The 72,089-nt window shown below is 39.5% G+C and overlaps 1 protein-coding gene across 3 annotated transcripts; it reads left to right on the top strand.

Moving 5' to 3' along the window:
• Positions 1-13,326: 13,326 nt before the first annotated feature.
• MAN2A2 (mannosidase alpha class 2A member 2) lies at positions 13,327-70,798 on the top strand. Of its 3 annotated transcripts, none has more exons than XM_075207829.1 (24): positions 13,327-14,081; positions 23,664-23,804; positions 27,344-27,601; positions 30,398-30,542; positions 38,608-38,779; positions 39,159-39,286; positions 39,718-39,891; positions 40,830-41,016; positions 42,259-42,436; positions 44,524-44,726; positions 48,155-48,337; positions 49,595-49,709; positions 51,009-51,076; positions 51,368-51,533; positions 52,869-53,105; positions 54,076-54,198; positions 54,945-55,059; positions 62,545-62,678; positions 63,847-63,988; positions 64,256-64,389; positions 65,707-65,784; positions 66,981-67,175; positions 67,356-67,466; positions 69,951-70,798. In XM_075207829.1, the coding sequence occupies exons 2-24, from the start codon at positions 23,673-23,675 to the stop codon at positions 70,107-70,109; spliced, it is 3,537 nt and encodes a 1,178-aa protein (XP_075063930.1). In that variant the 5' UTR covers positions 13,327-14,081; positions 23,664-23,672; the 3' UTR covers positions 70,110-70,798. The 3 variants fall into 3 exon arrangements, with proteins under 3 accessions (XP_075063930.1, XP_075063929.1, XP_075063931.1); XM_075207828.1 differs by having other exon boundaries at positions 23,650-23,804; XM_075207830.1 differs by lacking the exon at positions 65,707-65,784 and having other exon boundaries at positions 13,328-14,081; positions 23,650-23,804.
• Positions 70,799-72,089: the final 1,291 nt, after the last annotated feature.

Here is a 72,089-nt window from a genome sequence, read left to right as displayed (position 1 = left end):
TATGCCCAGGCATGACAATGGCCTTTTTCTTATCACTGGCAAGAACTGCAGCAATTTTTCATTGAAAGTATATGAAAATCATATTGTGACCTAGGAGGTGGTCAAAATTGAATGGAAATGACTGGAAATTAGTGTTAGTGAGGTTAATAATAATGTAGGTACAAAATAATACCTAAATTATGTTATTTTAGGCCAAAAAAAAATATTTTTTTTAACAAATTGCAAAACAAAACCAAACAAAACCAAAGCCAAAACACGCAATTGCGGTTTGGCAAAACCAAAACCAAAACACGACGGTAATCCAGATCCAAAACCGAAACCAAAACACGGGGGTCAGTGAGCATCTCTAATTTTAAGACACATAGAAAGAATTTAACGCTTGCACAGAATACATAGGAATACAGACAGTTGAACTATTCTATCTAAACACATATAATACATTAATAATATTTTATCCAACTTATATTTGTACCATAATTTGTTCTATTACATATGCTAATTGCTGAATTCAGATTGCTCTATGCTCTCTCTTGACCAGCCCTTGACGTTTCAGACTGGTGTATGAAGAGCTAACCAGAAAATGCAGGGACTTACAAAATCTCACGTGGCTGATAGGCATTGCCAGTACACAGAGGTATTTGATCAATCAGTGGGAAGTGTGCCCATTCCTCAGATAGGACATGAACAGCCCATGGAGAAAGTAACTAGCACTTAACCAGTCTTCTTGCCAAACACCTCACTTCACCTCCATGTAGGGTAAAGAGCAGGACCCACAGGTAGTTCGACTCACAGGATTTCTGAGCACTCCAGTAGACCAATCCAACACTGCACAAGGCTCTACATAATAATCAAATCATCACGACTGATCTCTTACCTCCACTTATTTCCCACTTTTCTGGTCATATGGTATTTATTTTTACATAACATTTTTGCTTTGGGGAAAAAATAAATATATATATTGTAATAAGATCTTATTGAAGTTACCGTCTTCTGGGGTAGATGGCTGAACAGACAGATCAGCCAAGGATATCACACCAGTCAATTGTTTTAGTTCAACTAGTTTAACTAGCCCTGACTATTTTTTTTTTCCCACCATAAACAAAACTTAAACAAAAGTTTCTGTCTTACTTCTTTCTAATGCGCAGGAACACCTTCTCTCAAGTGAAGGTCCTCAGCACTTACTGGTCACCATTTGTAGTGTCTCTCATGAGGCATCCAACCTCCTTCCCAGGTCTGTGAGAGAGCAAGGAAGCTGTCTAACAGCTTTTTATCAGCACCTTGCAGGTGCAACTCCTGATTATCAGCACTTGCTAGCTGGTTGGAAAATCCAAAATGGACCTTATACATGGAGCCCATCCTTTTCTCTCCATTTAGATCCCAGGGACCCTGACCAGCTTTTCCTACAGCTGGAGACACGCTTAGGGAAACTTTTCCCAAACACACACAATCTCCCTGGGGTTTAAAAGCATATAAGACAGACACTCTGGGACACATACCTGTCATTCGCCACTTTCCCAGTGCGAATGACAGGTATACACTGTATATTTTTTATTTTATTTTTAATTTAGAAGCCCCTGTCCAGAGGGGCTTCTATATCATATTATAAGACTTTTAAAGAGAGGTTGGCCTCTGATGCTTCAGGCTTTTAATGTTATTTATGAACAATCCCATTTTTCTAAGCAGTCACTTGAAGCCCACATTACAGTCATACACAAGGGGGGAAAGGTGTCCTAGCTAAAGGACCATTTCCTTGCTTAATGTAAGGAAATGTAAAGTTATATGCCAAGCTCATTGCAAATAGACTAAAGCTCATTCTACCTAAATTAATACACCCTGACCAAGTTGGATTTGTTCCAAGCCGAGAGACTTGAGACAACACAACCAAAATAATTCACCTGATGGGGTATTGGTTATTAGCCTCTTGGACCAATACTCCATCAATATTGCTGCTAACTGATGCCGAAAAGGCCTTTCACAGAGTTGATTGGAACTTCATGTTGGGCATGCTGGGACACTTGGGATTGTGTCATGTGGGTCTTCACAGGATCCGTGCATTGTATATATATCCTACTGCCAGGATCAAGATTAATGTGTATTTTTCTGTCCCAGTAGAGATCACAAATGGCACCAGACAAGGTTGTTCACTCTCACCAATGATATTGTACTATGTATGGAGGCACTTGCAAGATCTATAAGGGAAACTCAGATATCTCCGGAATACTGGTGGGTGTGAGAGAATTGAAGTTAGTTCTTTTTGCTCACGATCTCCTGGCTGTCATTACTAACCCCATTGTTTCGATCCCCAACCTGCTGAGTTCCAGAAATGTGGAAATCTTTCTATTTTAAGATTTACTATATGAAATCAGTCGTGCTTAACATATCTACCCCTACTGCTGTCAACAAAGGTATGAGACATGCGTTCGCCTTTGCGTGGCACCCTACACTGATAAAATATTTGGGTGGTATTATTAACAGAGATGTGTCCTGGATCTTTGAAGATAACTTTCTACTTATTAATTATAAAATTTGCAAAGATCTTAGAGCTTGACGCAATAATTTTTTTTTACTGGATTTGGAGAATCAACATTATTAAAATGAATATACTCCTGAGAATTCTATATCTCCTACACACTCTCCCCTTACACATTCCCAGTAAATGGTTCAATGACCTACACTGAGCAACACGAGATTTTGCTTGTGATGGTAGAAAGTTTTAAGCATGATATTCTCTACAGATGCCAGCACTTAGGCGAGCTACAATTACTTCACTTTGCTACATAATATGATGCTGTTCTGCTGAACCAAATAATGAACTGGACGAGAAATTGTGAGTTTAGGCCACTGTTTCCCAACTCCAGTCCTCAGGGACCCCTAACAGTGCAGGTTTTCCAGGTCACAAGTGAAATAATTAGTGCCACCTGTGGATCTTTCAAAATGTGTCAGTTAGTAATGAATACACCTGTGCTCCAGCAAAGAGATATGGAAAACATGCACTGTTAGGGGTCCACAAGGCCAGATGTGGGAAACACTGCTTTAGGCAGTGGGTGGCGAAAGAGTAATCCAAGATTAAAGTCCCTGCCAATATCCTCCCGTGGCTATCCAAACTTCCTTCCACACAATATCCAACAATAACCCCCATGCGGACACGGTGGTCCAGGCTATGGGAACTAAAGCACGTATCCTCCTTGACTTTACCTCTTACTCCATTGTTCATTAACCCAGCATTCTCTTCAGGAGCCCCAATGAGCGTACTCAGACGTTGGACACAGACAGGGATTTTCTGTGCCAGTCAGCTGGTGGGCGTGGCGGGGTCTTCCCGTTCAATGACACTCATGTCACATGAGACCTACCCAATTCAGAAATCTGGAGATACCTGCAGCTGAAACATTTCCTAACTACACCAGCTATAAGTTGGCAGGAAGGGAGCTCACACTATTCGAAACACTGTGCACAACCTCCCAATACCCCAAGCATGCCCTCTCAACTATTTAGAAACTATAGTTGAAAATACCTTCAGCTTCATGCTGAACGGGATTTAGGAAACTTAGTTGCAGAACAAAACTGACATAACATCTTCCAAAATTGGCTAGTTCCGTTAGCATCATTGTGGTTGAGATTCAATTTAAAGTTCTATCAAGGTGGTATCAGTGTCCCAGTTGTCTGCCCAATATGTACCCTGGAACATCCAACACCTGTTGGATGTCAATATGACACCTGTGACACCCCTCTACCTTTAGTGGAATTGTCCCAAAATACTCCCTTTCTGGGAGGAAGCAATTACCACCTCCAGAGAAATCACAGGATCTGAGCTACCAGACTGCCAAAGTTTCTACCTACTCAACTTAATCAACAAGCCCATCGCCCAATATAAAAAAATCCTTATGAAGCACCTTAATAATGCTGCAAAGGCTGTGATACCAGTGCACTGGAGATCCTCCTCTCCACCATCCATAAAAGAGTGGGTTTCAGGCGCCCACTCTGCACACACATTAGCCAGGGACGGCTGCCTTCTTTTCCCTCCGTGCGTCCCTGTTGCTTGGCAACAGGACGCTACTTCCGGTTCTCGGGCAGAAGTTCGGGCACATGCGCCCGATCATTGTGCCTCCATTGCTAGGCAACGGAGACGCCAGCAGTGCTTCCCATCGGCAGTCAGCTGTTCTGACCGCCGATCCCATGTCCACCAATGACAGGCCACTATCATTTATTTAAACCTGGCTTTGACACCATTAGGGTGCCAGAGTATCTAGGTCTCTAGTCTCCAGCACCTTGTTTGTCTCCTGCATACCTGTCTCCTTGGACTCTGACCCGGTTCTGCCTGACTACTCTTTTGGATCTACCTCTAGCTTTATACTGATTTCCTGGTATTGACCTTTGGCATTCTGACTCCGCTCCTGCCTGCACCTTCGGTACCTGTATTGTCCACACGGTTTGACCTTAGACTTCATGGCTACTCTTGTTCACCTTACACTTCGCTGGTAGCTATCTGGGAGGGCTGCGACCTGCATGCCTCTTCAGCGAACCCAAACTCCCTTGCGGGGGTCCCTGGCGAAGACCAGAGGCTTGTTTAAACTCTGCGCCTCCTAGCTTAGCAGTGCCAATACCGGCAGGTAAGACCTTCAGAGCAAGTCTGTCCGTGACAAGTGGTTTACAATGCTGGACTATTGTATGAACATGGATGACTTGATTTTATCCTACGAAGATAAATTCCAGGAATACTGTGCAATATGGTGTGATTGGATAAAGTTCAATGGTAATACTAAGTATGCTCTTCTCTACAACAGAAACTAAAGTGGTAATACCTATGTTAACCCACCAACACATCACAGTCACAATACCAACAGTCTTTGGTCTACGGTTGTTTTTCGGCAATAACCCTTCACTCCCCGCTCATACCTTTCATATTCCCTCTCTCCCTCCCCTCCCCCTCCCTACCCATTTTACAGTTTTTATTATGATCTCTTTGTACTGGTATAAATGTATTTTCTATGTCTTCAATCTACAGTGCAGAATTTTCACTATTCTGCTTCTTTATTACTGTGATTTGCTGTGGACAGTATACTTTTCCATTATTTGCAACAATGGTCTTGTGTTGTAAAGTTGTCTTACTGGATTCAATAAAAATTGAGATTGCAAAAAAGAAAAAAAAATCAGAATAAAGTAAAGAAACAAATCACACAATTAGTATATTTCTTCTAGTTATCATTATCAATAGTCTTTTGTCTTCTCCAAATAATACTCCCACAGTGCAATTATATGCTTAAAAAGACTATTGTTCTGTAATTTGTTTACTTGTGTTAAAAAATGACCTTAGGGCACTGTATGTCATACGTAGATATGTTTCTTGCCTCTGTATTACATCACTTTTATTGAACTGGCACCTCACCCAACCTCCTTATAATCCTGAGAGGTCTCAGGTATATGCAGGAGTAGTGCTTGGCAGGGAGAAGGCAGAATGCTCATATAACTCAGGGGGCTGTCTTAACATCCTGCTGCGTGTGGTGATCTGATTGTGCCAGTTGTTTTCTCATGGGTTTTTTTCAATTCTGTATTAAATGGTTCATGTAGATTGGGAAAAAGTAATCTTAAATTCCAGATTACCTTTTTCAAAATCAATTCTGGGGACGTCATCCATTTACCAAATCGATGGATTACCTCCCACAGCATCACTATTACCTGAAGCCAGGATCTCCGCAAGCCATTTGCACTGTGTGCTTGTACTGCAAGTCCATCCATTCCTCTTCTACAGGGGAGCTCTTCTATTCACCGCTGTTCAGGGGCGCATGCAGTATTCCCCCCACCCCCAAAAAAAATACAATACAGCACAGCCGCGGACGATTCTTTGACAACGCCGCGGCTGCTGTATAGTACAGTGCCGCTATGTAGGAGCACTTCTTTAGTGGAGGGGAGGGGTTTCTGGAGAAAGGGATGGATGGACTACCGCACTTTAAGCCCCAGAAATGGATTTAGTATTATCCCCTTCTTCCTGAACACTTCTTATTTTAGCTAATTTCCTGCAAATTATTTTCTACATACAGAGCATTTCCTCTTCATTGCCGTCTACTTGCATAATGCATCTATCTACAGCATGATTTTTAATTCATAAAATTAAACTAGTTTCCTACGCGGCTTCTTTCATCTGTATCAGTATGTATTACAGCTTGCAAAAAAGATCATATATTTGTTTTATTGTTTTATTTCTTCTAGTCCAGTCTGTCACTGTGACAAACACATATTATTATTAGACCTATTGCCACAAGGGAGTCCTCTAATCCCAACAATAATACCAACATTTTTTTTTAGCTTGTTCTGTTACATTTGCTTCCTTCTATTGTTGCTGCCTGAAGGGGTCACCTATTTCGATTCATTATGGGGCCATTCCTGCTCTTTGGTTCCCTATGGAGGTTTCATGTTTGCAAACAACTCTCTGTGATCTTTTTTTAGAGACCAATTTTCACACTGAAATCAGTTTGTCTATTGTCACACTTTTGCTATATTTAGTTCTTAAACTCCCTCAGCACCAAGAACAGCTCATCCTAGCTCTAAGGAGCATGGCACTGGCAGAAAGCTAAAATATACAGCCCAGTAAGTATTAACCCAGTGTGGTGGTACTGCCCATGATTTTTTGGAATTGTGTATATATATATATATATATATATATATATATATATAAATAACATTAAAGGATAAGATATACAATATAATACATGTGTATAATAGTCAGCATGCAAGTCTACGGGATGAAAAATTTCAATCGTTGGCATATAAAGCTATTTTATGCTCTTGGTGACCAACCTTATTTCCTAAAACATCTGTTGTCAAATCCTGGCAGCTAGAGGTTTAGGGCAAAAAATAAGGGGGGACAGGGGGCAACTGTATCAGATACCATTTGTAATATTAAACAGTTTGGTCAGAGAGCCTTTAATCAGGATCTTGGATAAAGGTTGCGATAGAGGGATGAAATCCTGACCAGGAATTTCTCATCCAAACCCAATGACTTGAGGACTTGCTTCATGCAGGGCCAGTCAATGCGGCTTTTTCAACATCCATAGACATTAATAAGGCGGGAGATTTAGAAGTATTAACCTGCTTAACTAGGTTGATCACTCTCCTGATAATGTCTAAAGCTTGGCAACCATAAATAAAACCAGTCAGGATAAATACGTTTTGGTATCCAAAGATTTCATCTATTGGGTAATGTCTCATGTCTGTACCTTATGTTTTATGTCTGCCCATTCTCCATCCTACACCTTCCTGTCTTGTCCTATGCTGAATTGTTATTGTATGTCAAAGCAATTGGTTCTGTTAATTGCATCCATGAATTTATCATTCTTCTTTATGTGTACCATTGTTTTTATCTGTATGTACTTATGTCATTTTATAATTTTGTTGTATATTCTAACTCCCTATGTACAGTGATGCAGAAGCCTTGTGGAACCTTATAAATAAAAGATAATATTATCTTAGCAAAGATCTTCAATGCAATATTCAGGAAAGAGATCAGTCTATAAATCCTGCAGAGTTTTTAACTATGAATTACAGAGAACGTAGTTGAAGTAGCTGAACCAAATTAAACTCCATCACAGATAGAATGAAATAAACTGGTGAGTAAAGAGACCACTAAATCTCTTCTAGTTATAAGAAGAGAAGCCATCAAGGCCAAGAGCTGAGGTAGATTTCATAGACTTAGGGGTCTCTAGTGTTTCTTTGTCTGTTATTGAAAAGTTTAAAAATTCCACCTCCTCCAGGGTTAATTTAGGGAGGTTGCAGCCGACAAGATAGTCGTCAATTTTGTTCTGCAACTCTTGGACATGACTACGGATTTTAGTAAGTTATAAAGATTGTTGTACAAGGACCTAAATGTGTCCACAATTTTTTTTCATAGTCAAATTTTCATTATCTTTTATTTACTTCTACTGTACTCTCATATTTTTAGTTATTGTGCACAAGTTGAATTACCCCTTGAATCTGTCTAGAGTGCCCCTTGGGGCAGGGGTGTAACTACAACTTTGAAGACCCCATAGCAAAATTTTGATGGGCCCCCAAAGCTTCTACAGAGGAACATCCCTGCCCGTCCCTCCCCTCACTTATCTTAACAGCTGGCGACTTCTCTTGCGTGCCACTCAGCAGTTCACTTACTGCTCAGGAAGAAATGGAACACCAGAGTTCTCTTCCCCTCAGAGCAGAATTTAATTTAGGAGCAGTATAACACTGGCTCTCGTACACTGCATTCTGTGGCTTCAAATCCTTTGTGGTGTCGCTTACACACAAAGGTGCAGCAAGTTGCCGAGGCGACCAGAGGCAGCACCTGCTCAGGGGCACCCCCTATCCCTGTTGGTACAAAAGCGTGCATGCCGCCACGGAGCATCAGAGCATGATGGTGTGGTTAGTGTGCAAGGAGTGTGCCTAGAGATTTAGAAGCACTGCTCCAGCCACCTCCCCCTCCAAACTCCCTGGACGTTGCACCAGCAATGCAAAACAGTTAAAAAATAAATACATTTATTTCATAACATGATCAAATAATCTGCACCACAGGCAGTGCTGGTTTGGTATACACTGATCAGCCACAACATTAAAACCACTGACAAGTGAAGTGAATAACATTGATTATCTCATTATAATGACACCTGTCAAGCGGTGGGATATATTAGGCAGCAAGTTAACAGTCAGTTCTTGAAGTTGATGGGTTGGAAGCAGGAAAAATAGGATAGGCAAAGTGTAAGGATCTGAGCAACTTTGACAAGGACTAAATTGTGATGGCTAGACGACTAGGTCAGAGAATCTCCGAAAGGGTAGGTCTTGTGGGATGTGCCCAGGATGCAGTGGTTAGTACCTGCCAAAAGTAGTCCGGCATCAGGGTCATGGGTAGTCAAGGCTCGTTGATGCTCGTTGGGAGTGAAGGCTGGCCCGTCTGGTCAAATACCACGAAAGAGCTACTGTAGCACAAATTGCGGAAAAAGTTACTGCTCTCCCGGCTCCCAGTACTTTAGATTATTTATTGCACTTTTTAAAATAACAGAAATTTAGGATTTGATTCCTCTACAATGATTTGCTTCCCTCCGCTCTTTGGAAAACCACCAGTAATGCTTGGGCAAGTGACTCCTTATCGCTTCCTTCACCAGCTGGTTATATTAAATATCATGATAATATAATGAACACTCGACTAGATTACAAGAAGTTCACCTTAAAATGTTAAACAGAGCCTATATATCCCAGACAGAGGAGATGTTATGTGATGGAGGAGACAGGGATATTTCCCAAGTGTAAGCAGACATCGGCCTCCTTCTTCCATAATATGTGGTGATTCAGAAATTTTCGAACAAGGTCCAGCACATCCTCAGCTCCTCTTTAAAACTTTCATTACCCATTTAGCTGTCCTCCTTCGCTGTAATTATGACAAATGGGTATCGATCATCCCCCCCCCAAGAGAGGTCCAGGATGTCAAACCGTTTCTTACAGTGGTTCTCACTGTTGCTAAACTAGTAATTCTTCGACATTGAATTACCCCGTTTCCCTATTTCCTCTCGGAGGTTAAATCTGAACACCTGACCACCCTTTATTCTGACAGAACGGCGAGCCTTCCGGATATTGAGAAAGGGGTAATAAAATTTTACACTAAATGGGGTTCATACACAGAATCCTTACCTATAGACCTACGAGATAATATCCTGAAAATGTTTGATAACACCACTTGGTTCCTGTATCGGTCTCTGGGGAATGATTAATAGTTCTCCCGGCCTTCTCTTCTCATTTCTATCTCATTTCTGCTGGAACACCGGGTATGGGGCTGCCGCATGGAACCCCCACCTCCCTTTGAATGTACCCCCCATCTCCCCCACACGGTTTATGTGGTCAATGAACTCTTGGTTAATCCAGGTTCTCGCTCTAGAGCACAAACTGCTTGCCTAGCGTGCTTCAGGGCCTCTTACAACTGTGTATTTGAGTGAATTACGCAAAACTGCTTGGTGTCAAAATTGTTATTTTGGTTTAGTTTATGATTTGTAAGTTTTGATTTTCTCTCTACTCCTGTTCATCGGAGCAACGATATGTATATAACACCTACTCACATTGTCTGTTAACTTGATGTATTGTTTTTCTATTGTATACATTCATTATGTATTTATGCAATGTCTGCCTATGTGACATTCTTTTCTTTGACTGAAAAGAAAAACAAATTAACGCTGGCTATGATAGAAATGTATCAGAATCCACAGTGCATCACAGTTTTCTGTGTAGCCGCAGACCGGTCAGAGTACCCATGCTGACCCCTGTCCACCGCCAAAAGCGCTTACAATGTGCGCGTGAGTGCTAGAATTGGACCATGGAGCAATGTAAGCAAGTGGCCTAGTCTGATCACATTCTTTTAACATCATGTCGACGGCCAGGTGCATGTGCATCATTTACCTGGAGAATAAATGGTACCAGGATGAATTATTGAAAGAAGACAAGCCGGCGGAGGCAGTGCAATGCTCTGGGCAATATTCAGGTGGGAAATCTTGAGTCCTGGCATTCATGTGGATGTTACTTTGACAACTACCTAAACATTGTTGCAGACCAAGTACACCCCTTCATGGCAACTCTATTCCCTGATGGCAGTGGCCTCTATCTGCAGGATATTGTACCCTACCACACTGCAAAAATTTATCAGGAATGGTTTGAGGAACATGACAAAGACTTAAAGGTGTTGCCTTGGCCTCCAAATTCCCCAGATCTCAATCCGATCGATCATCTGTGGGATATGCTGGAAAAACAAGTCAGAGCCATGGAGCTCCCACCTCACAACTTACAGGGCTTAAAGGATCTGCTGCTAACGTCTTGGTACCAGATACCACAGGACACCTTCAGAGATCTTGTGGAGTCCATGCCTCCACGGGTCAGAGCTGCTTTGGCGGCATAAGATGGACCTACACAATATTACGCAGGTGGTTTTAATGTTGTGGCTGATCGGTGTATTTATCACTGTAACTCATTTTCCACCACAGCACCAACACCTTCCCCTGTAATTCCACCCCTCACCTTCTCTCCAAATCATTGAATCCCCCACCATTCCTTTTCATCATCCCCCAGCCCTGGTATTCATCACCCCCCTTCATTGTTTACCTTCATCATCCTCAACCCTGTTGCTCATCACCTATCTTCATTATCTCACTTCTCAACCCCCACCCGTTATTCATCAACCCTGCTCTATCCCCACCACCCATGTTATTCTACACCCCTCTTCATTATCTCCCTTCATAAACCCAAACAACTCATGTTATTACTTCACTTCTCAACCCCCCTTCACCATCCCCTGCCAGTTCGGTTACTGTACACAGTAGAAGCAATGCGTAGAGGATCATATGCTGATGCAGCTCCCAGCCACTGAAAGGCTGGGAGCGAGATGACGAGGTCATCGCAGCACCATAATCTCGCGATCCACGATCAGATGCTGGCAGGAATCAGTAATGGGAAATAATGTGAGTTCTGAACCTCCATGGAAAGGACAAGTCAAAGCTACCTCCATGTAGACCAAGAGCAAATAAATTTACATGTCTCTGAAAAAATTTTGTTTTATCTGTTGGAAAAGGGTTTGTCATAGTGTTACCACACTCAGTGTTAGTTTCTGTCAAGATAGTGTATCTGCTAACTTGTTGAGGCTTCCTGAGACATAGATTGCCCTCAACAAGATCTCTCTGTGGAGAGCCCAAGCCATAGATCTAAGGCTTCTCGGTATAGTATGCAAGAATGCGTATCCCCTACCTAATCATGTATAGAACCGTGTGTGATAGGATGGACCTCTTATGCCACCCTTTCATGGTGCTGAGGACCAACTGGGCTTGTCTTGGCACCGTCCACTTTCTTTATTCCAATTGCACCCCTATAAATGCAGAAGGAGGGGCCGTGCTGCCACTACTAGGCTCCTTCACTGGCACCTAGAAATGCTTCCTTCTGGGTAACTCTTGCTGCTAGGGTACCCCCTTGCTGGGCACCTGGACTGGTACTCCTGACCTCTTCCTTCAGATCAGGGTTGCCCGCTACCCTGCAGCTCTGGCCTATCACACTGGCCAGAGCTGCAGGGTAGCGGGAAGAATGTTGTTATAAGACGCTTGGATCTAACCTCAGAACAGCTGGATACCAGATTACATTGGTCTAATCTGTAGGTCACAGGAATTACAGCAGGTAAGTAGACTTCAAAGCAGCATATTGAAGCAGTGATATTTATTAGCACAAGAAGTTTGAGGTACTAGTGATCTCCAGAAGTTACAGATGGAAATATAATAATACATGGTCAAACAGAGCTCCTTATACACTGATTCTGACACACTTGGCTGTGTATTCAGGCTAAAGGATGTGTTGGTCACGCACAAATGAAAAGGCCTAATTAGCATGGGGGATTTCCTTTAGAAAAGTTTTTTCTTCCAACATGGCATATCACAATACAAAAATGCATCACAATATCAAAACTCCAGTGAAATCTCAGTAGTCGCTTGTATGGATATTGGTATTGAATAAAATGCATCCTTTAAATGTATTTTGACTGGGTGTCAAAAGGCTGATATCGGCAGGAAAAAGCTCTGTGGTTCAGTTCTCCATATCCCACCACCCGTTTTCTAGGTGTTAGAACATACTCCAAAAACATACGGAAAAACTGTTTCAACTTGAAAATCTATGCAGAAAAGTATCCCAACATGATCATCAGCCAACCACATTTATTAATCACTGACATCAAAATCTGCTTGATCCTTATTGGGCTTTCAAAAAGCAGAATGATTGTTTCTAGACCAAACATAACATAACTTCAGAAAATTTAGTTTGAAAACAACCAAATTGGGTGACCTGATTGCAGCAATGCATAGAGGACAGATTTATAAACTGGAAGTCTGATGTACAAGGAAAATAAGTTAAAATGACCAACTAACACTGTAAAAGAGGGTTATTTAGGACATCAATATTATATATATATATATATATATATATATATATATATATATATATATATATATAACAGTATATTATTATTATTATTATTATTTATTTATTTACATAGTGCCAATCATATTACCCTGCACTGTACAGAGAGAGTGTACAGTTTATCCAGAGTGGCAGCCTGGCAGAATCCATTCTTGTGACTGCCACTACATATATGAAGAATTTAAGGATGCAGGGTGTTTTATCAAATAAAGGCGCAGCTGCCCCATTCAAAACTGGATATATGCCCTGGTTATGTTACTTGTACACATGTCCTCTCATATGAAATCCTTCGCAGGTAGTGCAATAGATGCAAGCATTCCTCCAGTCCACTAGATGCTCCTCAATCCCTGGTACTTGTCACTGGCGCTGGAGGCAGTGATGCTGCTCTTATGTCCCTATCACTTTAAACAAAGGGATCAAGGACCTTGGAGATCTAGAAAGCTACTAGGACTGTGGGGCTGCTGATATGTCGGTACCGGGAACACATCTTTAGCCGCATCCTACAGCCGTATCACAGACACAGGCGCATCCTCCTGCTTGCTGGGGACCATGGATGGACTGTAGCAAATTATTTCGGGACTGCAAGGCTCCACCTGTGATCCTCCCTCCCTCCAGCCAGGGATGTACAGATTCCAGGGACCCGGGAGGCTGCATTCATGCATATTTTATATGGTCATGTTTTCCAGCCTGGTATAGCAGGGCATTGACTCCTGAATAGTGGGGGTGCGGTGTGTGTTATATCAGAGGTGTGTGCATCGCTGTATGGCAGCATCACGACGCTCCTGCTAGTTATTATTACTGAGTGTGGTTTCAGACTTGGCTTGGTGATCCCTGACAGAAATAAATCAGCTGTGGGTGTAATAGGACGCTGGGGGAGAGAGCAGAGATTGACACAGCAGGGAAGTGGACTGGTTTGTGATCTTCTCCTTGTGATCTGGCTGGATGTGAAGGCGGCCAGGTATTACAACCTCTCCATTGCACTGACTGGAACCGAGCTGTCAGTGAGGACAACACTAGGGCGGACATGTGGTCGGTGACTGATGCAGGATTCCCATTTGATTAAAGCCTAAACTACAACGTGGAGAATCTCAGGAGATCCAACCACTCCAGGTCCAGGAGGGTAAATTACAGGGGTAACCAATCAATTTCATAATTACTTTGTTATGCATGCAAATACCTAGCAGGCTTAAGTGCCTTTCTATGTTTTACACTAGGCTATTTAAAGTAACATATCACTAGACTGTTTCCGCCAATCAAAAGAAATTAGGTTGTTTAACCTTTTAACTGCTGCTGAGCAATTATATCTGTGTCCGGATTACAATTTTGAAAGGGCTCTGCAAAGGATCTCCACTAAAGAACCATTTAACTTGTACTGTCTTAATTCACATGCTGGTGGGTGATATGGTCCTTGCAGTGCACCATGCAGGAGACTTGTTTGTATACATAGCCAGCCAGTATAGCTGGATGAAATGCCATCTGGTAGATTAGTAGGCTCCTAAGGATTTACTGAACAGAGGTATGGGACTGCAGTAAATCTCCACACGGTTGGCTGGGAATACTAACATCTGTGCCGGGTTCTCTAGAACATCATTACATCTTTTTGTTGTTCATATCCTGAACAAATCCTTATTTAAAAGAATGAAAAATCCCACTGTGTATTCATCCACTTGATGGTAGTGACGTTTGTGACATCAATCTCTTTGATTTTGTCACAATAACAATTAAGGAATCCTTTTAATATATTTCAAACAAAGCAAAAAAAAAGTCATTATGCTGCATGATAGTAATTTGATCAAGAGCATGATTGCAGGGGTAGAGTCTCTATGTCCATTGTGTCATAAAACAATGGCAGTGCTTTTTAAAAGATACATATAAAGTAATTTAGAGTTGGGACACTTGGCATTATTGCATCTCTCTGAATGCTGGCAAAGTTCAAGACAGAACCTGGGCACAAAAAATAAAACCTGGTTTGGCTGTGTTAAAGCTACATTCGAAATGCGCTGAACAAAGAACTATGGGTTTTAGTGAGAAGCAATGATGTTTTAGAGTCCTTAGGCTTTATATGCACAGTACATTAGTGGCCACAACATGAGGGGCTGCAGGCATATAGGTAACAGGGCCACAGTTTGGCATACGTAGTGATTGCCAGACTGCACTATGCTCACGTTTTGCTGTCTTTTCTTATAGTGTTTACTATGAATCGCGTGTACTGTGGAGGTAATCATCTTAGGGATCAATGGTTTGTATTCCAAATCACATAAACGCTACATTCACCATATGGTTGAATGCATATCTGGCCCAATGTACCACAGGTGCATTGTATATACATTATCTAAGTGATCATGGCCTTATCTGTGTGGAGTTTGTATGTTCTCCCCGTGTTTGCGTGGGTTTCCTCCGGGTGCTCCGGTTTCCTCCCACACTCCAAAAACATACTGGTAGGTTAATTGGCTGCTACCAAAAATTTACCCTACTCTCTCTCTCTCTCTCTCTCTCTCTCTCTCTCTCTCTCTCTCTCTCTCTCTCTCTCTCTCTCTCTCTCTCTCTCTCTCTCTCTCTCTCTCTCTCTCTCTCTCTCTCTCTCTCTCTCTCTCTCTCTCTCTCTCTCTCTCTCTCTCTCTCTGTTAGGGAATTTAGACTGTAAGCTCCAATGGGGCAGGGACTGATGTGAGTGAGTTCTCTGTACAGCGCTGCGGAATCAGTGGCGCTATATAAATAAATGGTGATGATGATGATATAGTATTGAAATAAAATTATCCTCTATTGTTTAGCAGACTGTTTTGATAAGGGAGGAACTCCATTAGAAAAGGAGCTTTTCCCCTAAGGATCCCTTCCTCCAGTAGCAGGATCCCTTCCTCCAGTAGCAGGATCCCTTCCTCCAGTAGCAGGATCCCTTCCTCCAGTAGCAGGATCCCTTCCTCCAGTAGCAGGATCCCTTCCTCCAGTAGCAGGATCCCTTCCTCCAGTAGCAGGATCCCTTCCTCCAGTAGCAGTCCTGTTCTTCAGTTGGGACTCTGTCCTTTACCTTACGATTGCCACTGGAACTGCCACAGATGCCACTATTTTGTGAGCCTCACAGGGTCTAAAGTTTAGTAAAATGAAAACCTGTATGCACTGAAAATCAGAGCTGGACAGGTGACCACAGTAATCCCATCAGGTGCCATCTTCAATGAACAATACCCCTCCAGTATTGCCCACACCAACCAACTTTTGTTTTTCTTTTTTTATTCTTGGCTCTGGAAGATTCATGTTAATAAATGACATACGGTTGCAATCTTGCTGGACTGGCCAGTAAAAACGTTGATGTTATTAATAGGTCTGAAGTTAGCAGACATAGGAAGGTCAAATTATTACTATTATGGGCATCAGCAAGAGAGGAAGATAGTGATTCACTTCCACCATTTAATAGTTGTCTGAGCTCGATGTGAATAAAGAGACCTCTGAGATAACTTCTTTAGAAACACATGTATGATTTACTTTCTTGTTGTTCAAAGTATAACTGTGGAATCTGTTTTGTTGGAAAAGGTGTCAGTTTTCGATGTTTGAAGGGGTTTTGCAGCAACATTGGCAATCACAGCGGAAAACGTAAAGTTGTCAGTAATGATGTCAGAATTATAACCATGACGGCCATGTGGGTGTGCGACTGCAACTTCATACACCAGCTAAAGATAAGAGCCCAAAAAATCCACAGACCCCTGGAATCACTTAGATGAAAAAGTTGATATGTATCTTCTTTAAATTACATGGGCGATAACCTTAGTGGTCATGTGCCCGATCTCTTGAGGTCCAAGCAGCGCCAAGTCCCAAATCTAAATACAGCAAATGGTGGAGGTCTCACAAAAGTACTGTTTTTTGGGAAGGGAGATGATTTAGTAAAATATTTATCATACCCCCCAGTTAATTATCATCCCATAATACAACTATAAGGAATGATGTTATTTGGCCATTTATTAAAATATTATCCTGCACACCGCATCCCATAAGGACAGAATGGATAATGCCATCTTCAGATGGCATTAGCCACCGGGTTCAAGCTTTGAAAAGCTAGGCATTTCAGAGCTTGTTAAATTGGCCCAGACCATAGTCCTCATTGAAAATTATGAGGACTGCAGTTTAAGCCTAATGCAGGATATATCTTTAGGCTTTTGTTATATAACTAAGTTACATAAAAATGCTTAAACTATGTGGGAAAAGCCATTCATGATGGTTTATGGCCTAATAAATAGGGCCCTCAGTCCACACAACATCTTATTTGTGTGCTGTGGCAAACAGCAGACATGTGATTTAACAGATCTATTCCGAGAAACCTTGTGATTATCTGCAATGTACAGTGTGTATAGCATGTGATCTCTTGTGTCTCATTTCTATTATACATGTGTATATTTTTCCAACACCAAGGATATTTCAATCTTTTCATCAGTTAGAACAGATGTGTTTTTTTTTGTGTATGGGTAGTAATTATTGATGGTAAGCATCTGCAGTATTTCCCCTCCATCATAGTAACAAGATAGCTTGCTTTAAGGATTTCTCAAACTTTGCTTTTTTGTCTTATACATCCCATTTGTTGTTAAACTACAGCTCTCATCATAATGAGTTCTCTGTACAGCACTGCGAAATTAGTGGCGTTATATAAATAAATAGATGACGATAAGAATATGGCAGACATATAGCTGTGAACACATTACAAGCATTCTCAATGATCGTCCCAATAAATTCCATGCGATTTGGGATCCTTGGCTCGACTCCTATGGTTCAGAACAACCAAAGCCTGATTAGAATGGAAACTATTGAATATGGCGTTAGAAGACGTTCAATATATGGTATATACATGTAATACATCTAGATGCCAGGTCAGGTGCCCCTTTTCCTACCCCCTCTTACCATACTAACTTTTCTTCCTTTCCTCTCCCTCTTTCCTTCCCCTCCCCCCACCCCCATGTTCCCTGCTCTCTCCCTTTTCTTTCCATTTCTATGTCTTTACTTTGATTGACAAAGTTTACATTGTTCTTCTCATTTGTAAGATACTTGCTGTTTGATCAATGTAACTTACTCTTTATGCTGTTTTGAAAATTGAAAAATCTCCTTAATAAAATATGTTTTAAAAAAATAATAAATAGATGACGATAGTTTGCAAGTACAGTAGTAGTTTTAGTGGAAAACAACTGGAGAAACACTTCTTTGGTAACCATAGAGTAAATGAATCATATAATTTTCCTCCATTTTGTACAGTCTTTTGCAACGTATAGAAAGAGTACGTTACAGACCATCCTAAATCATGTGCTTCCTATGTCTAGTTATCTCTAGTAGTAATTGTTTGTGCATGCTGGGCCCTTTCTGCTTTAAAATCCTGCAAATTAGATGCTGAGAGGCATAATCTGCTCTTTCTGGGCCTGAGTCATTAAGGAAAGTACAGCAAAAAAAGGAGTAAATGCTCTCAGGGACAAACCATGTTACAATGTAAGGGGTGCAAATTAGTTTATTATTTTGCACATAAGATAAATACTGGCTGTTTTTTCATTTAGCACACAAATACTTAAAAGATTTATTTTTACACTGAAATTTAAAGTTGATCTAGGACATGCCCTATCCCAAAAATAAATTTGTCCCCACATTTTAAATTTATTCCCCCCTCCAATGCAACATGATTTTGCCCAGGTGCAAAGTTACTACTTTTTTGTGCTTTACTATCCTTAATGACAGATTATGCCTCTCAGCATCTAATTTGCAGGATTTTAAAGCAGAAAGGGCTGTGTTTATTTAGTCCCTTATCATTACTGCACAAAGAAGGGTTATCTGCGACACTGAGCACAATTTATCTGTGGACCTGAAGATCGTTTACTTGGAAAGTCTGGGAATGCACATCACTAGTGCAAGTCTGAACATTTCTGTGGGAACTATTCCCTTTAATTTAGCCTACAGTCACAAGCGCTGGAAAACATAAAACAAAACAAGAAGCTACAAGAACTATAACCCTTGCATAATAAGATTCTGCAACCCCAGCTTTTCTTTTATTTGTCTTGTAGAGAATGAAATTAAGTATCAGACTGGGCAACACTACTCTTTGCCTATGCACCAGTTTTCATAAATGTACCAGAGTTTATTCACTGCTACACCACATCCAAACTGCAAACTGTGCTTATACTTACGTATAGATAAGCTTACTCCATTACCTGCCCAGATAACACAAGAATTATCCCCCACAATCATGCTTCTAACTGTCCCAATCTTGGTGGTTTTGAATCGCTTACCTCAAAAGGGGGCGGGGCTTTGGATGGAAATGGGAAGGATTTCATCCAAAACTGGGTGTTTTAGGGGTGGTAATGGCCTGGTCTGGATGGATTGGGGGAAAGAATTATTTTGTACCGATTATGCATGTCTCATTGTTGGGATGGATGCCGACAGTGGTCTTAGTCATTCAACCCACTCCTGTTCACTGGCCATAAATATTGGTCACTAGTGGGCAGACTTTTTTCCAAGTCGTGATTTAGAAACATCAGCTCAATATTTTCTTATTTGTGTTTCGATAAAGTGGAATCCTAAATCACAGAAGGTTCTCTATTGATGCGAGTCAGGTCAGGAGCCACAGTTGTAATAGGCCTCAGGCAAGAACCATGAAGTGGCTGAGGTGCAGGCAGGCGTCAGTGGCGGCTGGGTAGTACTGCTTGAACTTATACGTCTTATAATTGAAGTGGTAAGAAATCATGAATAATTTAATAGTGTCTTATAGGTTGTGTTCAACTGAATGCCTTGTATCAAATGTTTTTACAAACTGTCCTATAGTATAATCTGTAAACATGTGAACATGAATTGCTTTGGCTATTTATCATTAGCATGTATCCAACAATCTCAGATGTCCTCGTTTTTGCAGGACAGGACGTTTTTGTCACTGAAAACATTTAACCTGAAAGGGTTATTTTCACAAAATTCAGGCTCTTTATGGATTATCATTAAAGCACCTTAAACCCATTAAAAAAAAAAGCATTACAATATTATTTATCTAATGAAGTTCTAAAGAAACATTTGAATTACCACCATTATTCTTGTGGTCCTTCCAGATCAGACTTTCTCCTATGGGTGTCCAATGTTTTACTGGGTAAGATGTTGTATACAGAACATAATAGTTAGTAAATTAGTACATTTTCAAAAAGTTTAATGATAGTTAAGCAGTATTTATTCATTGCCCCTTTGCTTATTCACTGTTTTGTCCAGAACCGAGTTCTCTTAAAAAGACATTATTCCTCTGACTGATAGATAATCCATATACAATGTTGTGTGCACAAACTATTGCATTCTACATCAATGTTTATTAGGTGTAACTATATAATGTACAAGTCGATTCAGAACGATTTGGGAGATTCATTCTGTAATGTCGATTTCACACGCGGAATGTCACTATCTCTAAGTTTTAACATTTTCTGAATATCACGTACTATTATTAAGGTTGAATCCAAAAGGTTTTTTCTTTCCTTCTGTCAATCCTATAGGTGTTTAGTTTTTTCATTTCCTTGCAATCAAAGATCCAAGTGCAAATCCATACTTACAAATATATATATATATATATATATATATATATATATATATACGTTCCTAATATAAAGTACAGCTTAAAGTAGCTATAATAGTATTAATAATGTATCTCTTGAGTACAGAGGATTGACGTCTATGTGTGTGCGTGTATATATATATATATATATATATATATATATATATATATAATATATATATATATATATATATATATATATATATATATATAAAATGTATATTTATAATATATGTGTTTGTGTGTGTTTAGCATTGCTGCCTCAGAACACTGAGGCCATGGGCTAGATTTATGAACAGTATATTATCTGCGTGGAGACTGTTTGTTCTTCTGTCTGGGTGCAAAATTAAGCCTAATTCTTGCACCGCTCTGTAAAACTAGGCGCGCCGGATCGCCTTCTCCCTGCTTTGCGAGAAATGTCCTCATATATATTTTCCAACCCAATACGCCCGGGTTTGTCTTGAATAAAATTGGTGTTTTAAATCCTACTGGTAAAATCGCTAAAAATCTGAGATTAAAAAACAAAACAAAAAGCATGCTTGATAAATAACGCCTGTCCTGTGTTTACAATGATCCCTAGTTCTAGAGCTGTACAAGCTGCAATGAACACAGTTCCAGTGTAATATACAACACACATATAGTAAGCCCCTGTGTGTACATAAGCTTACACTGTGAATAAATAAGTCAGTATGGGCTGCCATAGGAGGGTTTGGATGCATTCTTCATAGGAATTAATCATTCCGGATGTCAGTTATGTTTTTTTTCCAATGTGCAGGGCCTCTTATCTATTTACATTACTGGAGGACTAATATAGGTAATCTATGTAGAGAACACAGCTCAGACTGAGCATTGGGCGTATGAAACAATCCTGTGTATATGAACACTAATGCAAATATTATTATTTTATTTTTATTTATTTATGTTGCTGTTAAGTGACTTGGCAACACCTTCGTTCCCACTTGGTCCTTGACCTTATTAAGTTGATCTGTAATTTGTACACCCACAGCTGCAGATATTACTCTCACACCACTCTTACCTGCTATAGAGCGCTCTCCTTGTCACGCAGCCAGGACAGCAGCTAAAAATATCCCCCGCTCGCAACCTATCATTAACATGGGATTAAACAAAGTAGGGCAAATGCAATGTTGGAACTGCCTACAAGGCAGAGAGGGATTCCTGTTTAAAGGAAAACGACATTGGAGCTGCTTTTCAAACTGTTGAGAAATGTGTCCAATATTCAGACATTTATTTATTTTCGAGGGTAGCATTTCATCAAAGAAATCTGATTAAGCAAGTAAATTAGATTTTGCTCACTATGAACAATAATTACTCAATTGGTGAGAAAATAGAATCCCTAGATAATCATTAGAACACTGCTGTAAATTGAAACTATAAATCTGTCTGGTAGAGGCTGGGCTTAAATATGTGAACAATACATTTCTTTTTCATCTACAGATTTTTTTGTTTTAACCATAAACTTGTTATTTTTAGCTCTATCGTTATGTATTTCATAGATCAATTTAGGCAATAGAAGACTCTATAAGTTCTGTATCAGCTCCCCAGTACTGTAGGGCAATGCTTCTGAAACTGTTTTCCGTCAGGGGTTCCGCAAGATGCGTAATGGCTGAAAAATGTATTTGTGGCGCTAAATTTGTGTGTACAAAGTAAGATTTGTGTGGCGACATTGAATACTAACAATTCAGCATCAGGAAGTTCTTTTTTAGGGTTCCGTGTGCTAAATTAGATTGAGAACCACTGTTCCAGGGAGAGGATAACCCATCGCACGCCATTAAAAAGGTGTTTCCTTTTTTTAAATTGTCATTTAAACCTGATGATATTAAGACATCTTCGATCGATTAAAAATGTTTAACAAATACAAACCCTTCATAATGACCCTTGCCCTGATTAAATCAGGCCCTAACCCAGAAACTAGAAATTAAACCTTTTTGAAACCTTAACTCTAAACAAAGACCTAACATTTGACAAGTAGAGCAGACCATTTGCATGAACCTAGGGCCTGATTCACCAAGGATCTTAAATTAAGAAGTATCTTCTTTAAGTCTCCTGGACAAAACCATGTTACAATGCAAGGGGTGAAAACTAGTTTTCTGTTTTGCACGTAAGTTAAATACTGACTGTTTTTTCATGTAGCACACAAATACTTGATAGCTTATTTGTACACTGAAATTTGAAGTGGATATTTGCAGAGCCGTAACTTAGAATTCTAGCGCCCTGGGCGAGAAAGACAAATGCCGCCCCCCCAGACCTCAATTTTAACCAAATTAACCTAAAATATTCCTAAATTGCGCCCCCCTTCAGCGTTGCGCCCTGGGCGGTCGCCCCTATCGCACAGCCCTAGTTACGGCCCTGGATATTTGTGTGCTACATGAAAAAACAGTCAGTATTTAACTTATGTTCAAAACAGAAAACTAGTTTTCACCCCTTGCATTGTAACCAGGGCCGGTGCTAGGGTCCACGGCGTGACATCGGAATAATGGCTTGCAGGGATATTTGTAAACCCTATATGTACTTTAAGTAGCTTTACCTGAGTTATAGTAGCTGTGCAGAGAGAAAATGTTATGAGCCTATTCCCAGCTTTGTAAATACAGATTTGTCAGTAATGTGAATTCTGGTAAATTAAGCTCAAGATACTGTGTCTATGTAACATGGGAAACCTATGAGTTCCAACCCATCATCATCATTTATTTATATAGCGTCACTAATTTCGCAGCACTGTACAGAGAACTCACATCAGTCCCTGTCCCAATAGAGCTTACAGTCTAAATTCCCCTAACACACACAGACACACACACACACACACACACACACACACACACACAAACACGCACAGACTAGGGACAATTTGAGAGCAGCCAATTAACCTACTAGTGTGTTTTTGGATTGTGGGAGGGAATCAGAGGAAACCTACGCAAACACGGGGAGAACATACAAACATTCCTCACAGATAAGGCCATGGTCGGGAATCGAGCCCATGACCCCAGTGCTGTGAGGCAGAACTGCTAACCACTAAACCACTGTGCTGCCCAGTGGCATAAACATTATAATTCATAAGTTTTGAGTGAGGGTCAATAAAGCTGATATGAAATGAGTTGTTGAGAATGTTGTTCAGGATGTGGTTTTGGTGTGATCTGTTTCAGGTCTGTTCCCACAGCTCCCAGGGATGAAACTGAAGAAGCAGGTGACTGTGTGTGGAGCGGCCATCTTTTGCGTGGCCGTCTTCTCTTTGTATCTTATGCTGGACAAAGTGCAACACGACCCTCCCAGGAGACAGAACGGAGGCAACTTTCCCAGGGTACGGGGAGATGTTTAACCTTTAAGTGTTAACCCTTAAGTGCATGAAGGACTATTAGCAAAGAAATGAAGGTCACTTGCTTATTGATCCATCATAGGGATATTGTTTCAGCATCCCGTAAAAGGGCACTGAGTGCTGTAGTAATGCACATGCTGTGGTGTCCAGTTCTACTCTATTTACACTGCAGCACAGATAGAAAGCTCTGAGTTCTGTGTTCTATATAACCGTGTCTCTATGAGATACCAGACAGGCTTTACAATGATGCATTTATGACCTTCTGTGCTTTCATTTAAACAATCACCATATTTCATTTTTATAGAGCTGTGACACATTTTCTGCTAACATAATGTCTGTTTTCCCATATACCTCTGCATGACCTCTTTTCTTGGTAGAGAACAGAAGGAACTTGTTATAGTATCAGGCCTGATTCCAGAATCTTTAGAGGGCGACTGATATGCTCTAGTTAATAATAGGATGATTTTCTGTCCATGTTTCTGCTCTCACCTGATTAAAAGAATACAACATATATTAAAGTTGTTTTTTTATAACTTATTTATTTGTTAGCAGGAGAGCTCAGCTGTCCTGTATTAATTGGGTTTGAGACTAGACTACTGTTAGTTTTTTTTACACTATTGCATCAATGTTGTAGCTCTCTGCAAAACCGTTAACACTTAGAGCTGCTGATAATGTTCAAACTTGTCAGCCTAAAGAGAGCAGAACCATGAATCAAATCATAATGCAAGTTGGAGAATATGCATTTGAATAAAACAGAAGCGAATAGCTCAATTAAGATTTAGCATAGGGTAACGCTGTAGGACAGTAATTATATATATATATATATATATATATATATATATATATATATATATATATCATGTATTATGTTTTATCTAAGGGAAAATGCATCCATGAACCAGTAGTAATCTAAAATATCTGAGTTAAATATCACTAGATGTTACCTAGGCCGGTGCAAGCATCAGGGATGTCCTAGGCAGAGACCACACCCCCACTTGACAGTGGCGCTCCCATCCCCCTGCTTCTTACATTGGCAGGCGGGAGGTGGGGCATCATCATTTTTTTATTTCAAATTTCCATTTTATAATAACATTATATGCAAACATTGCTAATACATTTTCCATATTTTTTTTGTTCGCTTGAAAAACAACATTAAAACTAACTTCTCTGCAGCACTAAAGGTTAACATTTTTGCAACAAATATAAATAGAAAATATAAGCACTAGGCGCTTGGTGAATAACCCAAGTGATCAGTGAATTTCACAAACTAACCATATAAAAATTAGAAATTAAACCTACAGGAAGGCAGCTTCTTATCCCTTAAGCGCCTGTTTGTTAGTGACCTAGAGAATAAAACTGAAAACAGAAGCACCAAACATGTGTAATATGTAATCCAATTGTTGTGAATGTTTTATTTTAATGACTCACCGCATACCAAAGGATGATAAAAATTCCACTTATCTGATACACAGCGTGAATTTCAGGAGACGAGAATTTATTTTCAAATTTTCTGATCAATATGTAGCTATATCCATAATGGAAACTGTAAAGCTTCACAGATATCGAAGTATTGAATACTTTATATATAATCTTTATAGCAATCTGCGTACCAAATATACTCTTCAATTCAACATAAATAGAGGAGGAAACTGCTAGTAAAGAACAATTTACTTCAATAAAAAAGATTTCAGGCAATCAATGCCCGTATATGTAAAACAATTAATCACAGCTTATCTGTAATCCTCTACAGCGTGATGTCCCAGGATGGAATCCGGACTTTAGGTAGAAATAGGGTCCCACACAGGCTGTATAGCAGATATCCAAGGCAGGTCAAAGTGTACCAAACGCGTGTACCCAGCGCGTTTCGTCTTCTTGACTTCCTCAGGGGGTATAGATACAGTCTAATATCTGGCAGTTTAAATAGTCCCAAACTACTCTCAAACTACAAACAATACCAATCCCACTGCAATTACAATGTGGACTTCCTTGTGCATCACTTCCGTCACATCAGGACTGCTATGTCACTTCCGCCCAAACTGATTACATCACTTCCGCCCACACTTCATATTGGGAGACAGTAGTTCATAAAGTGCATGTAACCGAGATCTTCTATCATATATTTCAAATGACATTATCACATCAAACACCAACAAGGACAATAATTTATTAACACAAAATATTTTTAAAGTTAATAGGCCTGACTCATTAAGGAAAGTAAAGCAAAAAAAATTAGTAGCTTTGCACCTTGGCAAAACCATGTTACATTGGAAGGGGAGGTAAATTTAAAATGTGATGGTAAATTTATAGTTGGGGGTAGGGCATGTTCTAGATCAACTTTAAATTTCAGTGTACAAATAAAGCTATCAAGTATTTGTGTGCTACATGTAAAATCAGCCAGTATTTATCTTATGTGCAAATTAATAAACTCATTTGCACCCCTTGCATTGTAACATGGTTTTGTCCTGGAAAAAAAATACTCTTTTTTTTTTTTTTTGCTTTACATTAATCAGTGAATCAGGCCCAATAAGTTTACTTCAAACATGGCTTTCCAAATATGTCACCATACAGGGTACCGGACGCAATCTTTTTGGTTGGTAAACCTTCATACTTTTACACAAATAAAGAAATTCGTTTTGAATATAAATGAACAACGTTTCTATCCTTAGCATATCTCGCACCATGTTTCCCAACAGGAAATATGGTATACAAATTTAATATAAAATGTCCTCATATCAGCTACTGGCAGCCATTTTTTTGGTTATCAATATAAAATTATTTTACATATACAGAATATAAATCTTATATTAATTAGGAATCATCATGGTTAAAAAACATCTATTACTACCCTAACTAGCAGGTTTACGGACTCCTTTACTTTACTATAAAACCTAACCATACTTAAAGGATAAGAAGCTGCCTTACTGTATGTGTACTTTGATCAATACTGTAGAGGATTACAGATAAGCTGAGATTAATTGTTTTAAATGTACAGGCATTTGATTATCTTAAATATTTTTTATTAATGTATATTGGTTTTTTTACTGGCAGTTTCCTCATCTATTTATGTTAAATTTGCGTTGAATTGAAGAGTATATTTGGTATGCAGATTAATATAAAGATTATATATAAATTATTTATAAAGGACGTATTACACGATTATCCTTTATTTTTATGGAGCTTTACAGTTTCCATTATGGATACAGCTACATCTTGTTACGAAAAGGTGAAATTCATCTTCTGAAAAGTGTGAACGGTTGCGGTTCAGGAGCAGTGGTGTGTGAACGGTTGCGGTTCAGGAGCAGTGGTGTGTGAACGGTTGCGGTTCAGGAGCAGTGGTGTGTGAACGGTTGCGGTTCAGGAACAGTGGTGTGTGAACGGTTGCGGATCAGGAGCAGTGGTGTGTGAACGGTTGCGGATCAGGAGCAGTGGCGTGTTAATGGTTGGAGTGACCTTTCTTAATTTTCATGGCTGTCTCCATTCAATAGTATGATAAAGAATTATGTGTTTACTTTTTCTCCACATAGAGCCAGATTTCTGTGCTGCAGAATCGGATAGAGCAACTCGAGCAGCTCTTGGAAGAGAACCATGAAATCATCAGTCACATTAAGGACTCCGTTCTTGAGTTGACCGCAAACGCAGACGGACAGCCTATCCTGATCCCGTATCACACTCCTAATGGGACCTGGGTCATTCCACCAGACCCCCGACCTAGCTTCTATTCCATATCCCCCCAGGACTGCCAATTTGCATTGGCAAATAAAGGGCAGAAGACAGATTTGCAGGTAAAATGAATCTTGTGTAGTATTCATTCTTGAGTGGCATCACATTAAATTCTCCTCTTGAAGGGTTCCACAGCTATCATGAAGAGTGAATAAATTTTTCTGCATGGACCTTTAATATCTAATGCTCAAGGCACATGAGACAAAAGTATGTTCCCTGGCCTGCCAGCCTTTATGGTAATCTGCTTTCTTGTCTGGGCCCACTCCCTTACCATAAATATCAGTGACCATGCTCTTCATCTATAGCACCTTGTTCCCTTTATTGTGACTTGTACTAGACCTTAATTTCCTCCCACAAGTCAGTGGTGTTTATCAGCAAGCAAATATAGACTATCAGACCTAGGAAACTGCAAGGATAAAACAGGCTTTAAGTTCAAATACACAACAGGCAGGATTGAAGTCAGGATAGGTTCAGCAACAGACTGGTTGATGCAATATTAAATTAGAATCCAATAGCAGGGTCAGGATCAAGACAAGGTCAGCAGTGTTCCAAAGCACTAGTCTAGATCCTAAGCCAAGTTCTGGGCAGGCCCATAAAAGGCATTGTCACAAGGATAGAACTACAACACACTGCACACCCAGGGTATGTACTGGCAGCACATAGCATGCACCCTGCATTAATATAGGCTCATTGCAACTATCAATTAGAATTGTGCCCACCTTGACATGTCTAGGTACAGCAGGACTCTCCTCTATGAGTGCCCGTCTCAGTCACTAGTAGGTGCACTAGCCTCTGAGCCCGGAACACAGTGAGCCGTCAGCTGCATCTGCAATGGCGCTGACTGCACCTAAACAGGTTCTGCTTGCTTTATCTCGGGTGTTTCCCAGGAAATAGTCCTTACCCTACTCCCTTGCCAACCATCCTAGCCCTTTCCCTCTGTCTTCTAACTTTTCTGTTTTCTTATATTAAAAGAGCAGGTAAAGCCACTATTTGACATTAGTTGAGATATAATCTAATAGGGTGTGTATTACTGAGCTGAATAATATACATGAAATAACTGAAGAGTTATACTTGACTACATAAGTTCACCATGCTCTCGCTCACTGTTCTGCAGCAAGTTAGGTGGCCCCAGGGAGAATGACCGTTTGACAGACTTGCTGTGCAGAAATAAACAGTGTTGACTGTTTGATTCATACATAGGGGCAGTCCCAGTAACAACATAGAAGCTCAAATGACTGCATTCTCAGCTTTTTAAACTGTATCAGATCCTATCAGGACACTGTTGTTAACCACTTGGCTGCCAAGGGGGAGTTGGACAATCCCTCTGCATACAGTCCAAAACTGTGAAGGGCAAGTGAAACTCACCCTGCAGTTAAGGAGTTACAGGAAATCCCACCAAACATTGCGGATAGTGATTAGTGCGCTTTCTTGCAGTGCTGCAATACCAAATGGTCATGTGCGTGCAGACATTGTGATGTCACAACCTGTGTATGCACCACCTAGGTAACAAGCACTGAAAAAACTAAGGTGGCTGTATCTCCCTATCTGTGAACAACTTGAGAAAAATGACAAATATTAATGTTGGAATGTGATGAGACCAAAAGAGCCAACAAAGGCATGAAAAAATACCCTGGCAGCGACAGAGTTAAAGACGTGGGAGGGGCTTCAGCTGTCTGTTACTTTAGAACAGAGCTGCTGTGGAATGTTAGGTTAACACAGAACAAACACCTCATCTCACCTTCACTGTTCATATCTGAATATTTCAGCTTAGTGGTTCTTTCAGATAGTTTTCTAATTGTTTCTCCATAGTCCTCTTCAATTTCATAATGTGAAGTTAAAACTGAAAAAAATATTTTAAATAATAGTATCTTATTGTAATGTAAACAAAAAAACATCCTTATTTATCATACCTCAAATTTTTATAATTCTGACTGTTCATGTATCCAAATTCTGTTCCTATTCTCACTCTCAGCAAAGTACATATCTGTAAGACCATGTTATATATTATTAACCATATTACACATAAGAATACAATCATTCTATTCACCGATAAGGTTATATCTGTGGGAAAAATGATAAAATTCAGCTTCAGGAATGACAATAAATGCTGCAGTTATTTTTTATTTTATTTTTTACGAATTACTAATGGACAAACTATTCGCAAAATACAGGTTTGTACGATGTGGCCAACAATTTAAAAAAAAAAAAACGTTAAAAGTGGATATCGCTATGTTAGCGGAAAATGGAAAGTCAGTATTTGTAATTATGTCTTTAAAGGAAACTGTAAACATGTATGTTGCGTGAAAACATGCAAGAGACACAAGTATGAAACCAACCTCAACCATTTAACATTCATGATGTGTGCCAGAGTTACTAATCTGGCTCCTCATTGGTCCTCTGATCACACACCCTTTCTGCTGTCATTTTATAGTAGTGAATACTTATGGCCTGATTCATTTAGGATCTTAAATGAAGGGGTATCTTATTTCAGTCTCCTGGACAAAACCATGTTACATTGCAAGGGGTGCAAACTAGTTTTCTGTTTTGCACATAAGTTAAATACTGACTGTTTTTTCATGTAGCACACAAATATCAACTTTAAATTTCAGTGTACAAATAAGCTATCAAGTATTTGTGTGCTACATGAAAAAACAGTCAGTATTTAACTTATGTGCATAACAGAATGCTAATTTGCACCCCTTGCATTGTAACATGGTTTTGTCCAGGAGACTTAAATAAGAAGTTTCTCAAGTTAAGATCCTTGATGAATCAGGCCCTATGTTCTCACTATAGGTGGTAATGCAGCTTTAATACATTTGTCTCTGTTATAGTGATGCAGTATTCCCTCTGTTTTGCAGATGCTGGATATTTACACACAGTTGCCTTTCGATAATCTGGATGGAGGAGTCTGGAAACAGGGGTTTGACATCACTTATGAATCTACGGAATGGGAGACAGAACCACTGCAGGTGTTTGTAGTGCCACATTCACACAATGACCCTGGTAAAAGAACAAATAAACTCTCCACTTCAATTTTGAAACCCTTAATGATTAGTAACAGACCAGGGGGTAAATGTATCAAGCTGAGAGTTTTCCGGCGGGTTTGAAAAGTGGACATGTTGCCTATAGCAACCAATCAGATTCTATCTATCATTTTGTAGAATGTACAACCAATCAGCTAGAATCTGATTGGTTGCTATAGGCCGGAAACCCGAGGCTTGATACATTTACCCCCAAATGTCTGTTTAATTATGCATCAGTGAAACTAAGAATACCCTTTTAAAGCAGAACTCCAACCACCAGTAAGATTAAGCAATATTCCCCTTGCACCTTCCCTTAGGAGCGTTCTGTCCTTTATAATGTCCCCACTCCAGCGCTTCAGCAATGGTGTCGGCTTTCCTGCAGCAGGTGGAGGGAGAGATTAGAATTTAAAAGCTTTCGACACCTCAGAGCACTGATTGAATGACTACAGCCCCACCTGCTATATGTACAGGACATGGGAGTTAGCTAGAGAAAGATTGGTCTCTATAAATTACAACACATGTTCTCAATTGTATTAGTTTTTACAATATGTTCACGTTGCATGTTCCTAATTCCTATTTCTGGTCCTGCCACCATTCTTACACCTGTGTCTTTCTGCGATAATTGTCGTGTCCCACATAACACGCTTATAATTTGTCTGTTTCATTCTGTCTATGCACGAAAATGGCTTGAATTTCTTTTCTCTGTTTCATTGAATATCATGTAATTTAAGGAAGGGCTATCTGCAAATAAGAGACAATAGCAAATAGCTGAGAATGGGAATTGCTGATATATAGGTGATTGGATTACATTTAGCTAGTTTTGAACTGGTAAAGGACACCTGTCGCCTATTTATATAGCAGAGACAGATATTTTGTGGTCAAAAACCGTATTTGTGAACGCTACAAATAATAATAAAAAAAAGATTATTCATAATCACCTCTCCTCTGGAGGGGGAAATTGGATAAGGCTGACCTGTGGTATAATGGTTTGAAGATATTTATTTCTGTGTTCTTTGTATTCTTACATCCTGACATTTTCTGAGCTGAGCTCAGGTAGGATCAACTTGGTGTGAAAACGTAAATTTATATGTGAATCAAATGCCATCAAGAATGTTATTCCACAGATATAGTTGTTAAATGAGTGGGCTGGATTTTCACATTCACTTATGGAAATTCCAGAGCTACTTATTATTACCAGAAATGTCTGTTGCTGGTTTCTGAGGTAGACAATCAGCACATTTTACCTCATGTTTTCCTTTCTAGTAAATGCCCTATGTTTACAGTTTGTTCTTAGTAATAAGAGGAGGGAGCTTATTGCCATTGTTCCTATGCCTCACACATGACATGAGATACATAGGGTTCTTAACAGCTAAAAGTGCCAGTCATTGGTGCTTCTATTTTTGGTAAAACAAAAATCATAACATATTCTGTTAACATAAACTTTGTACGGTTCATTTTTAGATATCATAACATCTGTTTACTGAGACACAGATTCAGAAGTTGTTTACTGAATGCTGCCCTATTTTTGTGAAAGTCTATATCACATCCCAAGTCACACAAGGTTCATTTATGAACCACAGAAAATTCAGAACCACACTCTGCTTTTTAGTTTGATGTCATACAAGAGCATATGCACTGTGCTTTGTACGCTCATATAGGCAGTACCTTCCAAAGGTATCTAGACTCCTAACTAATCCTCTCATTTTACTGAAAGACAAATCTGACTCTGAAATGTTGCTTTGTATGATAATTTAATTTCAAAGCACTGAAACTCAAAATGAGTTTACTTCTATTACAAACCTGTAATATGATGTTTGCATACCTGTATTGTGGAAGCTCTAATTTTACACTGGTGAGGAACAATTGGCCACCACCAGTGATTGATTAAAAAGGCGCCACTTTTCTACGTAAAATTCCCACAGATAAGTGATCAATATGCAGGTTGTGAATCTGACGGACAGTTTTGAAAATGAAGACTAAGAGCATCCCAAAGGAGTTAGAGATAAATTAATACAAATGCAGATATTAGGACCAGGTTACAAATCATCATCATCATCATCATTTATTTATATAACTCCAACGTATTCCGTAGCGCTTTACAATTGGGGACAAACACCGTAAACTAATAAACAAACTGGGTAAAACGGACAAAGAGGTGAGAAGGCCCTGCTCGCAAGCTTACAGTCTATGGGACAATGGGAGATTGATACATGAGGTTAAGTCTACATTTTGCATTTCGGTTCAGCCAGACTGCAAAGGTAAAAGTGACTCCTAAGCTAAATGATCCTGTCACACAATGTTGGTCAGGGGGTAGTTGTCTTTTGTGAAATTGCGTAACGGTGGTGGTAATAGGGTAATGTAGTGAGGTTAAGAGGGTGGTTGAGGAATATTATAAGCTTGTCTGAAGAGGTGGGTTTTCAGAGAACGCTTGAAAGTTTGTAGACCAGAGGAGAGTGTTATTGTGCGAGGGAAAGAATTCCATAGAGTGGGTGCAGCCTGAAAAAAGTACTGTAACCGGGAATGGGAGGATCTAATGAGGGTGGATGAGAGACGCAGAACGGAGTTGCCGAGTTGGGAGATATTTTGAGACAAGAGAGGAGATGTATGTTGATGCAGCTTTGTTGATGACCTTGTAGGTTAGTAAAAGTATTTTATATTGGATTCAGTAGAAAACAGGCAACCAGTGTAGAGACATACAGAGTGATTCAGCAGAGAAATAACGATTTGCAAAGAAAATCAATCTTGCCACTGCGTGCAAAATAGATTGTAGGGGTTTGAGTCTGTTTTGGGGAAGACCAGTAAGGAGGGAATTGCAATAGTCAATGCGGGAGATAATAAGTGCATGAATTAAGGTTTTTGCAGTGTCTTGTGTGAGATATGTGCAAATTCTGGAAATGTTTTTAAGATGTATATAACATGATTTAGATATAGAGTCAATGTGGGGAACAAAGGATAGGTGTGAGTCGAGGATTACACCTAGGCAGCGAGCTTGTGGGGTGGGATTTATGGTCATATTATCAACAGAGATAGAAATGTCAGGTATGCTCTTGTTGGTGGGTGGGAATATTATTAACTCTGTTTTAGAAAGATTAAGTTTGAGTTGGTGAGAGGACATCCAAGATGAAATGGCAGAAAGACAGTCAGTTACACGGGACAACACAGATGTCGAGAGATCAGGAGAGGATAGATAGATTTGTGTATCATCCGCATAGAGATGATACTGAAATCCAAAGGAACTTATTAGATTTCCAAGAGAAGTGGTATAGATAGAGAACAGCAGAGGACCTAGCACTGAGCCTTGCTTGGGACTTCCAATATCCAAGTGTTTGGAAGTCCCAGTAGGCACTTTTGGTTCAATTATCAGGACGTGGAAGCTGTATGAAATCACCCAGATGCTGCCTAGGAAAGGTGCACCAGGCAACTGTATCAAGAGCCATGTATAACACTGGCCTGTATAAGAAGAAACCATTCCTCTAGTGTAACCATGTAAAAGTATGTCTAGTGTTAGCCAGAAAGCATGAAGATGGCTCAGTTATGATGTGGGAAAGGGTGTGTGGCCCAATAAGAGCAACACAGAGCTTTCTGGACAAAGTTCAAAGCAATATGTGTAGCCCAAATCGAACATGGCCTACGTGGCAAAAACACCATACCTACAGTGACGTCTGGTGGTGGTAGCATTCTGCTGTGGCACTACTTGTCATTAGCAGGGATCTAGCATCTTGTTATAATAGAAGGAAATATGGATGTTGCAAAATACAGTATACTGCAAGATTACTGGTTTCAGTCTGATAAAAACTGGAGCTCTGGTAATTGTTCATCTTTCAGCAGGACAATAATCCCAAACACAAGACCAAACTAGCACTGTTAGTGGCTGAAAAATAAAATAGCCCAATCATTGCCAGGATCTCAGTCCAATTGAGAATTTGTGGCACTGTATGAAAATTGGGGTTCCACAATCATCATCTGACTAGCTCATACTTGCCAAATTTTTACAGTGAAGTGTGACTGAGGAGAGGTGTCATTTTGGCCCCAGGGTAGTGGGCATGTTGCAGGAGAATGGCCTCCTCCCCCCGGAATTCGGGAGTCTTCCGAAAATTTTGGGAGATTAGACAAGAGTGGACTAATCTGAAGCTAATCTACCTGTAAGAATGGTCCAAAATCACTCCCAAACAGTGCTGCGCAAAGCTGGTGCAGACTTACCCCAAAGACTGAAAGCTGTAATTGCTGCAAAAGCTGGCTCTGTTATTTAGGTGTGGGGAGTCAAATATATAAACATCATATTTCAGTGCTTTATTTTTCTTATTATGTGTCCATAACAAAACTGGGACACATTAAAACATAAAATTTCAGTGTTTTGAGATAAAAATATCACAGAGATCAAAGTTTCAGTGGTAGATTTACTAAAAATCGTTTTAGGTAGTGGTTTTAAACTGCCACACATCGCCGGCGGTTTACTATAATCATCATCAACATTAATATAGCGCCAGCAGATTCTGTAGCACTTCACAATTTGGAACAAACAGTAATAAAACAATACTGGGTAATACATACATACAGAGAGGTAAGAGGGCCCTGCTCGCAAGCTTACAATCTATGGGACAAGGGTTTGATACACAAGGGTAAGTGCTACAGCATATTGAATATTTGTCCAGCTATAATGTAAAGGTACAAAGTATTTAGTGGGCTGTATGCTCAGTCACACAAGTATGTTGGTCAGAGGGTTGTTGTCTTGTATTAGCTGTATAGAGGGTGGTAATAGGGTAACATAGGGAGATTAAGAGGGTGGTAGAGGAATATTATAAGCTTGTCTGAAAAGGTGGGTTTTCAGAGAACGCTTGAAGGTTTGAAGACTAGAGGAAAGTCTTGTGGTTCGAGGGAGTGAATTCCATAAAGTGGGTGCAGTCCTAGGGGTATATTTACTAAACTGCAGGTTTGAAAAGGTGGAGATGTTGCCTATAGCAACCAATCAGATTCTAGCTGTCATTTATTTAGTGCATTCTATAAAATGACAGCTAAAATCTGATTGGATGCTATAGGCAACAACTCCACTTTTTCAAACTCACAGATTAGTAAATATACCCCCTAGTTGTAATGTCCTGTTCCAAACCGCAAGATTTACTATAGGGATAACTGAGGCTGAGATGGTAAATGTCTAGTGATGTGTGGCGAATTGAAAGCAACTAAACCGCTAGCTTAGTCAAAACCATCATCAGAACCGCTAGAAAAAGAGGTCTTTTAATGCCTGCTGCTGATTGAATAAGAGGTGGCATCTTTGACTTATAAATTATGCGGCAATCATTATTTATTGAATAAGGAGCAAAATTAATATGTATTTAACTTATGGAGGGAAATTGTATTTTTCATTATATCAAGGGGGTAATATTATTGTATTATTATGGGGTACTATATAATGCTACATGTGTGCATCATAAATATTTATAGCCCCCATTAACAATCAAATAGTATGTCCCAGTTAATGTAATTATATATTCATATTTCCCCATAGTATAATACAGTAATATTGCTTTTTTTGTTTATTTTTCATATGTTAAAAATCAGCAAATTGCATCATTTTTGCCCCGTACCAGAAAGAAATGACACAATAGCGCCACGGGGCATGCCAAAATCAATACATTTGCAGCCCCCAGCCCCCTCCTTACCTGCAATTCACCTCCCCTCCGGGAGATCGCTGCAGGGAGAATGTAAAGTACGTAAGTATGTCCTTATTGGGTGTAATTGACCAGTGTGTGTTGAGATTCTTGCCTACTGGAAGCAGCTGCAGGTAAAGTAGAGTGATAAGCTTAACATTAGCCTATGACTTTGCTCACAGACAGTCCTTCCAGTAGGCAGGCATTGCAGGTCACATGAGGGAATTATACCAAGTAACAAGAGGTTTCCCTGCAGGGCCAGTCCCACAGCAGCTACTGTCTTTCACCAGCCCAGCCAGCAGTAACATGGTGTAATTAGGAGGCCACCCTGGAGGGCAAGTGCAGCCCTGCCATTCTTGCTGTATCTTCTCTGATGAAGGAGCGAGGCGTGTGCTGTTATAAATATAGTACAGGGAAGCTTAGTGTTGTAAGACAATGGAGGAGTTTGTTGAGAAAGATTTAAGGGACCATAGATTTAAGACAAATCTATTTGCTTTTGTTCTTGTTATAATAACCTTATTTATCCCAAAAAGGTTTGTGTTCCTGTGGTTGTCTGCTTGGCATCTGGTCTTTTTTGGCCATTGTCTGAGCTTGTCAGGCGCTGCACGGTGCCATTATAGAAGGCCCGCACCTCTAAATGATGGGCAGGCACTGTATAATTGTCATACCATTGTGCAAATGCAGAGGATTGGCTTCCTCTTACTATTTGGTAAGGGTGTTAGCCACATACACAAGGGTAGAGAGGTTTCATAATTTATAGCAGGGTGTGATAACATGTATTTATATGGTATGCAATCATTCTTTAATACTAGTGGGGAACTTAATGATCCCTTTCAGCTGTGCTAAAGCTATATTAATTGTGGGTGCAGCAATTGAAGATTTTCCCTTTCTTGGAGAGCGTTAATCTGAATGGTGGACTATATAAAGTTGTTTCCTTTTCATCAAACCTTCCCCCAAATTGGAAAATCAAACCAAATACCATTCTATGACGAACTAGAAATTTTAACTCTTTTGCAACAACGCCAACTTAAATATTTGATTATATTATCAAGCTGCTATCCTGAGAGGTGCAAAAGATTACATTTATATTATTATATATGCCAACACCTCCAAATTATACCATATGGCAATCGTTTCCTAGTATGTTATTTATTTGAAGTGTACCACACAATGAGAGTGTATTAAGAGAATAAATTCATTTCTAGTCTCAGGAGAAATTATTTAGATGTACAGTTATTGGTACAAAGGGTTATAAGGTTTCATACAAAGAAAAAGACATACAATTAACTGATTATCTACTTCTTGGTAACAGCTAACAAAGGAAGGGTTTTTTTTTTACTAGTAATAAAACATATATCATCTATCATCATCTCCCGTATTGACTATTCCAAGTCCCTCCTCACTGGTCTTCCCAAAATCAGACTTGAACCCCTACAATCTATTTTGCACGCAGCGGCTAGATTGATTTTCCTTTCAAACCGATTCTTCCTCTGCTGAGCCACTCTGTCAGTCTCTACATTGGCTGCCTGTATTTCAATGAATCCAATATAAAATTCTTCTACTAACATACAAGGCCATCAACAAAATTGCACCGACATACATTTCCTCACTTGTCTCAAAATATCTCCCTATTCGACAACTCCGTTCTGCACAAGATCTGCGTCTCTCTTCCACTCTCATCACTTCCTCCCATTCCCGGTTACAGGACTTTTTTCGGGCTGCACCCACTTTGTGGAATTCCCTCCCTCGCACAGTAAGACTTTCCTCTAGTCTTCAAACCCTCAAGCGTTCTCTGAAAACCCACCTCTGCAGACAAGCGTATGATATTCCTCAACCACCATCTTAATCTCCCTAGGTTACCCTATTACCACCGTCTACACTGCTAACACAAGAAAACAATCCTCTGCCCAACATTTCCACACACACAGCCCGCTCAATACTTTTACCTTTGCGTTCTAGCTGGTCCCATGTGCAATATGATGTAGCACATGTCCTTGTGTTTCAAACTCCCATTGTCCTATAGATTGTAAGCTTGCGAGCAGGGTTCTCTTACCTCTCTGTCTGTATTACCCAGTATTGTCTTATCAATATTTGTTCCCAATTGTAAAGCGCTACCGAATTTGTTGGCGCTATATAAATAAACGTTGATGATGATGATCTATTTAAACACTCGAATTGAGCTTTGCTGTATTAATTGGAAAAGGACATTTTAATTTATCGAATTGAGGTTGGAGAATTCTTTCAGTTACAAGATAGAACAGCATGTCAACTATGCATCTGCATTTTGTTTAAGTTATAGGGTCCACCATTGTGTTGCCCAGTGGACTTTCCAATATGGTTAAGTGGATGCACAACAAGCTAGAAATTCTTATTGTGGTCTTATGTTTTGGATGTCAGGTTGGATAAAAACCTTTGATAAATATTACTATGACCAGACTCAGCATATCCTGAACAACATGGTAGTGAAGTTACAAGAGGACCCACGTCGGAGGTTCATCTGGTCAGAGATCTCCTTCTTTTCAAAGTGGTGGGACAACATCAATTCTCAGAAGAGAGCAGCAGTCCGCAGGTAGCTGCTGGGGTCCCTGACAAAAGGCATTTTTTTTAGGCTTTTTATATGCATAAGTCCTTTATCTACATGTCACATGCATGTTATGTCTCCTTGCTGATAACACTTCCTGCATATAACTGCTTGTTTAAAAATACGTATTTGCACAGGGCTGCGGATTCTGTGGGGCCTTATAAGTAAACAATGATGCTGATAATAACATATCGGCTTAACATAGAAATAGCATGCATTAACCAATAGGACAGTTTGCCTTTGATTATCGTTCAAGCATTCTCCACTTTTCTAAAATTAGCCTATATCTATTGTACATCTTGTTAGGGACCACTTTATGTATTAGACATTTATCATGTCTTCTGGCCTATGTGTTTACTCTCCATAGGTTAGTTGCTAATGGTCAATTGGAAATGACAACCGGCGGCTGGGTGATGCCCGATGAAGCCAATACTCACTACTTTGCCATGATCGACCAGATGATAGAAGGGCACCAGTGGCTGAAGAAAAATATTGGTAGAAATGTTAATTTGCTATAACAGGGTCGGGTTAAGGCAGTATTGGCTAACCTGTAACACTCCAGGGGGTTTTGTACAACCCGCACTATGATACATTTACCCCCAGGTGTTGTAAAACTACAAGTCCCAGCATACCCTTCCAGCAATAAGCTACTATATATTGGCAAAGCATGCTGGGACTTATAGTTTCACAACACCTGGAGTGTCACAGGTTAGCCAACACTGGTTTAAGGGCATCTAGTTCTTTTTAGTTTTGTATTAAATGGAATATATTGCTTTCTTTTTTTTTTTTTAAAGCTGCTCTTTTTCTTTGTTACGGGCTATTCAAAGCTTGTACTTGGCAAAAGAGGACCTTTCATACAGGTGACAGACTATCTTTTATAATGTCATTTTTCTTACTTGGTTGGTTTCAAACAATATCTTTTGTAGGTGTCAATCCAAGGTCGGGATGGGCGGTGGATCCTTTTGGACACAGTTCTACCATGCCTTACCTTTTAAAACGCTCCAACCTAACCAGCATGCTGATCCAGAGGGTGCATTACTCTATCAAGAAACATTTTGCAGCCACCCAAAGCCTGGAGTTCATGTGGAGACAGACATGGGGTATGGCCAGTTCTCTTTACACTAGTCCTAAGCCTGTGGCTTTGGAGATTTCTACTCTAGCAGCATCTAAGTTTCCAGGCTGCCTGTCAACCAACATACCGGACTTTACAGCACAAGTATATTGTAAACGTTTTCTATTTCTTTATTTGTTTTGTAAAATGCTAATGATGGAATTTGTTGCATAAAGGTCCCTGCTGTCTGGTATTACACTAATGTGCATGTTACTATTTATAGGCCAGATTTAGAAACCATAATGTTAGCAGCTATTTGTAAAACATTGAACTTGAATTATTTGATGACATATATTTATATATTTTGTTGGAGATGTTCACTATTAGGTTTTGTTGACATTTTCCAATTATTTATAAAATGACTCGCAAATATTTTTAGTATTTCTATGCTGCCTTAAAGGCTGAAAAGCAACATCTAAACTCCTCAGCTTTTCTGCAGCACTAAGGATTATCTGTTGTTGCAGTACTGTAAAAAACTAACATTTTCTCTTTTTAGAACTCCAACTAGTATCATTTCAAAAATGTATTTGATACACCGACTAACATATCCAGCTCACAAGTAGATGGGTTATTAACAAATTTAACATATGCTTATGTTTTATTACAAGGAAGGAAAAAGTTAATAACAATTTGCAAATCTTGCGCTGCTCCATGTCAGTCTTACTGTAGGAGTGTGGAGCTTGGCTATGATATCACAGCTAAGTGCCGCACTCCCAGCCTGAGGAGCAGCAGAAGTGGGCATGCCACTTCCGGGGGGTGGGCACCACTTCTGGGTGGGGGGGGGGGGAGCGTCACCTACACCGCTGCACTTAGTATTTTTAGAACAGACATCATGGGTGTGAAATCCAGCAAGACTGTGAGAAGCACGTGTGTTAGCCTGTAAAGATGTTTGCTTCTAACATATTTCTTTTGTGATCCATTTTTCAGACCCAGATTCCAGCACTGATATATTTTGCCACATGATGCCCTTTTACAGCTATGATGTTCCTCACACGTGTGGCCCTGACCCGAAAATCTGCTGCCAGTTTGATTTCAGGCGCTTGCCAGGAGGCAGAATCAATTGCCCTTGGAAAACGCCACCAAGGGCAATCACTGAGTCCAATGTGGCAGAGCGGTAAGTGGTATGAGAAGATTTACCAGCTTCTTGCAAAGAGGATCCTCAGTGATCTTAATGATCAACTTGAGGCTGTATTCCTGAATCATATGGGACAGAACTGATCAACTGGATAAGGGAAAAATTCCCCACACAAGAAAATGCAAATGAAGGGATTATATAGAAGCCTGGCTGCAATATTTAAGCATATTTATTTTTATAATTTTTTATATTTATTTATGCAATAATAAGCATATTTTATTTGTCTAGCCTTGATTAGATTATTTTATAAGGTTTTACTAAGTGTTCTAGAAAGTGGAAAAATCAACAGAAATGCCAATACTTTGTTTTTTTATTCTGTGTCTGTATACAGTACACTTATGATAATGCATTTAAAAACCTATTTAAAATTGTACCTTGCTAATCACTAGAGATTTAGCTCCGGCCAATCAGTACAAACCTTTTGAGATTTACTTATTTTGGAATCCAGTATCCTTGTAGTCCGTCATATGTGTCATCAGAGTTCTGTATATTTAATATTATGGTTAACATTGGTTTAATGGTATAACATTGATTTTATGCCAAAATATGGAATACATTCACTGATGAGTTGTATGTGCAGTATTCAGTTGTTCATTTCCTAAATCAATGAAATAGATTTTCATTCATAAACCAATGCATGTATTAATTAGTAATATATTTTCAAATAAGTAAGCTCAGCAAAACAAACCTAAGCTAAATCCATTGTTTCAGCATTAAACCTGCTACTTGTATAAATCTTTCCATTAAAAACCAAAAACTTCTGAAGGGGGGACATTTAGATTTCTATGTCCCATCCTCCCCTTTGTGTCCAGACCTGCAGTCCTTCTCAATGAACAATCAAGATTGACTCAGGGGACAATGTTACAGAAGCAATATGAAGCTGTTGGGAGGCTGTGTGAGAGGAACTGCAGGAGCAGCTGTGAAGAGGTCTAATGCACAAAGAAACATTTGTAAACCGTTCCTAAGTTTATATGCATTTATTATATACGCGTTTTCATTTTTTTATCACTTTTAATAAAGAGTATCTTCCCTGAAAAAAAGACTATTAAGGAAGCCCATAAGAGACAGTTATATTTCATTATGACTGAGTAATTGCAATGCATAGCTCTTGGAATACATTAAAAACATAAACTTTTGTTAAAGATTTTCTTGAAGCTGCTAATGGTAGGGTCATTACTGTGTAGCATTTATAAAGACATTTTCTCTGCTTAATAATGACAGGGCCAACCTCCTGTTGGATCAATATCGGAAAAAGTCCAAGTTATATCGCAGTAAGGTGGTCCTTGTCCCCTTAGGAGATGACTTCCGTTACGACAAAATCCAAGAGTGGGACGCTCAATTTTTAAACTACCAGAAGCTCTTTGATTACATGAACTCACATCCGGAACTCCATGTTAAAGTAAGAATGTCCCTTTATAATTATATAATCTCTGACATGAATATTTGTACCAAATGAACAAGATCTTATATTCGGTGGCCAGGAGAGAGAGTCACTGATTGTAGAATAAATGGTATATGTCAAAGATGGATGAACAAAAATGTATGTGACGGTATAATGCTGCACTGACACTTAGGGAGGGAGAGGAGCATTGTAGCTCAGCTGAAGCTTGGAGGTAGCCATTTTATTCCAGGCTCTGTGTTTAGTCTTGCAGCCATGGCTGTGAACGGGAGGACCAATGAGAAGCTGCAGTCACAGACATTGCGGCTTCTTATTGGTCCTCCCACTCACACCCCTGTACGGCAGCCATTTTAGAGTGGTGAACAACAATGTTGGTCACTTTAGGTGGTAGTGCCACTTTAAGTCACATATATTTGCATTTGTGTTTCTGAACACTATTGATTGTTAACGCTTACTAAGCTGTCCGTCATATAACCTATATTAGAGGTCCAAAAATGTAACTGGGTGAGAAATACCACCGGAAAACCAACAGATTAAAAAATAAAAATACTATTAAAAATGAAAAATAATGAAAAATATTAAAATTATGAACATTTATGGAACATGAAATAAAGATGACTGGGTCGTAGTTTTTTTTAATACTATTTATTCAGGAAATGATAATTGAAAGAAGAAATCTTTTTAAAGGTTTATGAGTGATTTGTCATTAGTTTTTAATGCAATTCATGACATAGTAGACCTAAGAAACTGTTCAATATTTTTTAATTCTGTCTGCTCTGTTCATATTATATCAAGCAGAGCTTACTCTTAATTAGGATTCTTTATTTTGAAGGGATTGTCAACATTTTTTTAAAAAAATGTTTTAATCTTTGTGTGTCAGTATCAGAGGCTGTTGCATTCTACAAAAAAATGAATGCTCTCGCTGTGCACGCCATAGAAGAAATGCATGCTGTGTACTGATGCACACTCATTTATATAAGCACTTTGATAAAGGCTTTTTTATACACCTTTGATTAATTTCTTAAAACACATCACAGAATATCATTGTAGATAAATACACCATTCAGCCAGAACATTAGAACCACCTGCCTAATATTGTGTAGATCCCTCTCGTGCCACCAAAACAGCTCTGACCCATTGAGACATGGACGCCACCAGACCTCTGAAGGTGTCCTGTGGTATCTGACACCAAAACGTTAGCAGCAAATCCTTTAAGTCTGTAAGTTGTGAGGTGGGGCCTCCATGGCGCGGACTTGTTTTTCCAGCATATCCCACAGATGCTCGATTGGATTGAAGTCTGGGGAGTTTGGAGGTCAAGTCAACACCTTGAACTCTGTCATGTTCCTCAAACCATTCCTGAACAATTTTTGCAGTGTGGCAGGAAGAATTATCCTGCTGAAATAGGCCACTGCCATCAGGGAATATCATTGCTATGAAGGGGTGTACTTGGTCTGCAGCAATGTTTAGGTAGGTGGGACGTGTCAAAGTAACATCCACATGAATGCCATGACCCAAGGTTTCCTATCGGAGCATTGTCCAGAGCATCAAACTGCCTCTGCCGGCTTACCTTCTTCCCATAGTGCATCCTGGTGCCATCTCTTCCCAAGGTAAACAATGCACACGCAACTGGCCGTCCACATGATGTAAAATAAAACGTGATTCATCAGACAAGGTCACCTTCTTCCATTGCTCCATGGCCCACTTCTGGCACTCACGTGCCCATTGTTGCTGGTGGACAGGTGTCTGCATGAGCACTCTGACTGGTCTGCTGCTTTACAGCCTCATACACAGCAAGTTGCAATGCATTGTATGTTCTGACAGCTTTCTATCATAGCCAGCATCGTCTAAACATCACAACTTGTCAAAGTCGCTCAGATTCTTACACTTGCCCATTTTTCCTACCTCCCAACACATCAACTTCAAGAATTAACTATTCACTTGCTGCCTAATATATCCCACCCCTTGTAACTAGATAATCAGTGTTATTCACTTCACTTGTCAGTGGTTTTAATGTTGTTGCTGATCGGTGTATACTGTGTCTATGTATCCATCACCTCATTCACTAATAACTTTGGCTCCCTCTACAGGCTCAGTTTGGAACTTTGTCAGATTACTTTGATGCCATGTACAAGAAGATGGGAGTTACTTCGGGAATGAAACCTCCTGACTTTCCTGTGCTTACTGGAGATTTCTTTTCCTATGCTGACCGAGAGGATCACTATTGGACAGGATACTACACATCAAGGCCATTTTACAAGAGCATGGATAGAGTGCTAGAGTCACACCTCAGGTAGGAGTCTGAACCAAACACATGAACAGAGAAGACATAGGGCTAGATTTACTAAACGCAGGGGGGGTTTCTGAGTCTCCAGAACACCCCCCCCCCCCCCCCCCAGCGCTAACTTGGTGCCCACCATAGCGGCACTGTCCTATACAGCAGCCGCGGCGCTGTGAAAGAAGCGTCCGCGGCGGTGCTGTGTTGTATACAGCACCGCCACGGACGCTTCTTTCACAGCGCCGTGGCTGCTGTATAGGACAGCGCTGCCGAAACGGAGCGGCTCTCTCTCGTGGGTTTTTTTGGGGGGTCAGGGGGGGGGAAATGCGTGCGCCCCTGAAACGGGTTTGAAAAAGTGGAGATGTTGCCTATAGCAACCAATCAGATTCTAGCTGTCATTTTGTAGAATTCACTAAATAAATGAAAGCTAGAATCTGGTTGGTAGCTATAGGCAACATCTCCTCTTTTTCAAACCCACCGTTTAGTAAATATACCCCATAGTGTAACAATCCACAATTAATGTGATCGTATTGCCATAGCATTAGAGTAGTTAAGGTGTGTGACATTTTATGCAAGCTTGTTGTATACCTCTCTTGATGACAAACTATTGTCAGGTGTTGCCAACTATTTTACTGCAGTATCCTGTAACAGGTTTACTGGCTCAAAGTTTAATGTTCACAATATTGTCTGAAGTATATTCAGTTCTAGTAAACTCCTAAAACTGATACATACCGTGATGTTTCGGAAAATAAGACCTAATATAAGACCCAAATTGAGGCTAATGGGGAGCAGGTCACTATAGTTAATATGCGGTGGATACCTATACGTTCAATTGAAACAGCACTTTTTTTAAAGTGATTTTTCAAAAAATCGTGTTCATTTTATTAGTATTGTTTTAGAAAAAATTTAAATATATCCTATAAAATTATAGCTAAATAAAAAGAATACAATGATATGTATCTTCAAAACTAAAATGTATTCTACTGAGATATTAGGTTTACCTTTGTTCTAGTTATGTCTTCTAACATTGTTTGTTTTTCTCTTTTCTCATCTTGTATTGATTATTACTGATGCTATTGTCTCTCTTGCCCCTTATTTGTATTTTGCTCAGTCTATATTTCGTTGTATGGCGCTGCGGATTCAGTGGCACCTTATAAATAAACTATGATGATCATCATTCTATGTTTTAACACGAGAGGATGATAATGAATCATCTTTAATAAAGGAGTTGCCATGTGATCTAAGTTTCTTGTATCATCTTGTAGAATCTCATTTCTACTTTCGATAACAAATTACATTATGGGAGTTAAGATGCTTTGGATTTTGTTAAATAGACATTATTCTACTTTTAGTTGGATCCCTTTTTAGTATGGCCAATACACCTCTTCAAAGCTGTCTGAATACTAAGTGCACTTACTGAGTTGAGACTTACCGTGCTTCAGGGGTGCGCCCTATGGGAAAAGTATTGTCCCTTCAAAATAAATTGTGATTACTGTCGCTGTTGGACTGCCCTTTAATTCATTACAACTTTTACATTTTTATCTTAAAATTCCACTCTTAAATAAATGTCATGAGACTTTCTATCATGGCATTTGTGCACATAAAATGTGCTTCACATAGTTGATTTAAAAATGACACATTAGCCTTTTAGGCCGAACCCCCATGACTATCAGAGCCAAGTATGTGTATCAGGTTCAGGATGTTTAGTGTGGGGAGAGAGGCTTTCAGGTGTTGTTTTCAATTACAGTATATACTTTTATGGAATGTGTGTTTATCATGTACCAGGTTCAGGTATGTTGTGAAGAGTTACATATACTAAAGGAAACATTAACATTGTAAAGCTTTGGTTTAAATCCCTTAATATGTGTCTCATTGCTCATTGTGTGGTGTTTCCCAGTTTCTGATTCTTAATCTGAAACAAAAAATCTATATAATTTATTTTACCCATTTTATTTAATTCCTATGTCAAGCCTGTGCTGCAACACATATCAGTGATTTCTGTGATAGTATTGCAAAACTGTGACAGCCTTAGACATATAAGACCTGAGTCATTAAGGAGAGCACAGCATAAAAAAAGAGTAACTTTGCACCTGGCAAAACCATGTTGCATTGGAGGGGGAGGTAAATTTAAAATGTGGGGACAGATTTATAGTTGGGGTAGGGCATGTCCTAGATCAACTATAAAATTCAGTGCAAAACTAAAGCTAGCAAGTATTTGTGTGATACATGGAAGAACTGCCAGTGTTTAATTTATGTGCAAAATAATAAACTGATTTGCACCCCTTGCGATGTAACATGGTTTGTCCCGAAGAACATTTACTCCTTTTATTGCCTTACTTAATGACTCAGGCCCATAGGCTTTATTTACTATGTCTAAACACATTATATTAACTCTGTGTTCATCTGCTTTTTTAGTCTGGGTTTCAATATGGTACTTTGCCTTAGAGAACAGTGTTGTACATTTTTTTATTTCATTTGCAGATATTAAAGCTAATTTGATCCCCATACTCTCCTGCACAGGCTTAAAAGTATTGTTTATAAATCACATTTACTCATATGAGTCTTGAGTCACATGATTATTGCCTGGAGGTGAAGGAACCAATTGAATCATCTTTGATGCAATCATAGATGCATCAAATGCAGCAGTTAGTAAGCATGAACATTGTATATAAAAGTCTGCTTCTAGAGAGATTTCTCACAATAGTGATTTCCAAATGTATGTTGTTCATTTTACAACTGTAGACAATATGTAGTAGAAAGTAGCAGAAAATGGTATGTTTATTGAAGGAGATGTTAACTTAAGGATTGTACATTTTATAACCTTCTCTTCTTAAGTGACATCTCCATTTATTTACTTTTAAGCAAATATTCCCTGTTGGAAGTAAACCGATTAACATTTAAACCTTATCAGCATCTCTGCAGCACTGATGGCTAATGCTTTGCATAGGCCAGCAGTATTGTAACAGAGTAACAGTAGTTGCTAAGTTCTCCTTTAGTGAATAGAGAAACAAGGTTGGTGTGAAAAGCTCAGACGCCTGTCGTTTCAAAGTCACCTGATATATGTTGGATCAAATATCCTACACTTTTAGATTTATTATAAAAAACTTGAATACAGTGTATATATTTTTTTACCTATGGGCCAGAAAAGTTCATAACAATTTGAAAATCATAATATTAAATGGGGAATATTATTTATTTTCATTTATTTATTTTATTTTCCAACCCCCCAGTACAATGTATGTTTGTCATTACACCTAATACCTGCTATGTAAATGTGTGACCTACCTCTCCAGTAACTGGCATGTTTAGCATAATTGGAAGATAATACTAATATTTTTAGGTTATACATGTTTCACACAAGGATGACTACCAAAAACAAAACAACTCTTTTAAGATTTAAACATGAAATGTTTATTGATATTGTGTTCTGTACCTGTTTTCAGAGGGGCAGAGATCCTGTACAGTCTGGCCATTAATCATGCAAGGAGAGCTGGCTTGGAAAGTAGATACCCACTGTCTGATTATGCTTTGTTAACCGATGCCAGGCGTAACCTCGGCCTGTTCCAACACCATGATGCCATCACTGGCACAGCAAAAGAAGCTGTGGTCATTGACTATGGCGTGCGGTAAGAACTAACCACAATGATTGAAACATGTCACAAAAGATTGTTAATATAATAGTATTGATTTATGTTTGGACATACGTATATTTGCGTAGTGTATCTTGCGTGAAATAGTTCTGCGTATGCTCAGTAATAAAACTTACACCAATAAACGCAATTACATGTCTAAACGCAAATGACACTTCTGACAGCCTAAGACTTGAGGGGCGGAACAGGGGAGGGAAGGGGTGGAAAATCGTCGGACACGTACAATAAAGTGTGCCAAGGGCGTTCCGATGCGGACAATTAAAGTCCTGGGTTTCTCGGAAGTAAGATTGATTTCACTCATGTCATTTGTACCAGCTGCAGGCCAGGTGTCAGTGCCGGCTGATAGTGATGATTGTCACGGCATAGTCTTTGTTTAAAAACTACACATATACGTGCCACTAGATGGCACAAAACATGTGTATGCAAGTAAGAAATATATAAAGGCATTGTGTGTACAGTATGCATTAAAAGCAACTTTATTGTTAATAAATATATATATATATCATTTAAATCCAGATTTTTATTGATAATTACACTGTTAAGAGTTGTTCATTTATTTTATAATATAAATGTTTTTGTATGTGTTCTGATGTGACCTTATATTGCCCATATGCTTGTGCGTATACTGCAGTCTGTGCTGTCTCTCTACGTAAGGCAAATAGAGTTTAGGCCAGAGGTGTCCAAGTCCAGTCCTCCAGGGCTACCAACAGCTCATGTTTTCAGGATTTCTTTAATCATGCACAGGTGAGTTCATCTATTTGACTGGGTCATTAATTATTCCACCAGTTTCTACAGACAGAAATCCAGAAAACATGAACTGTTGGTAGCCCTTGAGGACTGATCTCTGGTTTAGGCAGAGCGTACTTGCAACCAGATTAAGTCAAAACGCATCTCGCGTGCAAGTTCCGAACATGAATCACGCTCAATGTGAGCATCATATTTAGGTGTGTTTGAATTGACTATTTTCCACATGGGAATACTCTCTAACTGAATAATAATAACTGAATAATTTGGGATCTTAGCCAGTAGCAAAACGCACATAACACTCACATAGAGGTAGACATAGAAACACAATTGGTAATCTTGCTATTTTATCTTAAAGTCTATCTTTCTTGGCTAACTTTCATTTTGTAATAGTAATGTATCTGCTCTGTGCTTCTAACCCTGACCTGTATCTGGCTGCATCTCTCTGCATGTCACGTCTGTGCATGTTCATCTCTCTGTCCTACTCAGGTTGCTCCATTCGCTGATGAATTTGAAACGCATCTTAATTAATGCAGCCCACTACCTGGTTGTGGCAGACAAGGAGAAGTATCACTATGATCATTCTGTGCCCTTCTTCAGCACGGTAATTGCATTACTGACATAAGCAGATAGCACTATCAGTCTGTTTTCAATAGATGAACTTTCAGCAAATTCCTGTTGCTCCTTCAAATCAGAAGAATAATAGAATCCTGTTTAAGTCCTTGTGGTGGACAGAGATGAAGGACAATACTTCTAGTGTTGTATCGTTTTGTTATACGTAGGCTGTTGTGTCTTTTATCATTTTCCAACTTCAGGGTTTTGTTTCAAAATGTTTTTTGAGATTTTCATCAGAATGAAGATTTAGCAACTGCATAAGGTATAGAACAAACGTGTTGCATAGTTTAATACAGAAATAATACAATACACAAATAATACACATGGGTCTAAACACACAGTGAATGAGAACAATAATTGTATTCTCCATATTCTTGTCATCTCAGCATGTTATTGATCCTATTTTTTTTCCTTAAGACTTTATTTATATTTTTTGGTATGTAATACACAAATATTCCGCAAGAACACAAGCGGGCAAAGACAAGTGATAACTCGAAAGTTAAATAAGAAAAATACAACATTCTCGGATGGAGCAAATGCATATTGTACAAAGGTGAACATATGATACCAGCCGAGAGCAGAAATACAACCTAGTATATAGGTGTATGCAATAGTTAAGGAAGACAGGGGGAGGGATTGATGAAACCAGACCTGGAACCCCCAGTGTCCGGTGGTCAGTTAGACCGATGAATCATTTATTATCCTACCTAATAATGATAAAAGTAATAATATAGAATTTGGCCTGCCCAGCCCTGTTCATAGGTTATTGATCCTATTTTTATGATTATATACTGTATAAAATGCCTGCTGAATTATTTATCTCTGTTCAGAGGCAGACAACAGACCTATTTGTTAAAGTTAGGTTAGAGGAAATCTGGGGATAAATGTATCAAGTTGAGAGTTTTCCGGCGTGTTTGAAAAACCAATCAGATTCTACCTATGATTTATTTAGTACATTCTACAAAATGACAGCTAGAATCTGACTGGTTGCTATAGGCAACATCTCCACTTTTCAAACCCGCCGGAAAACTCTCAGCTTGATACATTTACCCCCTGGTCTAAGACCAAAGTTAAAGACTTTTCACTTTGATTTTAAATAAGTCAGTTTGAGCCATAAATACTATGAGGTGCATGTGGTTGTGCACACAAGTCTTTTCTTACTAAATAAGTTTAATTAATTATAGAAATATCTGTATCGCTGTGGTTGCATTCAGTGCCCTCAAATGTGTCCCATTGTATTTTGATATAAGCAATATTTCCACATTAATCTATCGCTGTTTACTTTCAGGATAACAGCCGGTTAACCCAGGAAACACTGCCAGAGAAAACGGTTATTAAATTGGGTACATCTCCAAGGTACGGTGGTACATACATCTAGTGTTTTTGAACTATTTAACTGAATACTTATGCAGTTGTAAATACTGATTATTTTGGCTGCCTGATGGTCATTTACCTTAAGTAAATGACCATCAGGCATACCTTAAATGTTCGAGACAGATATTTTAGGACCTTTAAATATTATATTGGACAATAATGTTGTGTTTGATGACAGGCAGTTGAAATACTTCCTGGCAGGAGTTTGGTGTCATATTAATGTCTCCATTCACAGATGTGCTTAGAGATGTTTTTCCTTTTGCTGTGTTATAGGTATGTGGTAGTCTTCAACCCAGTGGAACAGAATCGCTTGTGTGTGGTCTCTCTTCTGGTGAACACACCTCATGTTCGAGTACTCACAGAAGAAGGACAGCCGATGGCCATCCAGCTTAGTCCAGTATGGCAGTCTGCAACTGACATGAACCCTGATGTTTACCAGGTCAGCAAAACCTATCGTAATAAAGATTTAAATGTCTGCATGTTTTCCTCCACACTGTCGTGGTCAACTAGCTACACAACCACACACAAGCTTTGGTCCTGTAGAAAATTGATTAAGTTTTGGAACAAAGTTATCGATTTCCTTAGTGCTACCTTTAATGTACTGGTTAGGAAGAATCCTACAGCTGTTGTCTTTGCCGACTTCAGTCACTAGGTCGGATTTGCCATCCTCAGAGATATTACCTATTTTAAGTGTAATTGTGACAATTGTGAAACAATTGCTCTTACGTCAGTAGACCTCTCCGATTTCCCCCACCCCCCTCCCCTGAGCTCCCTTAAAATTGAATTGTTGGATATACTTTATCTAGATAGATGGGCGTCTCTTCCAGACATAGAAACAGGGGTCAAAGGGTCACAAAAAATGGGGTTTATATATAGAATCACTGGATGAGACTGGCCACTCTAATATCTTAAACCTCTTTGAGTTTACTGAATGGTTTCTGCTTCGACAACTTCATGATTAGCATTTATCCCTGCACCATGTTCCCCATATATATATATATATATATATATATATATATATATATATATATAGAGTTAACTCTTAACTGTAGGGAAACCATTTATTTCCATTTGACACCTCCATCTCCTCTTCTCTTTTTTCTTACACCCTTTCACCCTCCTGCTTATTTAAGATTATGTTGTCTATAACGCATACTGTATACTACAGAATGTTTATAATTTGTGGATACTTTAATCACCTACTATAGTTAGTTGAAGTTTGTTTCATTTTATTTTATTATTTATTTTTATTTTTATTTTCATTTAGTTTTTTGTTTTTTCTATGTCAAATTGGTCTATATGTTGTGCAGCCTTGGGTAGCTTTTTTTCTGACAGTATGTTACACTTGCCGTATGTTTTATTGTTATTTATGTTTTCTTTGTATTACATACAATAAAAAAAAGAGCGTTAAAAAAAAAAAAACTGCTGCAACATTTTCTGCACACACTGATAATGTGATGTAAAACAGATGACACTTGTGTTTGTTGTATGTTTTCTTGACTATGAGAGCCCATACAAATCCTGCCGTCTCTATTTCTGTTTGTTCACCCTCCCCTGTATAAAATAAAATCCACTCCTCTGATCTCAAGCTTCTTTTTTCAGTCTATTGAAAAAGTAGAATTCTACAATCGACTGTATTATACCTCGCTTTGTATTCTTTTTTTGTTACACTGCTTAGAACTGTTCTTTATACTGTATCATATATCTGCTTTTTCAGATGTTCCTAATAAAATATTTTTGTAAGAAAAAGAAAATGTTTGTTCCATTGTTACAGGTGTCTTTCACAGCCCGGTTACCATCTCTCGGACTTAGCATCTTTCAGCTTTACATGTCATTTGATGCACACACTACCCTTAAATCCAGTGTCCGTGTATATCTCCACGGGAGGGACCTGACCATAAAGAAACAAGATGTGTTTCCAGTAAAGATCTTGGAGACGAGCACGGATGATTTTTACCTGGAGAATCAGTACATGCAGGTGTGGTTTTCTGGCACCACTGGTCTGTTGAAGGTGAGAGAAGGGAGATGTTTAAGCACATATCATTTATATAGCAATGGGAGAGAATTTACTGATGTGTACTACTAGTTGCCACTGTCTCCCGCTCCCATTATGCTTCTCTCCCATGAATGTACTCCTTGCTGTGTAAAGTGGTACTCCCAGATTAGATGAAAAACATCACCCAGCCCAGCACATCCCTCACCAAATTTCCATGGCTGGCAGCCATATTTCCTTTGCGCCACTGTTTCTCTCACAACCCTGGCTGAAAACCGGGGCCAGTATGATACTGCAGAGATGGGTGCAACCACGTGGACCAATAAGAAGCCTCAAGCATGGCGATTACATCTTGCGATTGGTCCTATCCCACCCATCTCAGCCGCCGTTTAAAGTGGTGAATGATAAACCTTATACATAAATGGAGAAACCCCAGGAAAACCTGCTTCACTCTGCTGTCCCCAGTGCTCCAGTGAGGGCGTAGGGTGATATTGGATTCTACTCAGGAATGCTGCTTTAATATTACACCCAGATTGTTATTCTGAATGCATTATACATTTATAGCCACCTGTTATGTAAACTATAAAGTATAAGTGTCTGTTATTTTATTTATTTACTTATTTAATGACCACTCTAGAAATTATCCTACATTGTGAAACATACTACCCAACTAACGAGAGACTTTAGTTCCCCTTTTAGAATAGAAATCAGCTAATCATTGCTATTGGGTTGTGTCTCTGCATACATGGCTTTGGTTTTATAATGTAACAATATATAAGGCATATTGGGCAGCAAGGTACAATGCATTGGATAAATGAATAGTAATCTTGGTAGAGGCGATGACGATGTAGGTTACTCTTCTGTGCTCATCTCTGATGAATAAATGGTTTAATGGCAGTCCATTTTGAGTTGCACATATGACCTCTGCTTGCTGGTTAGAGAGTGTGTTTGTGTTAGGATTTATGTAATTACTTATTGATTGCTGCAGGGTATTAAACGAGACAAAGAGGAGCAGGAACAGAAGATTAACATGGAATTTCTCATCTATGGGACTCGTACATCAAAGGACAAGAGTGGAGCTTATCTCTTCTTACCTGATGGAGATGCCAAGGTACAGAGTTCACCGTAGACAAATCCACATCCTTTATGTTTACTTGTTCAATATCTGATCTACTAGTGTTTGAGTTAATGTACACAGGCTGCATATCATGCGGATGCTAGACTGTATGTGGCTGGATTGCAAACACATTTAGTGAATCATTTGTCTATATGGTTCCTGTTTTCTCAATTTCAGTTCCAGCAAGTACTTGTGCGCTGTAGGATGCCCCCATGAGTTACACACGAAAATATGACTCCTACCTTCTGCTCCCATTAGTAGGGACAGATCAATAGATCATCTCTCCATGAAATGGAGAGATGACTATAAGTTTACATGAAATGGTCTCAATAAATGTTCAGTGTCAACAGCAAGTGGCTCTGAAGTGATTGCTAAATGATTGGCCATGATTGTGTTCTCTCTTTCCCTCTAATCTGTGTGAGCAGATGGGCACTGCAGAATAAACATCTTACTATCTACTACTGGTGTTTCACAGCCCAAACATTTTGTAACATCATGGTCTATACAATAAATGTCTATGCTTTTTTTTACCACGTATACCTATTTCAATTGAGTTTTAGCAATAAACTTTAACTTCCTGCTTTAATAAACCATCAGCTTTATATGCCTTCTTGTGTAACTTTTAGTAACAGATAATCTAGGAAACTTGCAGTCTCTTGTATTGTAGAGAAGACAAAGCAGATAACTGGTTGGAACAGATGAACATTGCCCGGTATAAGATGATGTTTTCATTGTTACAGTTGTACACTCCCAAAGACCCACCAGTGGTAAGAATTATCGAGGGTCCATTCTTTTCGGAGGTTACTTGCCACTTTCAACATGTTCAGCAGGTTATAAGGCTCTATAACTTACCAGGTCAGTGCTTCTTTAGGTAATGGAGAATGTGCAGTAGCTTTGTATTTGTATTTCCCAAAATTTAGATTTAGGAGTTACTAATAACATTCACAAATATATATGTGTGTGTGTGTGTGTGTGTGTGTGTCTATATATACATATAATATTAGGGATATGAAGATATTTCAGGTGATATTTTGATTGTGAGGAGATATTTTCCTACACATATTTGAGTTCTACAGGAGATATCCTCCCAGCAATCCCACTGAATTACAGTGCAGTTGGTGAACGTCACTTGTGAAGCTCACTATATGGCTTTGCACCGATTCACCTAGATGGTGCGCACAGCATGGTGCACGCCTGCTGTCTGCTCTGAGATGGCTCTGCAAACTAGGAGTGCATCCAGGTTGGCAGGAAGATATAAAAATTTAATGATGTGCTATGTGCAAGTGTGTAAAAGTTACATCAAAGTCCAGACTTCTACCACTTTAAAACCACTCCTCATTAAACTTTTCTGGGGGGTTTCTGCTCTGCCTCATTTTTTGCTTTATTCATAAGCATGAGAGGACATCAGATTTGTCTTTATTGCGCTTGCCACATTTGTTTACTTTATAAGTTTGCTTTTTTATTATTTATTTACATTGGGCTAAAATGTGTCTAGAAGTGTGCTGCTCTGCTGCATCTCATTAAAAGACTAGGGGGTATATTTACTAAACTGCGGGTTTGAAAAAGTGGAGATGTTGCCTATAGCAACCAATCAAATTCTAGTTATCATTTATTTAGTACATTCTATAAAATGACAGCTAGAATTTGATTGGTTGCTATAGGCAACATCTCCACTTTTGCAACCTGCAGTTTAGTAAATATACACCTAGGACAAGACACGTTGTGGAATGACTGATCACCTCACACCTGTCTCATTTCAATAATGGTGCTCTGCAGAAATGAAATCTTATTTTTAGACTACTTCACAAAACTAGTCCCATGGTGAATCTACTCTGTACTTGGTAACGAATGCCCTCGCCCTGCCCAACTCCTTGTATCAGCTAGTACAACCTTCTGGTTCGGCGCAAATGCACCATCTTGCTCAGTAACCCCATGTGCTCTGGCAGAAATCTTGGTGTGCCTTCAAAAATCATAGGCACGCAGCCCCACCAAAGAGGATGCCATGACCGATTTGTGCCTAAATAAGACCCAGCATCTTTTAGCCACCTTCAGCCACAGATCTCCAATTACAGAGAACGCTGGATTGAATTCAACTGCACAGTAAATGTAAATACAATGTGAAATATATAAAGTTCTGTCAGAAAATAGCAATCTTTTTACATATATGTTAGTGAATGTTATTAGAAGCTCTTATACAAGGTGACCCTTACTTTAGTGTCCCTTTAAGCGTTTACAATGCTCATTGTCCCATATTGCTAAGTATAGAATCCCTAAGTGACTCTGTACTGCATTTACCAATATCAGGGCATCAGTTTACTCCACTGATGCTCATTAACTCTCATCCCTAGTTGCAAAGATTATCCTTTAGTTTACTAGATATCTATTTGCCGAGCTTATTTCTGCTACTGCTGAAAATGAAAGGTGTTATTTTCACAACAAATCTGATAGAGAGCAATCCTCTCAGTTTACATAATAGAGCAAGGAGGTATTGGTAGAGGCAGAAACAATGGTGAATCAATATGGCAATGATGTATTATCTCCCACTGTTCATTGTGCTCATCCTGTGACTGTCAGGCACATCGGAAACGTTACTGGGCTGTTTCATTCACTAAAATCTGCAGTTTATTGCTATCACTTACAAGTTGAATGGTGTTGCTGACTAACAAGACTGAAACCTGGCTGGTTTCAGAAACCTCAAGAGCTCACACATTATTTCAAAGTATACATACGTCCCTGGCAGCAGCGATGTTAATCTCCCAGGTATATTAACAGAGTGAGTACAAGAACCATAACTAATACAAGTTACCCAATAACACTGTTTCTCCATTTGTTTCTGCCTTATTTGCTTACCTCTCTGTTTATTGGGAGACCCATAATGTCCATACAGATGACTGGTGGTATGTCTGTTCTCTCAACACTATGAGACACTTGGTTATATACACTGCTGCTAAAGGAAGTAGTATGGTATGTCTTACCATATAATGTACTATTTATAGTATACACCATTTTGCTATCTAAGCCCAGGCAGCCAGAAGACTTCCATCAGCAGTGGCTTCTTCATAGATTCTAAATAAGGAGCGGTCTTTCCTCTTTTATGCTTCGGATGGTTCCAGTGTTTGGCGTTTTCTGCCAACCCATCTTCTCTTTCGTGCTGCTGTACCCTGACCCCTTGTCTACTTACTACTCTGGAGGATACTGCTGAGCTATTTTAATTGTCTGTGGTGTATTGCTACCTGGCTTTAGTGCTAACCTTTGCCCAGTATGGATCATTTTATGTCATCATGCCTAACTCTACAGAGAAGAGCATTACTCTGAAAGTAATGCAATATGTCTCTCATTAAACCCACAAAGTCTAAATGAATTGTCAGATCCCCGCACGCCTCCACTTCTCCCACATTGACCACTGAGTCACCAAGTGACATGACTTCATCTGCCCGAGGCTGGAGCTGTCAAACTATAGAATATTTGTTTGCATTCAATTTTGTGGACCCTTCCCACCTGCCGGACCTACTCAAATTCTGTCGGCTTCTTTTATTCTGCCTGAGGCAGCAAACCGTTTTATCAAAGAATGTAAATATAAAAACTTGTACAGATGAAATGGAAGTGCAGCAATAGTCTAAAAGACTCCAAGGCCATAAAAAATGAACTAAGTAACCTTTTAGTGGTCAAATCTCCATAACTGTAGTCTGAAGACTCAATGTAAAAACATTGATGTCACCTGCAACTTAATAAACCTGTCCAGCAGGTCATGTCTTACAGTCCCAAAAGGTCAAACTTCGGGTCTCAGACCAAGTTTCAGAAGAGGGTTTACAAAGTAACAATTCTGAAAAATTAACTTTTAAACTGAACATTGTAAAGGAGACTATTGGGGGCACTTTTTGACTATTTCCACAGGAACAACTTAGAACTTAGGAATCCCTGGTTCCTTACCCATTGCCACATCTTTCACAGATGTTTTCCCTAGCCCAGTATGGGCTTCAATTTTCTTTTACTGCCTTCAGATACTTTTAAATAAGTAATGTATTATTACAATGTCTTTGGTCAGAATATCAGAGGATACTAGTCAATATCTTCCTTGTTATGAACATAATGTCCAGTACTCCGTCTTAACTCTTTTATTTCCTTTGCACAGTATCAACTCTTCAAGTTGGAGTTCATACTTGGACGAGATCCTGCACCCCCATGTTTCATGGGCAAATTCTTCAACCATTTAGCTATCTAATTAACCACCAGAAAAGATTAATCTTCCTTTTCAGAAGATCACATTTTTGTAAATAGTTATTAATCTCTGGATTTGAAAACCTTTCTAACGCCTGTAAAATTGCTCAAACTGATATCTACCACAAATTAATTCCTAACTGAGTCACATTATCATCCTTTATCTATTGTGTCTGCTTGGTGCAGGAGATCTGAGGTGCCACCTGTCTTCACGCCCGGTTTCAGAATCTTTGGACTCTGAAAGAATCCAAACTTCCAAACAATGTATTGGAACTGTGAGCAGTGTTCAGTACACTGATCAGCGCGGAACATTTGCTGCATGGAAGGGTGGTGAAAATACAGTCGAACAGTTCCACGGCGGTGGCATACCTCAATTACCAGGGTGGCACCAAGAGTCCTTTAGCCATGCGAGAGATGCACAGGATCTTTCGGTGGGCCGAAACTCATTTTCAGACTGTCATCGTAGTTTTCATCCAAGGGGTAGAAAATTGGGAAGCCGATTTTCTCATCAGGCAGACTCTGCATCCTGGTAAATGGTTCCTCCATCCACAGATGTTTTGCCATTTGGTAGACAGGTGGGGTCAATTGGACGTCAACATGATGGCATCTCAGTTGAACCACAAAGTCCAGCTCTTCTGCTCCCAGGCCAGAGATCCTCTGGCAGTCCCTGTCTGTTTCTTGGCGGTTCCGATAAGGTTACCTAACTCTACCTGTAGCCATGCTTTGAGGGTCTTAAGGTAAAGACAGAGGGCATTCTGGTGGCCCCAGATTGGTCTTACAGGGTTTGGTTATACCAAAGTCAGTCGGGGGGTCCATCGACCAGACCTGTTAAGTCAAGGACCATTTTGGGATCTCTGTTTAGAACGTCTGGTTTTAACAGCGTGACTGATGAAGCCATCATCCTTTGAGCTAAGGGTTTGTCTTAGTTCATGGTGAAAACTATGCTTCAGGGTTGCAATCCGGGTTTGGCTAAAGTATAGCATAGTGTTTGCAGGACATATGTTATGTTATTGCAGGATGGGCTCGATGCTGGTTTGTGCCTTAGTTCACTTAAGTGTCAGGTGACGGCTCTGTCAGTCTTCTTTCAAAGAAGACTTGCTCTCATGCCTGATGTTCAAACTTTCATTCAGGGGGTATTTTATGTGCAGCCTCCGTATGTTTCACCGGTAGCGCCTTGGGATTTAAACTTGCTGCTGTATGTTTTGTAGCATTGACCGTTTGAATCCTTGGATGCAGTGGATTTAAAGTTTTTTGACTTAGAGAACTGATTTCTTCTTGGCCATCTCGTCTTCTAGAAGAGTTGCCGAGTTTGCAGCATTATCATGCAAGTCTCCTCTTATTATTTTTCAAGAGGGTAGAGCAGTTATTCAAGCTAAGCCTTCTTTCCTTCCTAAGGTGGTGTCAAAATTCCACATAAATCAAGACATCCTCATCCCTGCCCTGACCAAATGTTGGTCTTCAGAGGACGAAGATTCTGTTAATTTTCTAGATGTAGTCTGTGCTTTGCATTGGTATGTGCGTAGGACTCAAGATGTGCGCAAGATGGAGGATCTTTTGGTGCTCTATGAGGCACAAGAGAGGCTGGCCAGCCTCTAAGGCGTCTGTTGCTCGGTTGATTACGGCTGTTATCCGTCAGGCTTATAATGGGGCTGTACAGCCTGTTCCTTATAATCTTCGGGCTCATTCCACGAGGTCGGTGAGTGCTTCCTGGACAGGACGGCATGGTGCCTCGACTGAGCAGCTGTGTCGGGTGGCCACCTAGTCCTCCATTCACAGGTATACTCGCATTTACAGGTTTAATGTGTTCACATCTGGGGATGCACGTTTCTCTCTCTATTGTCTCCTTTACTGTTGGGCTTGGTTAAACATAAACTGAAGACTAACCAAGAAGGGGGGTATAGAGGGGGAGGAGGTAGGGCTACCTTACAACTTTCTTAAAGTGTCACATGCCAATCTCGTCTACACTATACCCTAATGTCCCCGGTGTCCTCCAATGGACTAGGAGAAACGGATTTTCCGCAAGCATAAAAATCCTATTTGATCCATCTTCCACGTGCAAACACTTTCTTATTTCTTTGTTTCTGCAACAATATCTGTGAAGACTAATTGCATAGCATTCCTCCTCCCATGGTCCATACACTTTGCTGTTTTTGTGGACCTGACCATTACATTTGAAGGCTGGATAAACTTTTGTTTTTTACTTGAAAACTAGACTATTAACTCCTCAGATAAAAAGCTTGGGGATCTGTTTTTTAAACACTATTTAGTTTGGCATAGCTAAACTTAATAGTGTTTATATAACAGAACCCCAAGCTTTTTATTTTAGCTTTTAGGTGTGTGCAGAATGACAGTGCCGAGATTCAGTGGTGTCACAAATCTTTCCTGTCAGTTTTTGGGTATGTCTAAATTTATTACATGTTACCATCATAGGCATCGGATTTCTCCTGTCTGTCTCCATCCTGTCGGAATGGTAGTCCTCAGAAAGATGACTACCACCGTTCTGATCATGATGCATTTGAAGACTTGTCAGAGTTGCTTTCCACAGGAGCAATTTACCCGGCCCTTGCTTACTGGAGGGATTTAGTGCATGGTTCTCCTATCCGAATTTAGTTGTACAGCACAACAGCCACTTAGCCACATTAGATTTTTTGAGTCTCTATCAGTGGGTAGAGCTCCATTGCCTGCATTTAAGTAGCCTTCAGCCCATAGTATCAGCAAATAGAATGTTTCCTAGTAGTTTCATCAGGTGCAGCTTTATTTAGTGATTGCTCAGGAGCAATCAAACTCTTCTGTAGGTCATTTGGAAGTAAAATACAAAGTGTATTGAAACCATTATTGTTACACTGGCAATGCCTTAGGACACATGACTTTTGCATCTTATCAGCATATTGGTGAGTCCAGCTGAAATTTCCACTTTGACTAGTGCTGCTAACTCCAAGTCCAGCATATCACTCCCATCTCTGTTTCTCCATCTGAATCCCAAATCTGGAGAGCCAAATGATTCTCGCAGCTTGTCAACGTTATTGTGATATTCATCAGTTTCTTTCACTTTCTGCATCAAGGGATAGACAAAAGCCTGTTACCCTGAACACAAGTTTAAGCACATAGATTATTTTTTAACATAGACTGACACTGCACTACGATGTACCTCCATTCAAAGATCCTACCTTTTACTTGAAGACTTAGCCCTCTCTGTGCTTCAATGACCTCCTTTTGAACATGTTGCCAAGTGTGATCTCTTAGATCACACTTGGAAGGTAACGTTCCTTGTACCCATGTGTGTGACTTCGGGTCTCTGAACTTGGTTACTTGTCATGCACATAGAACCTTCACATTTGTGCTTCTTACTCTGAGTTCAGTTGTGGCCACAAGATCACTGGGTCACCATGCTTTGCCTGAGTGCTAGTCAATTACAAAAACCTCTCTCTGCCTTCTATTCCTTTCATATCATCAAGAAGATCTTACAACTGTCCTTTAATTCAGTGTTTGTTTTCATAGGGAATGGGTTCTAAAATATTATTTATTTTATATCTTTATCTTTTGGAATTATGTTGCTTAATATGGCCTTTGCAGACCATATAGCCCTCCCTGTGCTTGTTCATACACACTTTTCTAATGTCCCAATTATAGCCTTCCAAGGAACCGTTTTCAGTCACAGGGTTTTTTCTGCCTAGATTTGTTTTATGGCAAATATTGCACATTCCCTTATTCTGGCTTTAAGTCCATAGTAAGGGTAGTTTCTCTATATAGCTAAGGGAAAGTGTCAGGTTCAAGTTTTAGTTGTTCTGCCCCTTAGTGACGAAGGAACAGACACCCAGTCAGGTCTCCAGGAAAATTAATGTGGGTGGAAAAAATCCCTTTTGAGTAGGACTCGCCCACTAAAACACTGTGTATAGGATGGTGTTGATTTTCTAGTGCTTTACCTAAAATCTGGTTACATACATAATCTATGCTTAGATTTATTTTTTTTCCCCATTTGCCTAAGGAAGAAATAGTTACATGTGGTGTATGTGATCCATTTGCTACAAGCTTTGTGTATAACAGGATTTAGCATCACCTGAGTTCTTGTCTCTGTGTTTTTTGTATGTTTACTCTACTTTCAGTACTGTGCTCACTTGACAGGAACTGAAGGTCTCTCTCTAGACATCAGCTCAATGGTTGATATCCGTGATCACGTCAATAAAGAGATTGCCATGCGACTTAGCACCGACATACAGAGTGGGGACACCTTCTTCACTGACCTCAACGGCTTTCAGGTCCATTGCCTCTCTCATTAATGTTCTGATAAACACCTAGAACATGAAATGCCAATGATGATTATAATGTATTAGTGTAATGTATCTAGTACAATCAAACTGTAATCTAAATATCTAATGAGAAATATTTCAGTCCTGTTATTGCATGAGAGAATTCTACTTCCCTTGAAAAAAGGGAGGAGAGCTTAAGCCATGACTTGTACAGTGTCATACTTTACTGCTCCAAAATATTCTCCTCCCTGCAGCTCTATCTTTGCTAGTAGCACTAGTTTACATACTGGACAGGTCACCCAGTGCTGTAAGACTTGTATATCAGTTCCCGCACCAGGTCGGCATGCTCTGTATCCTCTCTGCTCTCTTCCTTTTCCCTTTCCCTTCCCTTCCCTTCCCGTTCCATAGACTCGCACAGTAGGGTTATCACACCACTCAGGGGCACACGCAGGATTTTTAAGGGGGGGTTTCCCCCCCACCCCAGCAGCCCCGTTTCTGCAGCACTGTACTATACAGCAGCCTCAGCTCTGTCAAAGAAGCAATACAATACAGCACCGCCGCGGACACTTCTTTGACAGCGCCGCGGCTGCTGTATAGTACAGTGCCGCTATGTAGGGGCACTTCTTTAGCGGAGGGGAGGGGTTTCTGGAGACCCAGAAACCCCCCTGCATGCGCCCCTGCCACTTATAAACAATTAATGAGACTAATTTGCACTCAAGTTCGCTCTTCGCCCGTTAGTTAGTAGGACAGACTCGCACAACTGTGCTTAGGTCCATCTCAGGAGACACTTCACCTTCTGTCGGCTCTGTCTGTCCACAGTCTTAATGAAACCAAACTGTGAACCTGACAGTTGGACTTAATTTACAAAGAGGTTTATTCATTGCATGAACTGTTTCCTATTTACAAGCACAAGCAAAATGTCTGTGCATACTTCCTTCCATATTTTTGGTTATAACCGTTAGCATATTTCTACTGCATTTATCCTACAAATAAATGGGTGACCTTACTTTATGCAAAGCATTGTGGGTGGTGTTTCTCATATCCATTTATCTTAATGAACCATTTACTGGACACCAGTGACATCACAGAAGTACCTTCATGCATTTGTTCCTAGTGAAATGATAGCTCCTATGTATTTACTGCAACACCATTCATGCCCTTTTTTATTCTAATACAGATCCAACCTAGGACGTTTTTCAAAAAACTTCCACTCCAGGCCAACTTCTACCCAATGCCAGCGATGGCATACATCCAGGATGAGCAGAGTAGATTAACATTACACACAGCCCAGGCCCTGGGGGTATCCAGCCTTAAGAGTGGTGAGTAATAGGACTGTATAATCTGCTAATCAATTACCCAATGTATGCTCCTGTCATGAAAGTCTAAATCCTTAATATTCAATAACAGCTATCAGATATGTCAAGACAGCTTATCGGTAATATGAAAATAGAATAATGATTTATTTCACAAATACATTTCATTTCACTTTAAAAATCTGTAAAATATGATACCATACTGGAACCCAAAATGTATAAATGCTGATATGCTATAAAGCAGCACCTTATTGTTCTCCTTCTGACACGTAGGTCAACTGGAGATCATCCTGGACCGTCGCTTGATGCAGGATGACAATCGTGGCCTTGGTCAAGGTTTGAAAGATAACAAACGTACTTGTAACAGGTTTCGCATCCTACTGGAAAAGAGATCATCTGGCAATAAGGTAAAATATTTCTACCGACTTGCTGCGCACTCTTATTGCAGGCTTAGTCTTGCTGGCAGAGCACGCTTGCAGCTGTAGTTCACCAATAGCTGAAAACTCAGAGATCATTTATCCTTATTGTACTCACCCAGAAAAGGTACAGCGGTAGTCTTGGGACAATCAGCCTTGTGTAAATGGTTTTCTTTGTATGTAATGCTGTTTGCTTCATAGACATTGAAGAACATAATTCAGACCACCAGTCTAGTGTTGTACAGATTACTTATCGGGAAAGACTGTAGCAAAGTTTCACTCCTAGTTAGCTGGGTTAATGGTATTTCATCATCATCATCATTTATTTATATAGCGCCAGCCAATTCCGTAGCGCTTTACAATTGGGGACAAACATAGTAATAGACAATACTGGGTAATACAGACAGACAGAGAGGTAAGAGGGCCCTGCTCGCAAGCTTACAATCTATGGGACAAGGAGAGTCGGAGACACATTAGGTTAAGTCTACATACTGCATTTCACTCCAACCAGATTACAAAGGTAAAGTGATTAAGAGGGTGGTATATTATAAGCTTGCCTGTAGAGGTGGGTTTTCAGAAAACGCTTGAAGGTTTGTAGACCAGAGGAAAGTCTTACTGTGCGATGGAGAGAATTCCATAGAGTGGGTGCAGCTCGAAAAAAGTCCTGTAAATGGGAATGGGAGGATGTAATGAATTGCTGGTAGAATAAGTGACTCCAATGTGATATATCATTGTGTGACTCACACAAATATATCCATCAAGCATTTTATATTTCATGTATTTCTGGGTGGCTTCCTTTTATGTCCTTAAATAGTCAAAATGTTGAATGGAAATGTTCAGTGATTGTGATTTGTGGTAGCTTTTATATAAATGTGATGAAGGTGCAGAGTAGATGAGGCACCACTGGGTTTAAAGGGACACAGTCACAGAGCTGTATGTTACGTGGTAGGAAGCGGAACCTTAGTACCTCTGATCTCGGTGGTCAGAGTATGTTTCTGTTAGAAGCAGTACATATGACTAAACTATTCCACATGTAACCCCCAGTTTTCTGCAGTGACCTTATTTGCAAGATATGTGTTTCCATTTACATCTTCCTGTGCTGTCTATAGTAATCCTATTCCGCCATATAGTTATCCAGAATCTCCATGTTACTGCTGCACCTCCTCCCAGCCCATACAAATATTTCATCTTCCTATTGATCTGTGACTCATCACTGACTTTGTATATGACCTTTTCTCATCCACATCCATCCATTTATTGCCTCTTCCGTTTCACTATTCCCCTGTTTGCCATAACCCCTCTGCCCAGCTTTCCAGCTTCCTTTCTAAACTGCTTTCCGAGTTTAGAAAACTGGCATTATTCATCCTGAGGACCAGCAGCTATGAGGTAAATTCCTACAGGGAGTAACCTAGACTTACTATGTGACTAGGTGCATTAGCAGCTTTGTAGATGCTTTGTAGAATAGTACACGTAGATTTGGCTACAACTGAAGTGATGCCGTCACCTGCACACAGAGGAGACAGCCGGTCTGGGCTGTGTGTTAATGAGAATGCATCTTATCAATTCACTAAGAAACCACTAAGGCTCAAAGTGCACTTTCATCTTCCAGTTCTACAACGCACAACATATTGGGCCTGAGTCATTAAGCAGAGCAAAGCACAAAAAAGAGTAACTTTGCACTTTGGCAAAACCATGTTGCATTGAAGGGGGAGGTAAATTTAAATTGTGGGGGCAGATTTATAGTTGGGGTACAGCATGTCCTAGATCAACTTTAAATTTCAGTGTTAAAAAAAAAATATTTTAGTATTTGTGTGCTACATGACAAAAAAGTCAGTATATTCTTTATGTGCAAAATAATAAACTAATTTGCACCCTTTGCATTGTAACATGGTTTGTCGAGGATCTAAATTACTCTTTTTTTTGCCTTGCTCTCCTGACTCAGGCCCATTATGTTTACCTCAATATGCACTGAGTAATGTTCTCTCCCAATCACATTGTCTGAGTTTGTGAAAATGTGACCCAATTGAGTTTCTGTTGAGGTGCGAAGTCTTTTCTTGCAAACCCATCCACATGAAATCTCTGGGTACTTAGCATGTTATACCTTTGTCTTTCTTCTAAGACTGTCTGCTTATTTTACTTTATTTTGTTCCTTCACATTCTTAAATTTTGCACAGTTCTGCTTTTGCAGATAGAGTGTAGCCTACTACCCTGCTGTCGCTTCTTTCTATCTCATCTCACGATGTAAAGTGGATTTAAGTACTCTAACCACAGTGATCTTATGGCTGACCACCATATATTTGTATATACATTTCGCCAAAACTCTGTGGAGGTTCTAGAGCCATGCTGTCAGTATCAGAGGAATGCTACCTAGAGGCATATTTCTAATAGAAATTATGCTGGGTAATTACCTTCTGAAGTTTAATTGCCATTAGTATATTTGAAGTAAGACTTGGGTTGTCAATAAATACTTAATAATCTTGATAAATACCACATACCCCAGTAAAATGGAGAATGGTAGGACATACACGACACCATAGAGAATAGTAGACTTCATACTGTTAATCTTTGGGATTTTTTTCTAGAGTCCAGGAAACCAACTGGTCAGTTTCCCATCTCTTCTCAGTCACATGACTTCCATGCACTTGAACCATGACGTGTTAGTGATGCCTGTGACCAATGACAAGGGTGGAGGTCCTGCACTTAGATCATTCCTACCTCTTTCTGCCACCGTACCATGTGACATTCACATCCTCAATCTGAGGACTCTGCAGGCGGAGGTAAATATGTATTCTGCAGCATGTGCACAGCTCATTTCTTACAGTACCTAGTCTATTAGTGCATGCAATGCCATGTTGTATTCCCACTGCTGCATGTGATTACACAGTTCTTAAGTTCTTGCATGGAAAGTCGTATTAGGACTTATCTCTAGTGCTCACTGTACTCATACTATTTTTTAGGATGATGGAATACCTTCTCTAGACACTGCACTGATTTTACACAGAAAAGGATTTGACTGTGGACTGGAGGCAAAGAATCTTGGGTTTAACTGTACTACAAGTCAAGGAAAGGTATTCAGACTGTTTGTGAAACCTATAATGCTGTTCCTTAGCTGGGGAACTTCAAGGCATCTCAAAAGACTCAAGCAATGCAATCACAATGTAATTTACTGGTGCCAGCGCGGAACTGACTCCTCTTCTGGGTTCATATATAGTATAATTGGAAAGGTTTCATGGACTGTACATAGATCATGTACAGAAGTACGACCTAGTGAGTATAATGTACTCAGGAAAATGAGGATGCACTATATTGTCAGGAAGGGTCCTAAGGGAATGCATCCTAATTTTGCTGAACAAATGATATTTCTTATTAATATTTCTTAGTTCTTCTGAATACGATCTGTGTGCAATCTATAAAATCTTTCCATTAGTGCATGTATGATATTGAATAAGCATCACAATATTTGGGTATCATGGCATATTATGCACTATAAAAGATAGACAAGCACATTTAGTGTAAATACACCCAAATGAAGAATGGAAAATGAAGATACCTCATGAAGCAATGGGGCTTATTTACTAGCAAAATGCAAATGTACAGAACGTTACAGCACCCACCACTCATTGTCTAACTGGCACTAGATCCACCACAGCGGATTGGCTGCTATGACTTGTACTTTGTTACTGAATTATTCCAGTGTCATTGGTGAAGCTGCAAAAATGCAGACACACAGTTCCTTTGTTTTTTCTTATTTGCGTGGGTTGCCCAGCATGCATATAACACCATGTAACTCCAGTTCCTATAGCGGAAAGTGCCGTATGTAAATGCTCTGCACAACCTTTTGCAGGACTGCGGTTCAAGACATGGATGTGCGTTTTGAACCAAGTAAACAATTACTTCAGAGTTGGGCTTACTATCATTTTTGTACCAATGCCTTAACCCATTCGTTGCTGAGCCTATTTTGCCACTTGTTGGGTTGGTCACATTCCAACATGAATATCCGTATTTTATTTGTGTGGAACCCACAAAAATTATACCTTGGGGGTTTCTTTTTGTAGAAGACTTTGAATTTTTAGAAAATACCATTAATTTACTTACACCTCCTGTCACTGCAAAAACAAACTCTACCTAAAATAGCCAAAAAAAAAGTGTTGTTTTTTTTCTAAACACCAAAAAATAAATATTTTGTGGTTCTTGCTTAGGTATCAATCCACCTTTCCAAAATAGCAAAAAGTAGGATTCAGCACATAGTTTTTTTTTCTTTGCATTTGAAACTGATAATGAATTATCAATTGTTTTGCTAGTTTGCATAGTATTAAATAAAATGTGTAGAAACAATATGTGCAGCCCAACAGGACATACCATTTTGATAGCCTACTGCATCGACTGAGGATATCAAGAGTTTATTAAAGCCAGGAGGGGAGAGATGCGGACATTATAACTCCATCCCCCTCTCTGGACTTCTTAGCACTTTGTGTAGGGAAGGGTATTATTGACTGATAATCACCGGACAATAACTACAAAAGGATACCTTATTTCAAAAAAGGGGACTCCTCTCTTTCAAACAATGGTGCCTCTGAGTTTCTAGGTGCCAGGATGGGGAGATCTTTGTATTACAATACACTTTCCCTGTTTTCTCTAGTGTATGGTGTTATTATCTGATCACATGTGACCATCAAACAATAACTACTAAGAGGCCTCTGATTTTTTTTTGGAAGCCAGGATGGGGGACATCTGTGTCTTCCTCCTCAATCCCTGGTCTTGTTAATTATTTCTGTAGTGTAAGGTATTATTGTCTGGTAATCACCAAATAATAACTATTAAGGGGCACCTCTTTTAAACAAGGGTGCCCCTGAGGCTCTAGGTGCCAGGGTGAGGGAGATAGAACACTTTTAGTACCCTCTCCCCATTCTCTGGCTCACCATATTTTTCTGTAGGCAGTGTATCCGAATTTTGTACCTCTGCATTCTTTTCCATTATCATAAGCTAATCAATACACTTACCATGTACATTGCTTAATAGCTCAAAATAGGCACATCGGACCTAATTAATGTTCTGGCTATTTGCGTACCATATCTTGCGAAAAATAGCTCTATGCATGTTCAGAAACGTACCTTACTCCATTGAACGCAATTGCATATAATTCGTGTTTGATTGCAAACGACACGACTACCTACGACCTGAAGGGCAGAACAGGGGCGGGCGGACTTAGGCAAAGTAGGGGCATGCCGAATTATTTCAGGCCAATGAAGTCATAAAATGCATTGTGAGTTTCTTCAATGGCCTTTACTGTCTCTTCCCATGCATTTAATCTATTACCATACATGTTAAATTGATATATATTTTCAAAGAAATTAGGATTAAAGAAAGGGAAAAGTTCCTTGCTTATGATGAAATCTGATTGTACCCTTGCTCAGAAGTTCAAAATAAAGCTAATTTTAATAAATGTTAATGTTAAGATTAACTCACGTGTTTCCTCCGTGTGTAGTCATAGGGTTCACACTGTGTAACTTTAAATGGCTCAGTCATTTACCCTATTTATTTCTCTCTTTCAGTTGTCCCTTGGAGGTCTGTTCTTGGGGTTAGAAGTAGGACTCATGCAACCTACCTCTTTGACATTGATGTATTCTCTAGCCAACCCTTCAAACAGCAGCAGTCCAACACTCAGCATGGACCCAATGGAAATTTCCACTTATCGTCTGCGCTTCAGCTAACATAAGTCAAGTGGGACAAATGATCCCATTGCACAAGAGCTAAGGATTGGAGCTGGATGGTTCTTCAACCAGTGTATGCTCTTTTCAAGAGACACACGCTTTGGTCTATAACTTGGAAGACAGACAGCACTGGGAAAGCCCACAAAGGCACTTGGGACAAACCAATAAAACCCTCTATGTAAACCTAGTCATTGCTAAATGAGCAATGCTTTTCAAGCTATTTAACACTCAAGGAGTTAAAAACCTGGATGGTACATCACAGAACAAACAGAAGCTATCTATGGCTTAAATTGCTTTATAAATATTTATTTGTTGACTTCTTAAGCATATCTCTGCCACCTGATTCCTGCCACAGTCTGACTGGTTCTCCACAGAGTAGAATGATCAAAGCTATTTTCCCAGTGCCATTAAATGCTGCAGAGTGGTCTACAAGAAAATGTGTCCGTGAAGCCGGAGGGAAATTGCCTACATTATGGTAGATTAAGCCTAGAATAGTCATTTCTGTTTTCTTGGGATAAAAAGTCTCCCTCGACCATTGTCAGTATTCTTCCATACTTTATCAGTCTTTTTATACTGTAGCACAGCAGCAAAGGACTATGGGAAGAGACTGTTGAGTGAAATATATAAATAATGAACTGTATATCTTGTTTCAGCTACTGTGGCCATAAATACAGATCTGATACCATAAAGTGTTCGAAATCTGATTTCATTTATTTCACTTAGTTAGTCCATCCATCACTGAGCTGACTAGAGAAGTACTGACCAGTTTTACATATGTTATCGATTCATGTGTGTGCCAAAAATATTTAATGTGCAACTGTGTCCTACAGACAAGAGAGGCAACCATGCTTTGTCTGGGCTTTACCTGTGCATGAGAATGCAGTCTATCAATTCACTGGCAAACCGTTATACCACAAAAGTCAAAATAGTGCCTTAGTGAGGTCACTGGTTGTGTGCACATTGATAGACTGCATTCTCAAAAAACTGCTTCATTCCACAACATACATGCCCCAGTGTCTAGGAGATAGGCACACTTTAAATAATGTTGTCATACAAATGGACTTTAGAGGTATATTTGGGGCAACTAAAATGCCTCGGTAGAACAAGTCTAACCTTTAGAGTCCCAGAATCTTTTTATGTATTTTTTTTTTTTGGGGGGGGGGGCGGTTCTGTGATTGTTAGATTTGCAATATATTCTATAAAGAACCATCTCTTTTAGAATCCTAGAACAATTGCACACTTACACTTGGGGTCCTAGGAAAATGACGCACTGACAATTTTGAGGTTCTAACTTAAAAATAGTGATCTCCACTGACCTAGAGAATAAGTATTGGCTATATTGTAACTTATAGTTGCATGTTATTTTATCATTTGTTAAAAATGTACCTTGAATTCATATTCAAAACCTGCAGCCAAACATATTCAATAATATAATTTAGATATTCTTGGCTAACAAAAACCAACATTGTTTGCTGTTCTGTGTATTTTGTGATTTTTTTCAACAGTGGAAACTTTGAAATGGGGTGTTTGACAAGCCATGATGGACAGCTCATCAAGGTGTATGGTAAACAAGTTGGTAATATGAGTATCTACAGTATTTGTATGTCTGTGTGTTTTGTGTGCACTTCTTACTTTCATTATAATACAATTTCAAAATTATTAATATGCTTAGACACATTAAAAAGGGTAGTTTACGAATGTGCAAAAAATGCATCTCCGCCTCACAAACACTATTTTCAGAATACTTTTTAGAAATGAAGCCATTTTATGGGAAATGCATGGATTGCAGTTTCAATATGTGGTCTGCCGGGAGGTGCAAAATTTTGCATCCTATGGTGGAAGTTGGGCAGATGAACATATTTTAAATTACAATAGAATAAACTGGACTTTACTAGTAGAAATCTTATAATCAATGTGTCCCCATTCCTTGTTTTTGTTCCTGTTTTATTTTCAGAGAGATGAGGTTGAAGAGGACCTTGA

Source organism: Mixophyes fleayi, chromosome 4 (assembly GCF_038048845.1).
Source record: "Mixophyes fleayi isolate aMixFle1 chromosome 4, aMixFle1.hap1, whole genome shotgun sequence".
Classification (NCBI taxonomy): Eukaryota; Metazoa; Chordata; class Amphibia; order Anura; family Limnodynastidae; genus Mixophyes; species Mixophyes fleayi.
The sequence above is the reverse complement of the archived record's forward strand: the minus strand, read 5'-3'. Positions and strand labels throughout refer to the sequence as shown.

What these genes read in the sequence shown, in the direction of transcription:
- MAN2A2 (XM_075207829.1), top strand. Translation starts at nt 23,673, where the DNA reads ATGAAACTGAAGAAGCAGGTGACTGTGTGTGGAGCGGCCATCTTTTGC. An exon ending in GGCAGAAGACAGATTTGCAG is followed by an intron (nt 27,602 to 30,397) that starts GTAAAATGAATC and finishes TCTGTTTTGCAG; the next exon opens with ATGCTGGATATTTACACACA. An exon ending in AAGAGAGCAGCAGTCCGCAG is followed by an intron (nt 38,780 to 39,158) that starts GTAGCTGCTGGG and finishes TACTCTCCATAG; the next exon opens with GTTAGTTGCTAATGGTCAAT.